The sequence below is a fragment of the Myxine glutinosa genome, chromosome 9, assembly GCF_964187855.1.
Source record: "Myxine glutinosa chromosome 9, kmMyxGlut1.1, whole genome shotgun sequence".
Classification (NCBI taxonomy): Eukaryota; Metazoa; Chordata; class Myxini; order Myxiniformes; family Myxinidae; genus Myxine; species Myxine glutinosa.
Genome location: NC_136269.1, coordinates 139,488,097 through 139,549,044, shown reverse-complemented (window position 1 = coordinate 139,549,044; position 60,948 = coordinate 139,488,097). Strand labels below are relative to the sequence as shown.

Below are 60,948 nucleotides of genomic sequence, written 5' to 3'. Positions count from 1 at the left end.
AGCCCCCATATTGTGGAAGCTCCCATATTGTGGAAGCTCACATGTTGTGGAAGCCCCCATATTGTGGAAGCTGCCATATTGTGGAAGCTCCCATATTGTGGAAGCCCACATATTTTGGAAGCCAATATATTGTGGAAGCCCCCCAAGTGTGGAAACCATCATATTGTGGAAGCCCTCAAAGGGGGAAGCCCCGATAGTGTGGAAACCATCATATTGTGGAAGCTCCCATGTTGTGGAAGCCCCCATATTGTGGAAGCCCTCCATATTGTGGAAGCCCCCATAGTGTGGTAAACCATCGTATTGTGGAAGCCCCATAGGGTGAAGCCCCAATAGTGTGAAGCCCCCATGTTGTGGAAGCCCCCATAGTGTGGAAACCATCATATTGTGGAAGCCCCCATAGGGTGAAGCCCTCATAGTGTAAAGCCACCATTTGGTGGAAGCCCCCATGTTGGGGAAGCCCCGATAGTGTGGAAACCATCATATTGTGAAGCCCCCTTAGTGTGAAGCCCCCATATTGTGGAAGCCTCCGTGTTGTGAAAGCCCTCCATATTGTGGAATCCCCCATAGAGTGAAGCCCCCATTGTGTGAAGCCCAAATATTCTGGAAGCCTCCATGTTGTGGAAGCCCTCCATATTGTGGAAGCCGCCATAGTGTGGAAACCATCGTATTGTGGAAGCCCCCAAAGGGTGAAGCCCCCATTGGGTGAAGCCCCCATAGTGTGGAAGCCTCCATGTTGTGGAAGCCCCCATAGTGTGGAAACTATCGTATTGTGGAAGCCCCCATATTTGGAAGCCCCATTTGGTAGGGGGATGGGGATAAATGGAAAGAGATGGGGACTGGGGTGACACGCAGCTGTCGTCTGTAACGCAGGGAGTCCTCACCTGAGCGCTTTGACTGATCCAATGGCATTTTATGCTGTGACCCATGGATATCACAGTCAAATCGCATGTAATGACCGTACACCGTACATTCGAATGTCCATGTAATTCATGCAAAGGTAAATGATTCCATGAACGTTGCACCGTTATTTTACAAAAACTTGAACCACTTGCATGAGCAAGTAGCTTGCGGCAATTGGAGGAGCGATGAACCAAGTTGGGGGCGGAGCGATGAAACACCTTCGGGGTGGACCGAGGAGCAAGGCTGGGGGCGGAGCTACGAAGCAGCCCGAGGGGCGGGGCGATGAAGCACCTTGGAGGCGGAGCGAGCATGCTCCTTTCCGATCGCGTACCTTCGCAGGAGTTCCGCAGTCATGTGTCGATCGGTGTTTGCGTTAAGAGTCCATCTGTGCTGTTTTATCGCTTTGTTGGTTTTCTGTCGCCATTCCTGGAGCGACAAGCTCAGTTTGCCTCTGGTGCTGAACACTTGGAATTTCCCACAGGCTGCGAACAGTGGTACGTTACAACGTGTCGTGTGGTACGTTACAGCGCGCCGTGTGGTACGTTACAGCGCGCCGTGTGGTACGTTACAGCGCGCCGTGTGGTACGTTACACCGTGTCGTGTGGTACGTTGCACCGTGTTTTGCGTCTTCTTCATTTAACGTCGTTTCTCTTTAATACAGAACATTTAGCAAAGTCCAAAAGTAAATCATTTTCTTAGAGTTATAACAGTGTTTAACATCTCGATTTGCGTAATTAAGATAACTTTGGCAAAACTAAAACTGTTACTGCGTAGAATCGTTAACCAGTTAGTCTTTTACTTGCTGTCCATTGACTATCGCACACCACCTTACCTGGTCTGCTATATATTGGACAAATGGTGGCTCGTCTGTGAGACCAGGGTAACAGGGTTTCACGTTATCATGGTGAACTCTTCTGTTTGTTTGGGGGAGGAGAGGGTTGTGGGGACTGAAATTGTCGTCATACGATATATATATGTCGTTTGGACATGCGCATATATATATACTAGCAGAAGTACCCGGCATTGCCGGGCAGGGGAGGGGGAAGGGGAAGGGGAGGGGGGGGAAGGGGAGGATAGAGGGGTGAGGGGAGGACGGAGGGGGGAGAGGGAGAGAGGGAGGGGGAGGGGGGAGGTGGGAGGAGGGGGAGGGGAGGTTGGGGAAGGGGGGGGAGGAGGAGAGGGAGGGGAGGTAGGGGAGGGGGAGGGTAAGTGGGGAAGTGGGAGGGGGTGGGGGAAAGGGGAGGGGAAGTGGGAGGGGGTGGGGGAAAGGGGAGGGGTAGGGGGAAAGGGGAGGGGTAGGGAGGGGTAGGGGGAAGGGAAAGGGGGGAAGGGGAGGATGGAGGGGGGAGAGGGGAAGGGGAGGATGGAGGGGGGAGAGGGGGAAGGGGAGGATGGAGGGGGGAGAGGGGGAAGGGGAGGACGGAGAGGGGAGGATGGAGGGGGGAGGGGGGATGGGGGAGGGGAAGGGGAGGACGGAGAGGGGTGGATGGAGGTGGGATGGGGGAGGGGAGGGGAGGTAACATTACATTACACACACACAAACTGTGTTTTATGTTCAATGGTCTGGCGGCGGGGATGGAACATCACGTGATCGCTCTGAGCGAATCAGCGCGCTGCTCTGCCACCGGCTCAGATTCCGTGTATAATATTCCTCGCTGAAAAAAATTCGATGTGAAACATGCTACTATCTATGCTAAATCATGCTAAATCATGCTAAATGCTAATCATGCTAAAATCTATGCTACTTGCTGTGAGTTTATGGCGGCAAGGAACATCACGTGATCGCTCTGAGTGAATCAGCGCGCTGCTCTGCCACCGGCTCAGATTCCGTGTATAATATTCCTCGCTGAAAAAAATTCGATGTGAAACATGCTACTATCTATGCTAAATCATGCTAAATCATGCTAAATGCTAATCATGCTAAAATCTATGCTACTTGCTGTGAGTTTATGGCGGCAAGGAACATCACGTGATCGCTCTGAGCGAATCAGCGCGCTGCTCTGCCACCGGCTCAGATTCCGTGTATAATATTCCGCGCTGAAAAAAAAATGGATCGAAGATGAAAGAAAAAAAAACCTATGTGGTGTGAATGGCAATTTTCCTCGCTGAAATGTGAAAAAACGCAATCGTTTATCGCTCTGAATTACGTGCGAATGCGTAACTGTGAGTTAATGGCGGCAAGGAACATCACGTGATCACTCTGAGCGAATCAGCGCGCTGCTCTGCCACCGGCTCAGATTCCATGTATAATATTCCTCGCTGAAATGCGCTGAGGTAAAAATATGGTAAAAAAATATTATGAAATATTTTTTTTTAGGTCAGCCATGTTCTTCCCAGGCTCAATGGCCATGTCTATGCCAAATATCAAGCACGGTGAGCCTCTCCGTTTAGGAGTCTATCGGTAACATTACACACACACACACACACACACACACACACACACAAACTGTTGTATGTATATATATATATATATATATATATATATATATATATAGTATATATATATATATATATATATATATATATATATATATATATATATATATATATATATATATATATATACACATATATATATATACAGTATATATATATATATATTATTGTTACGGACACGGCTTAAGATGTTATGATGGGCCGAGCGGAATGGCCGCCGTGTTCGCACAGTTTACCCGATTCTTCCCCAACTCACCCGATTCCACCCGACGTTGACCAAGTCGCGCGATGCTAAATCAATGAAGGAAAGGACACAACGGCTGGGATAAATGAAACGACACAAGGGGTACAGTTCTCAAGACCTCCGGAGGAGAATATAATTGGTGGTGGAGAAAAGGGGGTAGATTACAAGGTAAGAGGTAAAGCACAGAAGAGATAGGCACTTAGACACAATCTTATTTTAGCCCAGACCAGACCACAGACAAACGGAACAAGACTGACTTACACAGGGATTGATGGCAGGGAAGGACAGGCAGTCGATAGCACAAGGTGCACCTTGGCTCAGGGGCAGAATCAAACACGGTCCGGTCCAGAGATGCGGGGAGGTATTGCAGCGCTCGGAGGTGGCGTCCTTCTCTCTCCCAGCTCAGGGCGCATCTGACATCACCTCCCTCTTCCTGCGCATGCTCAGCGGGGAGTGACACGCCCTCGGCTCGTTGGCTCCGCCCCAGATGGGATCGGTCCGCCGCTTCTATTGGGTGCGGGGGTTACCGGGCTCCGCCCTGACGAGGAGCTGACAGCGAGCCCCCTACTTGGTAACCCCGTCGAGCACATGTCCGATGGCGGCTCGTTGGAAAGGCTTGGTGCCCTCCCAACACCCCCCACCAACCAAGCCGGAGTGAGGACGCGCACTCCCCGCGCCGCCGCCGTTGTTGTTGCTGTTGTTGTTGTTGTTGCTGAACCGTGAGGAAGAGTGCTGCGGGGAGGTATTGGGAGGTCCTAACTTCCTAACGGTGCCATACAATCACATTCTGGTGCAACGAAGAGTCAGAATTAATGGAAACGAGTCCTTAACTGACATAGACTAAGAATAACTAGCAAGATGTCCTATAGTTGTCTATGTGAGATGCGGGTGGACCTGGATGCGACATTTAATGGGGGAAATAGGGGGAGGTCGGGTCTACAGAGTGTTGTTTACAGAAAATGGGACTAGGGAATGGGGGATTGGGGATAGTTGGGAAGTATGGAGGAAATAGGGGAATATTTACAAGCGGATATGGATGGATGTAAATCTCATATCCGCAACATTGCACCCCTTCTCTACCTCGGGGCGTCCCGACCCGATAAATTTTTACCTACTTTAGTGTGGCACTCAGATGTAGTTCCCTCTACTATTAACTCAACCCTGAGTGCGACAGTTTTACAGATGTTCACAAATGAGTAAATATGTCCCCCTGCGACGTTGCACCCTTCTCCTCACAGAAACACACCCACAGGATAACCGAATCGCGGAAAGAATCCTCAAACTAAACATACAGCCGGTAGGGAGCATCATTTATACAAGACTACACTGATATTTACACTACGATCCAGGACCTGTTCTTTGAGGAAACACATGCAGATGTTATGCATAGAGAGAGCACGCATGCCAGCATCGATACACCAACCCACGAGTGCCCTGTGGCCTTACGGCCTTTAATAATGTGCAGAGCACCCCATCCAAGCACCAAAAAGCACCACCCCATACACACAGTCAGCACCATCCGGTGCACCAATAAAGTGTTCATAGTCACCGGTGGTGTCGCAGCCGGCCGATGTTCTGCCGCTGGTCTTGCCTTCCTGGAGTGCACTTGGCCTTCTGGCTTCTTTAAAAATAAAGAAAGGCGCCAACCGCGTCCATTTCTAAATTGTGGCCGTCAGGGGGGGCCAACTATAAGTGGTTCACCTGTATGGCATAGGTGCCACGTTGACCCAGAGGTCCATCAACGGGTGGTGCTTGCCCGCAAAAGAACTGCGGTCCATTGTGGGCGGCCACAAAAATTGCGGTCCCATATGGTTGTATCGATCCAGGCAGCAAGCAGCGGAAGTGCAGGCCCACAACTGCGGGGCCAGCACCTCTCTCTCCTCTCTCTCTGCCCCAAAGCCAGATCCTCGGAGGTGGGAGACAAAAAAAAGACAAGTGAGTAAGGTGGTAAGGGCGCAAAAGTGCACGCAATACAAGGTAATGCACACTGGGGGCACATGGGAACCAGGTGAGACAGGTACGTTCCTACCGTACGCCCCCCCCCCCCACCAACCAGGTAACCTACATTGCCCCTCCCTTACCCCTTACTGTATCCACAAAACACAACACTACCCATAAACATCTACTTTACACATCAACAAACGTCCCTACTGTCTTCCCCGTTCCTCCCATAAACCAAATTCGTCTTCTCTCCCTCCTAACCAATCAAATTTGCCATTTCCAACTCAACATCAAAATTTGCCATCTCCAATTCAACATCAAAATTTGCCATCACCAATTCATCATCAGTCCCTCCTAAGGAGGGAGAGATGGAATCACCCCAATGTCTCATCCACGTCATGATGCGTCTCACAAATCCACACAGCAATTCTCCCTTCCTGCAACACAGAACAAAGGAACACAGGTGTGAGTCATCATCACCACAGGTAAGTGGCTGCGTATGGTGCGACAGGTTCATCAATCCTAACTATTTCCTAAATGACTTCAACAACTTTACATTACCCGGGGTCTTTCCCTGCCAATCCATTGGCCAACTTACACTATGGGTTCTAAAAACCAATTCCCATTGACCAAACTGTGGTGCTTCTCAATTTGGGGTCTCACTCCCCCGATTCATCTCCCGGTGCCCTCGCACAATTTCTGGGCTGTGACGTGTAGCTCTCCCAGCAGGTCTACCCACCTGCACACCTCCACCACTGTAGTTGCTACCCGAGCTTACCTGCTCCTCACCCTAACCTAACTAACTGGGGAAGGCCCTCTCGCACTCTCACCCCCTCAGTGCCCTCTCTGGCACGGGCTGCCCGATCCACACCCGGGATCCTCATGCACCCACTGACACTAACGGCTCCCAGAGCCCCCCTGCGGCCTCACCTGGCCGACATCCTCACAGTGGTGGAGTGCCCAAACCAACTACACACACTAACAGGCTACACGCCCAGCCATTTCCACAACACTAATGCACCCATCCACAATACCATTCTGCAACCGCACCACAAATGCCAATATCCAACCACAATTTACCTATACCCTCTACCTAACACTTACACTACCCGCCCCGGGTACTCGTGAAAGGGGTCCACTCTTCCCCCATCCACACCTTCGCACCATGCACACCACTCCGTACCACTTACTCCATGTATTCCACACACCTGTACTTGCACACCTGTGCTCTCATACTTGGTGCCGCCTGCACCCTTCTCTCCCCCAAGCGCATTCGCGCTGATCCACAACACTCACTACTCATACACTGCTCCACACACCTGTCCAGTTCTCACACAGCATCATCTCATCTAACTACTCCCCTCTGAAACTTGCGCTTCCCAGTCGTCCCTTACACTCAGCGCTCCCACATCATTATCAAACACTAAGCTACTACGTCCCCACTACAGGTATCGGTCACTATCTAAACCTTAACGTTACCTAATGTCATCTTCGCTAGATCCCTACACACAATATCCTAACCCACCCGGGCTAGTTTCCACTGCCATACACCCCATAAACTATTGTGCATTTGCCCCCATCATGGGAAGGGTGGCAGGGATGCCACCCTTACCCACCGTCATACTGCGCGAGTGGGACCTTGTGGGACCACCTCGTATGTGAGTCGTTGCCCGCCTGCCGGACCCCGTGCGTCGCCCCTTGCGGGGTCAGCGCGGGGCCGAACCGGCCGGGCCCCCACAGTACATTACCCCCAAGGGGCTCCCGTGCCTCCCCTGTCCCTCTAAAAACTACCCCCTGTTGGTGTCGATGCATGGGTCACGCTTCCGCAACCCGCTACCCATTCCATACCACCACAACCTTGCTCACTCACACCTCGCACCTCTCCCATCACCGGACCCTCTCGCTCGCACCCTCGTTCCATACCCTCCGGACCAGCCATACACCTCACTCTTGGCCTCTCACGAACATCCGGGTCCATCTTGACCCCCAAGCTTATTAAATCACCTGGCGCATCATACGCACGACCATATTGGTCACCACTTACACCTGGTCCTCTTTCTCTTCGCTTCTCCTCCATCACCTGCGAATCCCTCATCCGGTTAATGAGCACATCATCACGATCCGAACACAGACTTTGGACCAATTCTTTTACTTCCTCCTTGATCTCTTTCTTATCCCCTCTCCGTCGCTTCTTAATTTCGCTCACCCCTTCTTCCACTTCTTCTAATTTCTGCTTCACCTCTTTTATTTCCCGGTGCGTCTCCTCAAGTTCGTCCTCTAAGGCTACCTTGGCCGTTTCCATGTGCGTCCTCACCTGCCGGTCCTTTGTCTCCATTACCTCTGTCACCTCGTCCAACCTCGTTGTCAGTCCCTCACGTACCATCTGACATTGCCTCTGTGTCGCTATCAAGTCATTTTTTATGTCGTTTTGTGTCGCTTTTAACCCTCCTAATACCGCAGTGTTCCTTTGAACCTGCTCCGTTAGTCCTTTTTGTCCCTCCGTCAGCTGTTCCACTTCCAGCGTCAACTCCTCTATACCACCTTGCAATTTTACAGTCCCCTTTCTCACCTCCTTCTCCATGCGCTCCTTACAGTGCCTCACCTCCTCGCGCACTCCTCCGACCTCCTCACTCACCCCCCTTCTGATCTCTTCTCCCATCACCTGCATCTCCTGCCCAGATGCCACCCTCATCTGCTCCATTTCCTCCCTGTGAGCATCCAATTTAGTTTCTACCCCCATTCTGACCCCCTCTATCTGCTGCCCCATTTTTTTAACTTCCCTTTCCGCTTGGTCCCTCATGTCCCTCAATTTGCCTTCCATACTGTTTTCTAACCCCTCTAACCCCTTTTGCATCCCTTCCATTTGATTCTCTTGAGCGGCCATTCTGTTTTCTACCCCCATTAACCCATTCTTTACCTCTTTTATCCCATTGTCTAACCCCTCACCGGTACCCCTCGCTTCGTCCCTCATTACCCCCAATTGCTCACTCTGAGCCCTCATTTGCTCACTCTGAGCATCCATCCGGTTCCCCATTCCTAAAATTTGGTTTCTCATCCCCCTGTTCTCTTCCCTCTCCTCATCCGCCTTGACCATGAAGGCCTGCATCTGCTGCATGAATAGGCCCCAGTTCATTGGTGCTGCGGCCGCTGCTACGGTCACGGGCGCTGCAAAATTTGGTGCCGCTACCCCCACGTGCGCGAGGACGCCACTTTGCGCGCCTGAAGCCTCGTGCGCGAGGACGCCATTTTGCGAACCTGCCGCCCTCACTGCTTCGCTCTCCTCTTGTCCCTCAATTTGGTCCTGGATCGACCCTGCCTCACTCTCCTCTACCGGAACCCAGCCGTCTTGATCTGCCATAGCGCGACTTTCAAAATTCGGGTTTTTATTTTAAAACAAAACAAATTTCGGTTACTTGTAATTTTGAGCGCGTTAAGCGCGCTTCGGGTCCGATCTCACTCCTCGACACCAATTGTTACGGACACGGCTTAAGATGTTATGATGGGCCGAGCGGAATGGCCGCCGTGTTCGCACAGTTTACCCGATTCTTCCCCAACTCACCCGATTCCACCCGACGTTGACCAAGTCGCGCTATGCTAAATCAATGAAGGAAAGGACACAATGGCTGGGATAAATGAAACGACACAAGGGGTACAGTTCTCAAGACCTCCGGAGGAGGATATAATTGGTGGTGGAGAAAAGGGGTAGATTACAAGGTAAGAGGTAAAGCACAGAAGAGATAGGCACTTAGACACAATCTTATCTACCCCAGACAGACCACAGACAAACGGAACAAGACTGACTTACACAGGGATTGATGGCAGGGAAGGACAGGCAGTCGATAGCACAAGGTGCACCTTGGCTCAGGGGCAGAATCAAACACGGTCCGGTCCAGAGATGCGGGGAGGTATTGCAGCGCTCGGAGGTGGCGTCCTTCTCTCTCCCAGCTCAGGGCGCATCTGACATCACCTCCCTCTTCCTGCGCATGCTCAGCGGGGAGTGACACGCCCTCGGCTCGTTGGCTCCGCCCCAGATGGGATCGGTCCGCCGCTTCTATTGGGTGCGGGGGTTACCGGGCTCCGCCCCTGACGAGGAGCTGACAGCGAGCCCCTACTTGGTAACCCCGTCGAGCACATGTCCGATGGCGGCTCGTTGGAAAGGCTTGGTGCCCTCCCAACACCCCCCACCAACCAAGCCGGAGTGAGGACGCGCACTCCCCGCGCCGCCGCCGTTGTTGTTGCTGTTGTTGTTGTTGTTGCTGAACCGTGAGGAAGAGCTGCGGGGAGGTATTGGGAGGTCCTAAACTTCCTAACGGTGCCATACAATCACATTCTGGTGCAACGAAGAGTCAGAATTAATGGAAACGAGTCCTTAACTGACATAGACTAAGAATAACTAGCAAGATGTCCTATAGTTGTCTACGTGAGATGCGGTGGACCTGGATGCGACATTTAATGGGGGAAATAGGGGAGGTCGGGTCTACAGAGTGTTGTTTACAGAAAATGGGACTAGGGAATGGGGGATTGGGGATAGTTGGGAAGTATGGAGGAAATAGGGGAATATTTACAAGCGGATATGGATGGATGTAAATCTCATATCCGCAACAATATATATACAGGTATATATATATATATATATATATATATAATATTATATATATATATAATCAGACAAAGGGAGCAACACTGACCCTAAATGCGATATTACACTGACAGTTTATTTTTGTACACCAAGTCGAGGCTCATATAAGGGCTAACACATAGAACATTTAATAAAGGGAGTGGGAGACAAGAGGAGGAGGGGGGGGGGGGGTGGGGGGGGGGACAGAGGGAAGCACAACAACAGTAGAGAACAGGGACATCGGGAGATCTGTGGATGGGAGAGGTCTGGTGTTGGGTACTTTGGACATGCGCATAAATTATGAAACGCATCACCTCCAAACTATGCCCCGTGTGTCACTCAAGTCTTTGACGACCGAGATTTCTGGTCACAAATAAATGAAAGCAGAGCCGCAGATCCAGATTTGGCCCTTATTTTGTGCTCGGCAGAATGAATACTACCAAATCCTTTTATTTGTGACCATGTAAGTTGGTTAAATTCAAATCGAACCGCATAACATGATGAGGAACAGTAGTGAGATGTCAGTCAGATGCAGAAGCAATCCGAGCTTGGAGGCAGCACGCTTAGACCTATCCACTCTATTAACATTGTGTTTATCTGCTATGTTAACATAATGTTTATCTGTTCTGTTAACATCATGCTTATCCTCTGTTAACATTACACTTATCCTCTCTGTTAACATCACACTTATCCTCTGTTAACATCACAGTTATCCACTCTGTTAACATTATGCTTATCTACTCTGTTAACCACACATATCCACTCTGTTAACATCACTAATCCACGATGTTAATATCGTGTTTATCCACTCTGTTAACATAATGCTTATCCACTCTGATAAGCACACTTATCCTCTCTGTTAACATTCCTTATCCACTCTGTTAACATTCCTTATCCACTCTGTTAACATGTTTATCCACTCTGTTGACATCATGTTTATCCACTCAGTTAACATCATGTTTATCCTCTCTTTTAACATCACACTTATCCTCTCTGTTAACATCACAGTTATCCACTCTGTTAACATCATGCTTATCCACTCTGATAAGCACACTTATCCTCTCTGTTAACATTCCTTATCCACTCTGTTAACATTCCTTATCCACTCTGTTAACATGTTTATCCACTTTGTTGACATCATGTTTATCCACTCTGTTGACATCATGTTTATCCTCTCTTTTAACATCATGTTTATCCTCTCTTTTAACATCACACTTATCCTCTCTGTTAACATCATGCTTATCTACTCTGTTAACATCATGTTTATCCACTCTTTTAACATCACCCTTATCCACTCTGTTAACATCACCCTTCCTTATCCACTCTGTTAACATCACACTTATCTACTCTGTTAACATCATGTTTATCCACTCTTTTAACATCACCCTTATCTACTCTGTTAACATCATGTTTATCCACTCTGTTAACATCACCCTTATCCACTCTGTTAACATCATGTTTATCCTCTCTTTTAACATCATGTTTATCCTCTCTTTTAACATCACACTTATCCTCTCTGTTAACATCATGCTTGTCTACTCTGTTAACATCATGCTTATCTACTCTGTTAACATCATGTTTATCCACTCTTTTAACATCACCCTTATCCACTCTGTTAACATCACACTTATCCTCTCTGTTAACATCATGCTTATCTACTCTGTTAACATCATGTTTATCCACTCTTTTAACATCACCCTTATCCACTCTGTTAACATCACCCTTCCTTATCCACTCTGTTAACATCATGCTTATCTACTCTGTTAACATCATGCTTATCTACTCTGTTAACATCATGTTTATCCACTCTGTTAACATCACCCTTATCCACTCTGTTAACATCATGTTTATCCTCTCTTTTAACATCATGTTTATCCTCTCTTTTAACATCACACTTATCCTCTCTGTTAACATCATGCTTATCTACTCTGTTAACATCATGCTTATCTACTCTGTTAACATCATGTTTATCCACTCTTTTAACATCACCCTTATCCACTCTGTTAACATCACCCTTCCTTATCCACTCTGTTAACATCACCCTTATCCACTCTGTTAACATCACCCTTATCCACTCTGTTAACATCACACTTATCCACTCTGTTAACATCACCCTTATCCACTCTGTTAACATCACCCTTCCTTATCCACTCTGTTAACATCACCCTTATCCACTCTGTTAACATCACCCTTATCCACTCTGTTAACATCACACTTATCTGCTCTGCCATCTCAATACTTTTGCATGCTTATTATCCGTGCCAGTGCCGTTCTTTTAGTCAGATGCATATCTGCTTTATATTAGCTTGTGTTAACTTTCTTTACTTCCTCCACTCATTCTTCTACCTTTTCCTCCACCTACCGTTTCTTTACTTCCTCCACTCATTATTAGCTGGGACTCCTGTAAAAGGCCTTCATCTCCTCCGCTTTGATGGATTCGCTCAGCTACTATTTACTAAATAGATTGTGATGGTTAAAGCATCCCTTGTTGTATTCCCTGTGACCATTGAGTGTGCCCCTGCCATGGTTCCTGAGCGAGCAGGCTGGAATGCGCTCATGGAAGGCGGATCTGTGCTCGATGCCGTGCAGGCCGGCTGTGCCCAATGCGAGGTGGACGCCTGTGATGGGACAGTCGGACCAGGGGGGAGTCCTGATGACCATGGGGAAACGACACTCGATGCAATGATAATGGATGGGTGAGATGTGATCTTAATTACACCCCCAGTTAATTTACCTATTACAGTATGCGGACGATCTGGCTGTTGTGGTGGAGTAGGTGGGAGATGCAGGAAGTACTGTGGGAGTGAAAGAAGGTATTTGGGAAGCCTGAGTTGAAAATGAGCATGGAGAAGACGACAGTGATGTGGGTTGGGCAGCAGAAAAAAAACTAAATGAATATCAGGTTAGAGGAGAAGGAGATCAGACAAGGAAATATGTTTGAGTATCTAGGTAGAACAGTGACCGGAAATGGTAAGTCAGAGGCAGAGGTGTGGGGGAGTATTCAGGTGGGTGTGAATGTGTGGAGGAGGGTCGAGGGAGTAATGGCAACAACAACAACAACAACAGGCATTTTAGGGCCATTTTCCCTGCTGGAGCGGGGATTCGCCTTGCGGTCCCCATGACAATCTTCTCCATTTTGCCCTATTTTCTGCATCTCTCCTTGTTAACCCCCTTGCCCGCATTTCTTCTTCCACCATCTTTAGCCAAGTCTTTCTCGGTCTTCCCCATCCTCTACTTCCTTCTACATTCATTTCCATCACTCTTCTCAACCAGTCACTTTCATCCTTCCTCAACACATGACCAAACCAGCTCAACCTGTTCCTCTTCACAGCATCAATCACAGGCTCTATTCCCATCATCTTTCGCAATTCATCATTTGCCTTCCTCTCTCTCTCAATGATACTCCACACATCCACCGAACCATTCGCATTTCCACCCTTTCCAGCCTTCGTTGCTGCTCTACGTTCATTACTCATGTCTCGCTCCCATAAATCATAACACTTCTCACACATGCAGCGTACACCTTTCCCTTCAGCTTCAACGACACTCCCCTCTTCCTTAGCACGCCACTCAGTTCCCGAAACTTCTTCCATGCACATCTCACTCGAGCAACCGTTGCCGAGTCTGATCCACCTTCTCCATTCAGCATGTCTCCTTGGTAGCAATTTGATTTCACACCTTCCAGCTTCACGCCGTCTCCAAGATCCAACTCAACATTTCCTCCATCTGCAGCTCCTTCTGTGCACACCTTACACTTGAATGTAGCTGCCACACTGGTTAATGACCCTCTCAGACCACTACATTTTTGATGAACCCACTCAGCGCACATTGTACATTGAATGGCATTCACTCCAACACCCTTCCTGCACACAGCACACGGCCACTTCCCATTCTTTCCACCTCACCACATGCTTTATCACTTGCCATCACCTTAGTTTTTCCGATATTCACCTTCAGACCTTTTGCATCCATACATTCCTTCCACTTGTTCATCTTCTCCTTCAGTCCATCCATACATTCCGCAATTAACACCAGATCATCTGCATACAACAACTCCCACGGTAAACCCTCCTTTACATTCCGAGCCAGCACGTCCATCACAGCTACAAATAATAGTGGACTTAGTACCGACCCCTGATGCACTCCCACCTTCACCTCAAACTCACCACTGTTCCCGTCCTTCGTCCTTACAGCTGTGCGCGCTCTCTCATACATTGCCATCACTACTCTGATCAATCATTCCTCCACTCCTAACTTCCTCAATGCCCATAGGGGAGTAATGGCAGACAGAAAGATTTCAACGAGATTTTAAGAAAAGGTTCTGATGTCGTGCTTAACGCCGGCCTACTTTTATGGTCTGGAGACGATGACACTGACAGTCAACAACAAAAGGTTGCAGGTTTGTAAGTACAACTGGGTCAGGAGGATTGTGTGAGTGAAGAGGGTGGATATAAGGAGAATGGATGAACTGAGGGAGGAGATTTGTGTGCAGACGAGCTTGATGAGGAGATTGGCAAAATGCCAATCGTATTCATTTTTCCTTTTTCTGAAAGTTTACCCCATACCGACTCCCTTTACTCCATGTGATTTTGACTATTGGTGGCATTGCACAAAAACAGCGTTGGGAAGGATTCAACCCTTTTTCTGACAAGCAAAAGAAGGGCAGGAAAAGGGAGAGAAAGAAGAAACGCGGCCGGCGTGGAGGCCTTGCTGATTTACCGTTTCCTGGACTTTGTGAAGCAGATTTACAAGGATCTAGCAAAAGTAGTGTGTCTGAAGAAGTCGAAGTTCCTCGGAAACCAAAAGCTGTTCCAGAAGCAAGAAAGTGGGGGAGAAAGATAGAGGGAAGAAGAAGAGTGGCTCTTGGCAGGGTGGTGAAAACGCGATCCAGCCGATCCTTGCTCATGGAGGTTGATGAAAGGAGAGGGGGATTGCGGAACGTTGGTGAACCTTGGTTCCCGCCAAGCCCGCTCTGACGAACGTTGAGTAAGCTGCTCTTCAAACAGGCCTGAACTCCATTCCATCCCCATCCTCAAATCACATTTTATTTAAATTCCCTGCGATTATTTTATTACTTTGCTTACCTTCCCTTCCCTTCCCTGGGTTAGATAGAGTGTTGTGTGTGGATGTTGTGTCAGCCTTTCATATCAGTTGTATTTGGCCTGTGTAAATTTTTTCAGGCTGCCATTATTAATTAATTAAGTCTGTCATACTTGTACTAATATGATTTGATTATTGTATCATTAATTAAGTCTGTCATACTTGTACTAATATGATTTGATTATTGTATCGTTTTGCATTATTTGAAGTAAATTGATTGTATCTCATTTTGTTTGATTGACCTTTTTCGGATCGGTTTGCAAGCACCCCTGAGCTGACAGTGTGGCAGTTTAAACTCCTTGCACTAAACCAAAAGTTCAAGCTTCCAAAAACCGCTCGGCCAGCTTGCGGGCCTCGGCCCGGCGGGTTGGGGATAGGACTTGGGGTCGCTCACATTAGTCACCCTATAACACACTTATTCGGGAGTGACGGTTAAAACTCAGATCCTCATCCTCGACGCCCGTAACAGTATTGTCGGCTGCGAAAAGCGGAAACAAATCTGTTTGCAGGCAAGTAATGTGGAGTTTGTCGATCAAAAGCAGTTATTCAGCCTCATTAGGCCAAACGTTGCAGGTGCCTATCAAATGTATGATGGTGCACCTAATTTCCTCAACCAGGTGTTGGCATAGGCGTTTGAACCCTCTCCTTCACCATCTTTCCCATTCTGGTCATCGCTCTCCTTCACCATCTTTCCCATTCTGGTCATCGCTCTCCTTCACCATCTTTCCCATTCTGGTCATCGCACCTCTGTCAACACCTAATTTGTTGAGAAAATTAATTTTGCTTATTTTTTTGCTGATACAGACCGGTTCTCACCCTTTTCCGGACTAATTTCCTGTTATATGTTAGTGTATCCTCCCAAATCGATCAAAATTTCACAGGTGTTGACCACGAGACTCGATGCTTGGAGATACTTTTCCACATGCACGCCATTCTGAGAACTCATGCGTCAGTTCGCTGTTTCTGATTTGCAGTTTAACATGACTTGTGCTCCCATTGCCGATTGTGTGGAGAAATGGCACGTGTTTGTCATGTTTAGTGACCTGTCTTCATCCAACCTGCTCGTGGAAGCGTTACTAATTGGAGTCTCGGCAGATATTGATTGCCTTTCCATCAAACTGTTGAGAGAAAGTATACAGGAAGTAAAATCCAGAACCCACACGGACTCCAGAACTGTCAGTTCCATTGAGAGTCCGTAATAATTACAATTTGCATTTAAATGTGGAGACGTTGCACATCAACAGAAAATATTGACAATTTCCTCCACCTGTAAACTTTAAAATTGCCTTCTAGGATATCGCTGTGCCAGTGATTCAATGTTCTACTTCCTTATTCTCATGAGTATTTGGCAAACTTGATCAAATCCTCTGGAAAGGCGAGTGCCACGCACGGGTGTTCTAAATTGCCTCGTGTAGTTCTGCATCTTTAACCACCCTAGAAAAATGGTATCGCTTCCCCCACCAGGTAAATTGCAGGTGACAACTAGAAGAGCACGCGGTAGAGCGCATACCTCCGCCAGGCTGAACGGTTTACGTTTTGTGTCTCATAGTTTTCAAAATAAATTTGATATTAAGAATATAATGATTACAGAGCCAATTTCTGCTGCAAACCTTTACCTTTGTCACTTCCAGAGAGCAATTCTTCATCAAAATCCAGATTATTATTTATTTATTTGCATTGGCTTGGTTGCACAGGAAAGGTGCGATGCCTTTAGTTTAGAGGTGGTTACCTTCGTCATACATGGTACATGAGGAAGCATTGCAGAACGTAAACTCAACTTGTTGTAATGTGATTCATCGTTGTGCACCTGTCCTCTCCCCTTCACCCCCCTGTCAGTCTGGCAACTTTTTACCTCTGCCACCGAAGGTGGATGGTGGTTAGGTATTCACCCCTGTTTGTCTGTCTGTCTGTCTGTCTGTCTGTGAGCTGGATATCTCAAAAAGTTATGGACGGATTCGGCCAAAACTTGGTGGACAGGTCAGGTGTGTCACAAGGACGAATCAATTTGATTTTGTTGAAAATCCGGATCCACATCCGAACAGGAGAATTTTAACTTTTCAAGTGATTTTTCACCATTGAGAGATGGGTGAAACCATAATGTCAGTGGAATTTTATTTTAGAATTTTTTACAAAACAATTAAAAATGAAAAACTGAAATGTTTTGAGTCAATAAATATTCAACCCCTTTGCTATGACACTCCAAATTGAGCTCAGGTGCATCCAATTTCCTTTGATCATCCTTGATTTCTCTGCAACTTAATTGGAGTCCACCTGTGGCCAGTTCAGTTGATTGGACATGATTTAGTTTAGAATGAAACACACCTTTCTATATAAGGTCCCACAGTTGACAGTGAATGTCAGAGCAGAAACTCTACCATGAAGTCCAATGAACTGTCCGTAGAACTCTGAGAAAGAATTCGGAGGAGGAATAGATCTGGGGAAGGGTATAAAACAATTTCTGGAGTGTTGAAAGTTCCCAAGAGCACAGTGAACTCCATCATTAGGAAATGGAAAGAATATGGAACTACCCTGGCTCTTCCTAGAACTGACCGTCCGACCAAACTAAGCAACCGGACAAGAAGGACATTGGTCAGGGAGGTGACCAAGAACCCAGTCACCACTCTGACAGAACTACAGAGTTCCTTGGCTGAGATGGGAGAATTTGCTAGAAGGACAACAGTCTCTGCAGCACTTCACAAATGTAGGCTTTATGGGAGAGTGGCCAGACGGAAGCCACTCCTGAGAAAATGCCACATGACAGCACACCTGTAGTTTGCAAAAAACATGTGAGAGACTTAGGGCATGAGGCAAAAGATTATCTGGTCTGATAAGATGAAAATCGAACTCTTTGGCCTGAATGCAAAGCACTATGTATGGCAGAACCAAGCACAGCTCATTGCCCATCTAATATCACCCTACCGTGAAGCATTTTGGTGGCAGCATCACACTATGGGGATGCTTTTCAGTGGCAGGGATTGGGAGACTTGCAAGGATATAGGGTATGATGAATGGAGGCAAATCTTTGAGGAGAACCTGCTTCAGAGTGCAAAAGACCTTAGACTGAGGTGACTATTTACGTTCCAAGAGGCCAATGACCCCAAGCATTCAGCCAAAGCAACACTGGAATGGCTTCAGAACAAGAACACGAAAGTCCTTGAGGGGCCCAGCGAAAGCCCAAACTTGAATGCCATTGATAATCTGTGGAAAGACTTGAACATTGCTGTTCTAGTGTTCTAGAAAAGTTCATATAAAGGGGTGCCAATTTGATTCATACACCTGCATGAAGAAGTAAATGTATTTTATTTGCCAGATTAGGGCGTCATTGTCATAGGGCCCGCAAGGCTAACCCCCGCTCTAGCAGGGAAAATGGCCTTAAAATGCCTGGTTTTTTTGGTTTTTTTTTGTTTTTTTTGGTATACAAGATCGAGGCTCGTGAAAGAGCTAACATTAATCACACAGAAAGACAAACCGACATATAAAACATATAACATGGGGAGCGGTAGACAAGATGGGGCGAGAGTGGGAGGAACCCAAACACAACATCTGAGAGCAGGGACATCGAGAGATCTGTGGGAGGGAGAGGGCTTTGGGGGGGAGGCATGGGAAGGGGGGGGGGGGGTGGGAGAGGTATAAAACATATGGACACTGCCGGGACTTCCAGGAAAGAAGTTGGAATTTCAAACAAGGTGGATCTGGGGTGAATTAGTGGGGGTAGAAAAGATCAAGGTTTTGGATGGGGAAAGATAAGAGATGGTGGTGAACAGCTGTTTTAAAGACTTGGAGGGAGGAGTGGGATTGAAGGGAGTGTGGGAGTTTGTTCCAGAGGCGGGAGAAAAGAGGAATGAAAGAGTGAAGGTGAGTAGAGAGCCGAGATTTCGGCAGTTTAACCATCAGAGGGTTGCTGGCAGATCTTGTGCGACCTGTAGGAATATTTGGGGGACAAAGCACAGAGAGAGCTGGGGGAGCAAGGCCGGAGAGGAGTCGGTAGAAGACAGAAAGACCACCTACCTGTCTGCAGTGAGTGAGTGAAAGGCCCTCGGAGACAGCTTCATCACGGGAGATTCCAATGATTCTGAAAGCTTTGGTTTCAACAGCATGAAGCCGAGCTAGGTGTGAGGCAGGAGCGCCGGCCCATAGGGGAGAACAGTATTCCATTGAGCTGCGGATGAAAGCCTTGTATGTGGTGAGGAGCTCAGGTGTGCCGAGGAAGGACTTCGCATGACGGAGGATGCCCAGTCGGCGACTGGCTTTGGAGGCCAGCTTGGAAATGTGGTTTTCCCAAGAAATATCATGGCAGATAGTGAGACCCAAAAGCTTGAGCGACAGAACTTATTGGAGAGGATTGTTGAGAAAGTAGATGGGAGGGTTGTCCAGTCGATCTTTTCGGAGAGACATAGTAAGAGTGTGAGATTTGTCAGGATTGAAAGACATGTTCCACTTGTTTGACCAGTCTGTGATTTTGTCCAGGTCTTCAGAGAGTGAGGAGGCTGCAGACTGCTGATCTGAGGGAAGAGGAATGGAGCGGCAGAGAGTGGAGTCATCAGCAAAGAGATAGAGAGGATTTGCCAGAGAGTCGGAGAGATCATTGATAAAGACCAGAAAAAGCACAGGGCCCAGAACACTGCCTTGGGGAACTCCAGCCTGAACAGGAAGGGGAGTTGTATTAGGGCGCCCCTTTATATGAACTTTTCTAGAGCATTACTTGGTTCCTCCTCAGAACACAAGGATAGTCCAGCATGCACAAGCCATTTTTTGAATGCCCCCTATTTTGTATTGTTTGGCATTTTCTACAAGCTATGGAATGTCCTTTCTTTTCTATACTTTGCCACATGGCACATACCCTGAAATAAAGGGGGTCTTTTCTATGCCCCTGGCATTTTACCCAAGAATGTTAGTATGATTCTATATGCGGCCCTGTCTTCTAGCAACCATTGAAATTGGTTTAAAATACCTTTTGTCAGTGTCGTATACTGCTTTATTCTACCAGGTGAGCGCCAGGGGTATTGCCACTATTTAAAAAATTGTTTTGTAAAGATTTCCACTTTAACATTGATGTATTATGTGCAGATCAGTGACAAAAAAATCTCAATGTATTCTATTTTAAATTCAGACTGTAAGAACAAAATGTGAAAAGGTCAAGGAGTGTGAATACGTTCTGAAGGCACTGTAGGTTTACCTTGTTTTCTATTTCTATTATGTGTTGCAGCCTCCCCTCCGGTCTAGCTTCCTCCGCTCTCTCTCTCTCAACACTCAGGCCCTTCCCAACTCCTCCAGGACACACACATTCTCCCAGTACCCCCCCCCCCCCCCTCGTTAAACTTCCAAGATCCAGGCTTGGTGCACACCTCAACCCTTTTGTTCCTCCTCCCCCCTCATCCTCCTCCCATTTGTGGGACTACCTTCTAGAAGGAATTCAGTTCCACTCTTCTCTCTACGGCTTCAAGCAGGCAGTGCGTTACGGTCTCATGTAACATGATCCTCATCCATACTCATCCACCACCATTAACCCTACCTAACCAAATCATCTTGCTTGCAGGTTAATATGTTTCCTTCCATCCTCCCTGTCTTCTTTTCCTCTTCATTCCTTCCCTTGCTTGTTTGTGTCCACCTGTTGTGCCATTGTCAGTACCTTGCCTTTAACCTTTTATCACCTGGTTCTTCCATGACGCCTATATCCTGTATAAAAAGAATTGAGGTACAAGTAAGCAAAATACTGCGATTCATTTGCATTAGATTTCTAACCTTAACACGTTCATAGGCCAATTGGCATAATTGTGAATAACTAATCACTTTGTGTGCCATGGCAAGGTGGAAACGTATTTTGGCATAAGAAGAAGAAGAAGAATAAGAAGATGTCGTCCATTTGGCCCATCATACCTGTCTATAGCATAGCATTCTCCTGTATCTATTTCCTTGTATCATTCTAACAAGTTATCATTGATTTCATCGTCACCAACAACGTTTACAGTACAAGGTGTGTGGTCGAAAGGAATGCCTGGTCTCTCATTTTCAGAGACACGTATGATGTCGGTGCCGTGGCAGGACTTCGACGTGTACCGAGTGCCATCGGGGTGGCACGCGCCGTTATGGATCATACCACACACACACTGTTGGTTGGAGAGGCTGGTCAGTATAACTTGTGTCACTCGAGCTCTTCGTTCACTTCACGTGTTTCTCTCTGTCCGCTTCACTGTGTGTGGACTAAATGCAAAAGTTGCTGTTCATAGAAGGAAATATGGAAACTTATGAACACAGGTTGACACCATTTGTCCCAACATGGCAGTGCCATGTCCACATCTTGTTAAATATATCTATTGATTTACTTATTTATATTTAATTAAAGTCTATTTCACCTTTTGCTTATCAAATAAAACATCCACATCCCTATACTTAACCTGCGTACCATAGTTTAATCGTGTAAGCAGGTAGTTTGGTCAGCAGGGGCGGATCCAGGGGGGGGGGGTGCGCACCCCCCCCCCCTTCGATCCAGGATGAGGGTGCAGGCGGTGCGAATCTGCTGAACTGTTGGACCATGGAGAAAACACATGGAACTGCAGAAACTTCCAAGAACGCACGAAATGCCGTTTCTGACGATCAATTTTTTAAAATTTCCTGGGGGAGGACCTCCAGACCCCCCCCCCCCTTTATCCCCCCAACCCCCAGCGCTATAGTTTCATGCACCCCCCCGTCTTGAAATTCCTGGATCCGCCCCTGGTCAGGGTACTAGCAAACCATGGTTTCAGCTTTTGGAAACAGACAGTGGGGTTTTTCATGTCTTGCAGTACAAATATGGATCGGACAGCCAGACTTGCACCCCTATTAGGATATTATGTCTCGAGTTGCAGTGTCCCTTGTTGGCGGCATTGTGATCGTAGTTTTACACAGAGTTCACGACACAAGAATCAAATCCAGGACCAGGCATCTCGGAGGGCGACTCGCCACCAACTGACCTATGGTGCGCTTCCTCAGCAAACACTACCCAGGTCTTCCCTGGTAGTCTTCAACCATCAAAGTGTCAGCCAAGCTCGGCTGCGTTTTTCTTCCTGGTCTGACATGACAAAGCACGTGAAAGCCGATATAGGTCATAGAAAACCTAAAGGCCCCAATATTTATTCCACTGTGTGTACACAAACACGCTGAACTATTTGGGGAAAATGCCCTTCCCTTTGTAGACAAATCCACAAGTACCATCTGATACTGGGAGAACCGTACATGCCGATGAGCGCTCCATTCGCACACAAAGCCAATTGGTGGATGCACATATGCTTCCCCAGCTAACACAACAGCGTTGGGCCAACCTTGGCATTTGGTCAATTGGTTGCAAGTGCATTGTTGATGTCAGGGTGACGTTGTTTATTGGTTGTAAACGCGACCTCTATTTTCCAATGTTGGCCCAACGTTGTTGTGTTAGCTGGGTTACCTCTTGTATAATAACTAGTAAAAGGCCCGTCAAAAATGATGGGCTGGAACAGTTTATTTGAAGGCACAGCCTCGTGAGCGTGCCAAAGTCTGAAGCCTCGGCCTAGTGTCGGGTGTGCTTATATCTTCTTTATTTATTGGACATCATGCAGACGTAAATTAACAATTATTTTACTCTGCACACATTGCACATCATGTGCAGCGAATTTCACCTCCCTTGTATTTATTGTTATTTAAAAAAACGCTTCTGTACACCGCCCATGAGGTTCGGTTTGCAAGCCACCGTCTACAATTCCAAATAGAAAAGACATAATTACTCTTTTATTGAAAATGTTTTTCGAGTTTGTTTTATCCTCAGAAATAGACCGTAGTGAACACACATTTGTGTTAAAAGATTGGCCTTTAAAACCTACCCTTATGAAGGGGGACAGACATCTGTACAAACACACACACTAACATTGTGTGTTGCATGGTAGATGTCATTGTTTAGGTGTAAAGTATTTTTTGTCTGGTACTACAGTTTTTCCCATGAATTGTGCGCTGAATCCCCAGCATCTCGGTTTGCTGTCTCCATGGGCTTTCCCGATCTCGATCTAACGTCAAATCGTTCACGAAAGATTTTCACCAATTGGCTCCAGGCCACCTGTCAGCCCAACTTTTACAAGGTAATTAGCAACTCGAGACGCATTGCTGTGTTCATTGAGAGAATTTGAAATATTCATGATATTTTTATTATCATCGACCACGTATTTTTACCCCATTGCATGTTTTTGTGGTGGTCATGAGTTGAGTTTAAAACGGATAAAAATATAACCAATGTCCAAAAGGGATTTGTGTAGGATTAGTGGCAGTTTTCTTTTGCAGAATGTTGTCCCAAATCCCACCGAGTACTGTGGCCCTTACAAGCCACTCGTTCGGACGGCGAGTGGAAAGGCACGGCCCTCTGCACAGTGTTCTTGGAGTCGGGGTCACGACACTGTTGGTAAAACTTGAGAGTTCTCACTTTGAATGTAAAACCCGTGCTGCGATAGATAGAAACTGGAATTGTTAAATACAGGCAGGGAATCGATCTCGTTGTAGAAAATGTGTGCACACTTTAAGATTTCAGGAAAAAAATAATTAAATAGCAGAGTGAGGGGCGACGTTGAGGGATACTAATACCTAACAGATGGCGTTAGTGTGTGACGGAATGATTGCACGTCATAAGTCAGCTGTTTACCCATAAGGCAATGTAGAACGACAAGGTGTGTGTGTGTGCGTGTGTGTGTGTGTGTGTGTGTGTGTGTGTGTGTGTGTGTGTGTGTGTGTGTGTGTGTGTGTGTGTGTGTTTCAAAATTAGTTTTCTGTTTAGACATTCACCATCTTTCGTCTCGGTGTTCTTTCTTGTAACAGTAATTATATTTGCTACTTTAAGTTTAAATCCTCTTTAACAGTGTTTGCTTATTTGGTACTTGATATGTCGATTTGAGAACATTTGCGCAGGTAGCTGGTAGCGTAGAGGTCCATATATTGTGGAAGTAGGACCAAGCAGATGAGCGTTTTGTTCATTGTGTAGGCACAGAGAAACATGAACTAAAAACCGCACGTTCCATGTGCACACCACGTTAATTACCATGGTAACCACATTCCTCGAGTTTGCTGGATCGTTGGGGGTGACCGTGCAGGATTTGCCATGCACAGCCATGGGGCCCGCCACTGAGCACCTTCTAAGATTTTTTTTTTTTTTTTTACTGGTGTTGAGTCTGTGGTCAGATGAGCTAATGGATGACCTCACTAATTGGTTTGGAATGCAAGAAAGCTTTAGAAACACGGGCGGGTGAAAACGAAAGGTGACGGAGAGTTTGGCCATGCAGAGAGGTTAGTTTGTGTGGGAAAGCTGAGATGAGGTCATCAGTGATGTATGTGTATATATGTAGGTAGTTCAAGGTTTGAGATGGACCCTGTGTTTTTTCATATGTGTGCATGTGTATCTATGTTGCTCAAATGTCCATTATAGTCATTAAGCATTTGCCATACTCCTAAACTTGTTTCATATAAGGGTCTTGTCGACGAAGACCTCGTTTTACAAATGAGGGTGTTCAAGGTTCATGAAAGACCTTGTTCATACTCATAACCACATGTACCATTTGAGTTTGTTCCTGATCATGGTGGTCATGGTGGTCATTCACCACTTTAAGATGAAGATCTAATGTTGAGGTCATTGCCTGAGCCCCGGGGACCATTTGAGGTGACATTCTGATGGTTGTGCACAGGTATGCTTGCAGTTGATGGCAATGGTCACATTGCTGTTGCTACATCGAGCAACGGAGCTGTACACAAGATATCCGGGTAAGACGGTCACATGATCAGGTTGCCATATCATAAATGAGTAAACAAAGAAGGACCAGAGAAAACCTTCATTGGTTTTATTGATAGATTGCAATATCCATGCCATTGGATTGAGATGACTTCCTCCCTCCTCGAATGAAGGTCATCAGTCATTACGAGCAACCACTTGTACCATCACTATGATAATCACCACCACGTGAAGGTGTTTGATTAGTGGTGTTTTAAGGGTCGGTCACTAACTTATAACAACCTCCAAGCTGATGAGTTACATAAGGCTAAACGGGACTTGCGTACGAAAATAGTCCTCCATGAGGAGCGCTGGAGAAACTTCCTGATGGATCTTTGATGAGGTGGTGTACTAGGTACCAGGTGTTTTATGGTGAAAATATTCCGCAGATTATTTGCAACTTTGATATTGCATCAGGTAATTGTCTTCATAATGATGTTGAAGAACTTGCCATTTGCACATTGGTGGAATAAAATTATTGATGTCACCTCTTTCTGGTACCATGGACGCCCCACCTAGGCGTGTTGGAGACTCACCTATTCCTGGTGCAGGAGGCTATGCAGTGGGTGGAGTTGGTGGAGCGGTTGCTACAGGAGACGGTGATACAATGATGCGGTTTCTCCCAAGGTGAGTTCTTGGTTTCTTTATATTACACGAGCAAATACCACCTGTCATTTAACTGATTCACTGATGAGAACACTAAGAGAGGGGGAAGAGAGAGGTGGGGAGGGGGAGGGGGAGAGGGAGGTATGGGAGAGGTGAGGGGGGAAAGAATGGGAGAGAGAGAGAGGTAGGCATGGGGAGGGAGGGGAGAGTGAGGAGGGGGGAGGGGAGAGTGAGGAGGGGGGAGGGGAGAGTGAGGAGGGGGAGAGAGAGGTGGGGGTGGGGTGGGGGAGAGGGAGGAATGGGAGAGACGAGTGGGCGGGGGGGAGAATGGGAGAGAGAGAGAGAGAGAGGTGGGGAAGGGAAGAGTGAGGAGGGGGAAGGGTAGAGAGGGGGAGAGAGAAGAGAGGAGGGGAGAGAGAGAAGGAGGCTGGGGGGAACAAATCAGATCAGATCATAATATAATGAAAGCAGATCGCACAAAAAGGTGAAACAAGGCGCTCTCATGGAAAAAATAATCATGGAATTGGAACTCTCCGAGGCGGTAATAAAAGCACTTTATCAAATAAAGTTGTAATTAAATAAAGGAACATTTTAGTTGTTATTAAAATCAAGCCATATTCTATAGTGCTGCCTTCCCTTCCCTTCCCTTCCCCTCACTCTTGCCTCCTCCCAAACCCCCTCCGGCCCTCCCCCATCCACCCCATACAACTCTCTGGGCAGTGTTCGTGCCTTTATTTAATCACAACTAAAATGCGAAAAGCTCTAGCATCTCTTAACCTGAGCCGAATTTCAAAATCTAAACTAAATAAATAATTTAAATTATTCTTAAACTGAATAACTCAAGCTGAATGAAAAAGATTGAGCTTAGCAGCAGTTCCGACTGAAAAAAAAAGAGTTCATTTGCTAGAAAAAGCATCTCCGGACATCTCCAGGCAGTGTTTAGTTTGACCTATCTTCAACTATCTTAAGCGGCATTTCAGCCACGTGATTACTTAAGAGCATCGATGATACAAACATATCGCTTACCTCAATCTTCAAAGAAAATGCTCTCCAACCGACGCAGGCAAATTGTCTAAAACCAGCTCACGTTCCCTATTGGTGGATGAAAAATCCAACGCTTGGTGAATACGCTTAGTTATTAGAATCGTTTTTAAAAAATAAAATTTTCAGAGTTCACTGCAGATTTTGATGGTTATTTAATCCACCGAATTGGTGGGTATGAGGATCGGTATGAAGATCTGAGCTCCGATCCTCAAATCTGAAGACAGATTTTGATGGGATACTTTAATTAGCCTGTGGGAATACATCGTGGTTCCAAGGCATGGCATGTTTGAATAGGCTGAAACAAAATAGAGGTCCAGACCCCCTGAAAGGCGATGTTGGGCTGACCAAGAATAAGCCTTTCTTGAAAGTAATCAGTTAATTATCTTCAAAAGGGGTGTTTAAATTTACCCAAATACACAGTTTTCATTCATGCACTCCCTTGGAGTTCCTTTAGTATGCATGCAAATTTTTGGGCCGCAAGGTTTCATGGTGTTGGAGTTATGGAGGATACACACACACACACACACACACACACACACTATTAAAAATGATGAGGGGAAAATTGATATTAGATGCCCCTACTAGTTATTGTATCCTGCGTCAGAGTGGCGACCCGTCTAGGATTGTACTCTTTAGCCAAAGGAACTGCCTCGGCAGCTTCTATGTCCCTCATGATGTGAAAGGAATGGTTATTATTACTAATTATTGTGGTTGTGCAGCTACCAAGCGGTGGAAAACATGCGGAGGGGAATGTCACCACGAGAGGCCTGCAGGGATGCAGTAGCACGGATACAGAAGTTCAGGCCGGGATTCTTTGGTGCCTTGGTCTGTGCCAATACCACCGGCAGCTTTGGTAAGCGATGATTGTACCCCTTCATACTGTGTTCGGTTGTGCACCCCTTCAACACTTCCTGGAATCAAACCTGCTTCTCCTCAACACCGCTTTAATTAATTGATGCCGTTAAACATGCTTTATTCTGGAACAGCCAGTTATGAATGGCTGACTTATGTGACTTGCTGCAGGAACTGGAATTAGTCGAGTTCGACATGGACCATTATTGGAATATGTCCTGTGTTTCTAGATGCCGCATGCAGTCGTCATGGGTCTTTCACTCGATTCACCTATATGGTGTGCACGACAACTGCCTGTCCGGCAGCGCACTCCATCTCCTGCGAGTAAGAGGCTGTCAGACCAATCACCTGGACAAGCTCTGCGATTACAATTTGCAAGAGGACGTGTCCGCAAAACATCTGTCCAACAGTCTGAGACTCTTGACTTGGGAGCCTGAAAGCAGACAGTTTGTGAGAGCTCAAGAGCCGCTTATTTTGAACCAAGGAGAGTAGGAAAGTGTTTAACGTAAATTTTACATGACGGCGAGTAAAATGATCATGGAATAAATAAATAAATAATGATTCCAAAAGATATCCTTTTAAACGAGAGTTCATGGAACACCTTACCCCGGTGCAGTCTTGAAAAACAAGGACTTGGGCTTGGGTCAGCGATTGGCAAATTTGATTGGACACAATGATGTAACATGCTGTAATATTTTGTCGAAGTCTTGCTAAATGGAGGGTTTTGAAAGTACCAAAAAGGCGATTTTTGTTCTGCAGTGTTCAAGTACTGTTGGACCTCGACATTCATGGTCCCAACGTTCACGGACTCCGCGTATTAGCGGTTGATAAAAGGTGACCTGCTTCTACACTCGCGGACCTGTGCTTCGCGTATTCGCGGGTTTCCGCGGGCGCAAAAATATTTTTGATTGAGAACTGCTGGTGAATTTTAAAATTATATATATGTGTTGTTAATTTTAAGTCTTATGATTCCTTTAGACGTGCATATGGTTGTTCACAAAACACGGGACCAAACAATAAACATGGACCAGGAACAGAGCATTACATTACAGTCCGCACATGATGAAAGTGTGATCCCAAAAGCGTGTCTTGATCCCGGAAATAGTCGCCATTTCAACTGCTCGGAGTTGAAGCTGGAAGGAAGATACGGTATTCTGTATTATCTTACTAAGATAGACGGTGAGTTTGAATTGTATAATTTAAAATGTTCTGGCATCACAGTCTGTGTTGGAATTTAATTTTAGATCCAAAATAAAGTTAATTTTTACTTACGTACAATGAACCGGCCTCGCTGATCGGTGCAAGATATCCATGGTGTAAATCCTGCGCTGATCAGCGAGGCCGGTTCATGAAGAGCAGAGAGGAATCAGATAGTGTTTTTACTCTATCAAACCAAAATTGTAAATCATTCCAAACAGGAAACTTGTGTTTTTTAAGAACGTTATAAAGGACACAAACCACATGCATGAAGAACTAATGTGATGTGTTAGAGAGGGTGGTGTAATAGACGCTGGGTAAAACCGATAAAACCTCCCATGATTTATTTATACCCCTTTAAATTCTTATTTAAATTGAATTACATACTTTTGTATGTATTGTATTGGGTGGGATATATAATGGGAAGTGGGAAGCCTCTGGGAAGTGGGCGTGGCATGTGAGACGGTGCAGTATCGGGGTGAAGAAGAGGCCGCCGGTTATGGCTATGTACGATGCCGATTGACGCTGTGTTCTATGATGATAAATAAAGCCTCCACCTCCTAAACTGCGAATCAATGTCGCCTTATTACATTGTATATGGGTGATGTATTCGGACTGCTTCAGTCGTTCTAAACTTCCGGATTTTTAAACGAACTTTAAAATCATTATTTTATTATAATTGAAGTAAATATTTGAACATTGTATGGGGTATCGTGTTCTATGAACTCTGTAGCTGTTGACGTTCCCACCTCTATGTCCAACAGGTGGAGTGGTGCAAAGTGAACTCGAGTGCTCAATTCCATGTTATGTGCAGGTGTCGGAGTGTTGTTTGTTAAAAATCCAACCTTTTAGGTGTGCGGAGGCAAAAACGTGTGGCCCAACCCACGTGACCGTGTTTTAAGGTCTCCGATGGTTGATCATCACCGACTGGATTGTTTGTAACCCTTTATTGGAAAATCGAGTCTTATTTGTGGAGAAAGAAAGAGTTAAGAGAAATAAAGAAAACGTTTCAATGGAGAATGCTGTGGCCCCAGGGACTGAGAGCACACCATGGTGAAGTAAATATTTGAACATTGTATGGGGTATCATGTTCTATGAACTCTGTCGGTATGATTTTATAAATGTAAAGCTTTAACCTGACCTGACCTTTGTTGTTGGAACTTTGTAAGTGGATAAAGATGTATGGGTTATGTTGACGGTGAAGGAATGGCGGAGGGACGTAATTTTTATCTTTGCTGGAGAGTAATACGTTCTTTTGCGTCGGAGTCTCCACATAATGCGAGGAAGTTTCGAGGTGAACGTGCACTTTTTGTTCTTGGAAATTCGCATTTCTGATGCTCATGTGCTATTTTCCAGCTATTCTCCCATCCGCGCGTGTTATCCCAATCGGTGTGCTGACAACTTGTTTCCAGAAGAAGGGAAATCTTTAGCACAGGTGCACAGCCATTTTGAGATGTTTGAAACCCGATGCCACGCAGATGCTCCTTGCATGGTCTGAGGAGCAGAAATTACACGGACACATGTCTGGACCATTGGGAGGAGGGATAGAGAGGAGATGGGGGGTGGGGGGGGGGGGGGAGGGAGAGGGAGGTGTGGTTAAACACGTCCCACCACCAAATACCTTCTGGGAAAAAAAACTACAATCTCCTCCTTCACACCTGCACTTATTTTCTTGAATTCCAAGTGAGTATGGCGGTTTCTGCACTTTATCCCAATATCGTTCCAACTGGAACTCATGAGCGGTGATTGCTCCAAACCACCGTCTGCATGACTCAAGCACTTCTCCATTGGAGCCATGCCATCTTCACCAACCTGTAGACAGGAGGGCAGGTTCAGAGTTAAACCTCTATTGTCTGATGGGTATGACTGAAGAAGATCCTGTTATGGTGACAGTACAGGTGTTGAGGATGTCCCACCAACCTGATGTAAACTCCAAGACCAGTACACCTGAGCTCCTCTTGAGAAATGGGTGGTGGGATTTTTCGCATGGCAGGTGGATTATACCCACCCTTCAGAAAGGTGGAGCACACGCTACATGCGAGTTAAAGCAACAAACCTCTCATTTATTGAGACTTTCTTGGGAACCACATGATGGTTCCATGGACTGGATTCCTTAAAGCATGCACTGCCAATCGTAAAGCACTACCAGTCGTAAAGCACTGCCAGTCGTAAAAGCCAACATGGGATTTCTCTCGTTTTCATAGCAAACCATTGATGACATCTTAGTAAGCGCTTGTTCAGGTGAATTCTGTCAAACAAATGGTCTAATTGCACACTTCGGTCTTCTTGTTCCTTTAGAACACCGACCCTCACTCGCAAGGATCCGCACACACGTGGCCGCAGGTGCTCAGACAGCACTTGAGGATACCTGAGCAGTCCCCGTCGTGGTGGCAGAACTCCGCGCAAAGACCAGTCGGTCTGGGATCAGGACATCGGCCTGGTTTCACTGGAGCACACCAATGGGAGGGAAGTAGAGGTGCACCCATGGGACAGGTTTTAACCAACGAGGGCACACAACTCGTGCCGAATCTACTTAATATAAAGAAAAAATGTGTGTTTGGAGGACTTTGAGGTTTACCGAGGTAGGGGTCAGCGCACTGGTGCCCACAGGTGGTGGCACAGCACTTCTGCACTCCGGGGCACTCGGAGTCGTTGGCACAGTATTCGGCGCACACTCCTCCGCTGGGCAGTGATCGAGGGCACACACCCTGTTTAACTGTACAACAGGAACGAGTGGACGCACGCACAAGCATGTCAGTCGCACAAGCACAAGCATGTCATCACACACAAGCATGTCATCACACAAGCGTGTCATCACACACAAGCATGTCATCACACACAAGCATGTCATCACACACAAGCATGTCATCACACACAAGCATGTCATCACACACAAGCATGTCATCACACACAAGCATGTCATCACACACAAGCATGTCAGTCTGAACCTGGGATGGTAGAGCTAATTGACTTAACGGTACAAGAGGGTCGTTTACTTCCTGTTCCTCGATTCTTACTACCCTCGCCAGAGATGTATCGAAGATTTCTTTAAGTACATTGGTTGGTCACGTCTGTTATTCTGTCTGTCTGTTTGTCTGTTTTACCTGTGTGCAATTTAAAATCGATCTTCACAAAACTTCACCAAATGGTTGAGTTTGTCATAAGGAAGAAGCCTTTTGGCCTTGAGGTCAAAAGGTCAACATAGGCCAAAGGCCAACACTGGAGGTGAATTTTCTAAAATTCTCAATTTTCATCGTATATTGACTTGATATTTGAAGAGGATTTGCACATCAGGTCACTGAATTCAACCACCAATTATTTTTGAGGTCAACATAGGCCAAAGGTCAACAACTTAGGTGCAATTTCTAAAATCCTCAATTTTCATCCGATTGACTTAAGATTTGAAGAGAATTTGCACATCAGGTCACTGAATTCAACCACCAATTATTTTTGAGGTCAACATAGGCCAAAGGTCAACAACTTAGGTGCAATTTCTAAAATCCTCAATTTTCATCCGATTGACTTAAGATTTGAAGAGAATTTGCACATCAGGTCACTGAATTCAACCACCAATTATTTTTGAGGTCAACATAGGCCAAAGGTCAACAACTTAGGTGCAATTTCTAAAATCCTCAATTTTCATCCGATTGACTTGAAATTTGAAGAGAATTTGCACATCAGGTCACTGAATTCAACCACCAATTATTTTTGAGGTCAACATAGGCCAAAGGTCAACAACTTAGGTGCAATTTCTAAAATCCTCAATTTTCATCCGATTGACTTAAAATTTGAAGAGAATTTGCATATCGTGCCATTAATTTTTGAGGTCCAGTCTGTTTTCGGGATTTCACAAGTATCGTGCTCTGCAAGACGTCTTCTTGTTACTTGCAAAATCGAAGATTTTTCAAGTATATTGGTCGGTTGCGTTTGTTATTCTGTCTGTTTGTTTTTGTTTGTCACCAGCCTACAGGTCACAATTCTAAACCGATCGTCATGAAACTTCACCAAGTTGTAGAAGTCGTCACAATTGAGAAGCCTATTGACTTTGAGGTCAAAGGTCATCTGGAGGTCAAATTTCTAAAATCGCCATTTTAATCCGATTGACTTGAAAATTGAACATATTGAGTCATTAAACTGGAAAACCTACTATTTTTGAGGTCAAAAGGTCAAAGGTCAACTCGAGGATCAAATTGCCAAAATCCATTTTCATCAGAAACACCATCAATTTTCATCCCATTCACTTGGAAAATGAACAGCATTTGCACATGGAGTCACGAAATAGGGAAACCAACTATTTGAGGTCAAAAGGTCGAAGGTCAACTCGAGGTCAAACTTCCAAAATCATCAATTTTCATCTGAAAAACCGTCAATTTTCATCCTATTAACCTGACATCGTCAATTTTAATCTGGATGAAATGTACAATTTGATGGATCAATGGCATCCTTTTTGGGGTGGAGGGGTTGGGGGGGGGCGGGGGTGGGGAGGGGGTGGATTTTGCAAGTATCGTGCTCTGCACGATGTCTTCTTGTTTGTTTATGTGTTGGTATGTATGGCTGTCTGGCTATCTGTCTGCACATAATGTGCTAATGTAGTCCACAAACGCCACATGGTGGTAGGCTGGCTGTATTAAACGTTATCTTTTTTTTTCAATCGAGTACCTCAAAAGGTACATGCTGTACCATTAGAATACAAGTATGTCTATAAAGTACATACTATTAGAATGTGAGTATGTCTATAAAGTAAATGTATAAAAATAGGTTTACGTCAGTAAAATACATGCATCTATAAAATACATTTGATTGGAACATGATCTATACAATAAAACTGAAAAGGTCTGTTTGTCCGCTGTATGAACATAAACATGCATCGTACGTACACACACACACACACACACACACACACACACACACACACACACACACACACACACACACACACCATACAAAATAAGTCCTGGCGAGGGTCTACAATCACTGATTGTTCTTTCTAGTTACCTCCGCCACCGAAGGTTATGTTTTCACACCAATTTTTGGTCTTTTTTTTTTTTTTGTATACAAGATCGAGGCTCGTGAAAGAGCTAACATTAATCACACAAAAAGACAAACCGACACACAAAACACAAAAAACAAGGGGAGCGGTAGACAAGATGGGGAGAGAGGGGGAAGGACACAAAAGAGAGGGGGAAGGACACAAACACAACATTTGAGAACAGGGACATCGGGAGGACTTGGGGGGAGGTGGGAGAGGATTAAAACATATGAACACTGCAAGGACTCTGGGGTGAATTACCGGGGGTAGAAAAGATCAAGGTTTTCGATGGGGGAAGATAAGAGATGGTGGTGAACAGCTGTTTTAAAGACCTGGAGGGAGGAGTGGGATTGAAGGGAGTGGGGGAGTTTGTTCCAGAGGCGGGAGAAAAGGGGAATGAAAGAGTGAAGGTGAGCAGAGAGCCTAGACTTTGGCAGTTTAACCAGAAGAGGGTTGCAGGCAGATCTTGTGCGACCTGAAGGAATATTGGAATATTGGAATATTGGGGGGACAGAGCACAGAGAGAGCTGGGGGAGCAAGGCCGGAGAGGAGTCGGTAGATTTGCTTGTGAGCAGGATATCTGAAAAAGTTGTGGATAGATTCCGACGAAACTTGGTGTACAGTTTGGGTGTGTGACAAGGACGAAATGATTTTGGGGAATATCTGGACCTGGATCCTTTGGTGACATTTTTGTGTCAATCAGACCCACGGCTGCAGAGAAAAGCATGCTCACGTTCTGTGCAGACAGACAGACAGACGAACAAACAGACAAACAAACAAGAAAGACCGTGCATCGCACGATAGTTGCATAATCCACCAACCCCCACCCACTGCGCCCCCAGAAAAAAGTTGCCATGTAGATATCAAATTGTCCATTTCATTAAGATTAAAATTGACGATCTTAATCATAGCTCTGGTCAATCAAATGAAAATTGATTATTTTTCAGATGCACATTGATTATTTTAAAAGTTTGACCTTGAGTTGACCTTTGACCTATTGCCCTCAAAAAAGTTGCTTTCCCAACTTAGTGAATCAAAATGCAAATGCTGTTCAACTTTCAAGTCAATCGAATGGAAAATGACAATTTTAAAAATTTGACCTCAAGATGACCTTTGACCATTAACCTCAAGATCAATATTCTTCTTCATTTTGACCAACTCTGCCATTTCGTGAAGTTTCGTGAAGATCGGTTTAAAATTGTGACCTGTAGGCGAATGACATACAGACATACAAACAGACAGACAGACAGACAGACAGACTAACGCACAAGACCAACTAATATACTTGGAAAAACTTTTGCAAGTTTTGCAAAATTTTGCAAGTATCAAGCGGACCCGAATGCAATACCCTCTCCTCTGGTGAAGGTAATAATGGCATTGCAACAAAATTCACTGGGGTAAAACAAACATGTCGGTAACAAGACATACGGACTACTCCGTGGCCTTCCATTAGCCCCTCTACTTTTCATTACCTGGATGCAGGCTTTCTCCCACATGGGTAAAATCCGCAACACAGCCGGAGTGGACAAGCAGGAAAACAGAAGTTGAACTAAATGAGCACAACCATACATGTACATCAAGAAGTGAGACGATCACCGTAAACTGTCCCCACCATATGTACGCGACACGCAGACCGGACCACAATCCAAGGTGCAGCAGTGCGTCTCCTCCGGGCAGTCCCCATCGGATACACAGCCATGCTTGACAGCCTCGCCAGTCAGGTGATGAGGACACGGTCCACTCACACCTGCACAAGGAGCGGTTGTTACAAACCCATGCTAAGTACCACCATATTGAAGCAAAGAATAGGTCAGACTCACCAGAGGGCAGGCCGATGGAACTGCTGGACTTGCAATTGAATGCAAGTATTGTGAACACCAGGGAGAGGGTACCGAGTGGAGTATGCATGGCGAGTCGTTTCTTTGGACTCTTAGAGCATGGCACTTTGGTTATTTCTGTCCCTGGGCAGGTTGAGTGGCAGCAGCAGCTGCTACATGTCAGGGGTCGTCATGTGTAAAGGGGCTTCCCTGCTTTGGAGCCGGTGAGATGAGATGACAAAGTTAAAGACGCAATTCCGACCGATTATGTCCCATAATCAAATCTCCCTAAATTTCCCAGGGTACTTTGGGAGGTGTTTGCAGATTATTGGGTGGTGACTTCGGACATTGAGGGACGTCGCAACGCAATGGTTGCATGGCAGGAAAGCTTGGAAAGTCGGTAACTGCGTATAAACGTGGTGAAAACAGGTATGGTGAACAAGAGAGGATGTGGATATTAGGGATCAGGCAGGTAATGGAGTTAAAACAGGTAGGCAACTCCAAGCACTGTACCTGGGTTTTACTTTGGAGGAGGTGGTAGTTACAGAGAGGATGAGGTGAAGGAGTGCTTTGTAGGGTTGTTTAAGATCGAAAGATTCTGCTTAGGTTGAGAGTGAACATTTACAAAATGGTAATAAGATCGAACTTCTCTTTATGGAGTGCAGGGCTTGGCCTTGAGAAAGGAAGAGAGGTTGGAGATTGGGATGCTGAGAGGCCTGATGGGGATCTCTTTGAGCCCGAGAAGGTGGTAAGGTGTAAGAGACGCAAGTGAAAAGGCATGAGAGGCAGGCGTACAGGTGTAGGGGTATGTGCTCAGGAGGGAGGAGGGGATGTGGCTGGGCAGGTCTTTGACATTGGCAGGAGCAGGAGGAGAAGGAGAACAAAATGTAGGTGGAGAGGAACATGAGAGAAGTATGGATGCAGAGAGAGGATGCTTCGGATATTGGGGTGTGGAGAGGGAAAACTTGTGCACCTGAACCCATAAGGTGGGATCAATTGGGGCTGTTGCTGTAGTAGTAGGAGTCGTCGTCTGGCAGGATGGCCGAGAGGTACATACACATTCACCTCTAAGCTGTCTAGCTTGGGTTTCAATCCCAATCCAGGTATAAACTGTCATACCGGTTGGATGTTAAGCTGGGTGTCCCATCTGCTGGTATTCCCTGACATACATATACCGGTATCGATTCTTACCTGTAGCTTTGAATGTTTCTGAACATCGACACAAATAAGTGGAGGTGCATGAGCAGTGATTCTGGATTTTGGGAGTTTCAACGTTCACAGATTGAGTCGTCAGTCCCATGGAGTCACAGAAGTCCTTTGCTGAAGTGCCACGGCTGGTGAGAGAGGTACCAACACCCAGCCAATTAGTATGGTGACTATTAGAATCACCACATATGAGGAAGAGAGAGTTGGGGTGCTTAAAAGTTTGTCCATGTTGAGAGAGGGAGATATAGATATATGTAGATGGAGTCATCACTGTTCGGAGGACAGTACATCACACAGACAAACAGGAGGTGGGAATGGAGGGGAAGTCGCAGCCGGAGGTACTCCTGGGGATTTGGTGTCTAAGTGAGAAATTGAGTTCTTGATGTAAAATGCAACTCCACCACTAGAATGGGGTTCAGGCCTATGCAGTCAGAGGAGACAGTAACTGGGGACAGACACTAAGGAGCCAGGGACGTCCTGTGGGAAGAAGGATTCTGTTAAACAGATGATGTCCGGTTTATCGGCCGCGGCCTGGATCGAGAGATCTGTCAGGTTGGAGATTTTATCACATTCATTTCTGATTTCATTGTTTAATTCTTCAATAGTATGGGGTCTTGTTGAAACTACTGATTTCAGGTGTCCCCAGAGACAAAAGTCAAGTGTCAATAAATCTGGACTACATGGGGACAATATCGGTCCACGACGTCCTATCCACCTCAAAGGCGTCGTTTCGAAACAAAACTAGAACAGCGTTCGATAGAGAGCACACCTCCACCAGGCAGAACAGTTTACGTTTTGTATCCCACTGATAGGCCGGATCTGGAATCGAATCTCCACCAAAATCTAATCAATTTGTCCTTGTCATCTACTCAACATCTGCACCAAATTTCGGCCGAATCCGTCCACAAATTTTTGAGATATCCTATCCACAAACAAACAAACAGGGGTGAAAACATAACCTACATTCACCTATGGTGGCACAGGTAATAACTAAATAAATATTCCTGAATTTTGAAACACCCTGTCCATTGACTCCGTGAAGCTTCTCTAGATGGTCCCCTCGGATGGTCCTGTTACGTGGTCCCCTCGGTGACTACCTGGTCTCGGTGACCCCCGGACCGTGAGAGGACCTTCGCCAGCAAGTAGGATGATATATATGAGCTTTCGTAACGCAACCCATATGAATTCCGGTCAAGAAGAAACCCCACACCAAGGGTCCGGAATAATCAATAATATATTCCCTGAGCAATCAACAACCATCAACAATGCACAATCAATATTACAAAGATGCAAACTCATCTACACTAACTCTAAGATGGCCATCTTATATATTCCTCACGTGAGCCCCACTCCTGACTCCCTCCGTGGTCAATGTCTCTCACAATGTCTCTCGTCTCCGCACACGGGCGGTTGAACGAACCCCGGGCGGACGTGCTCCAAACGTGCCGTCTCGTACTGGGGACAGCTGCTGCAGCGCCCCTCCTTGCCAAGCAACGGGGCAAAATCCAGCGCGGCTTCCAACGCGCGCGAGGCCCCAAAGTGCGACCCGTACGCGTCCTTGTAGACGGGGCAAAACCAAGCGCGGGTTGCAACGCGTGCGAGGCTCGACGTGCGACCCGTACGCGTCCTTGTAGACGGGGCAAACCAAGCGCGGTTTGCAACGCGTGCGAGGCTCAACGTGCGACCCGTACGCGTCCTTGTAGACGGGGCAAAACCAAGCGCGGTTTGCAACGCGCGCGTGGCCCAACGTGCGACCGCTTGGTTCCGTGCACGAACTCACGGGGACTTGACGTGTCAAAAGGTAGTTACGCGTCCAGGTAACTCCTCTCGCCAAACGGGTTTCGGAACGCCTCTGTTTTCCACGCAGCGCGGGGTCGATTCCACCTTTTGTCGTCGCGGGGCGAGGAAGATCAAGAAGAAGACTCGTCCTGTTCCCTCGTGTCTTTTCTTCTTCCCTTTTCGGTCACTTCCGTTTCCGGCCACTTCCGTTTCCGGCCACTCCCTCCGAAGGGCTCCTGACCCTCCAACCACAACAACTTAATATACTCCACACGGATAAGCAAAGACCTGAATGGTAATTCCCATACATTCACATAAATATGTAACACTCCCCCCCTTCAAGAAAGAAAGTTTGAACCCAGCGAAAACTTTCTTCGCCGGCCAATTTGGAGAAACAAACCAGATAACTCAACCCCTCCAGATTACTCCCTCTGGACTAAGTACCAACAACGACATTGTCCCTGCCAAATCAAACTCCATCTCATGACCCTCTGACTTTGACCGTGAGTTTCTTGGGAATGAAGGTTAAGGGGTTGATCAAAGATCCAAAGTTAAGCAACTCGATAACACTTTTTCCGGGAGGCCAAGCCGAGTATTCACTACATGGATGCCTTTAGGAACGCGGAGTTCACGGTTAGTCCGTGCAGGAAAGTTCTCTACAGGGGCGCCTTGAGGAACGTGGAGTTCACGGTTAGTCCGTGCATGAAAGTTCACTACATGGACGCCTTTAGGAACGGCGTTCACGGTTAATTCGTGTAGGAATCTTGGCTCGGCGGCTCCGCCGCCTTCAGTGCTTCAACTTCTCAGAACTTCCCTAATAATTAGGGTGGGACCACTGGTCCCTGTAGTCCCATGAATAGCGGTCTCCTTCTCGGCCCCTACTTTGCCAATCCTTCCTTCGGGAGCGGCCGTAACTCAGGGAGCCTCCATAATAATTTTGATTGCGGCCCCCACCAAAACTACCGCCCAGTTGTCCTCTCCTGTAGACCTCTCGACGCCTACGAAATGCCTTCCCTACTGTTATGGTCCGACCCTCCAAATCCTTGCCATTCCAATTCTTCTCTGTCTCTCTGGCGTCTTTTGTGCTGGCAAACCTGACAAAGCCGAACCCTCTTGACTGTTGCGTTTCCCAGTCTCTTACCACCAGCGGCCCATATCTGTTGAAGACAGAGGTCAGAATTTCTTCCTCTGTTTTGAAGTTCAGTCCCCCTACAAACAACTTGGCACTTTTGTCGCCATCCCGAGCTGGTGTGGTGTTATTCTCCCTGCTGGGCTCTTTACCAACCCTCAGGTTACCATAAACTTGACCCCCGGCCAAATCATTCCCGATAACCACAGATACACCCTCTACAGGAAGCGTGGCTTGTAAACCGACGGTGACCGGTCCTGACACCAAATCGGACTCCAACTGGATGACCTGAAGGGGAGCACTAACACCACCCCCGATCCCCTGTAAACGAACACTATCCCCCGTTGCCGTCTCCTCGGACCATGGCAAAATGCCTTCAAGCATTAAAGATTGATGGGCCCCTGTGTCCCTCAATATCCTAACCGGTCTCCGGTTAGTCGAGGCTCCATCCAGTGACACAAACCCCTCTGAAATAAATGGTTGGTAACCCTTTTGATGGCGATTTCTTACGCTAGCCATCGCATTCGGAGTTGTAATAGTCGGACTCCGCTCTGGGTTGTCCCTTTTCATGAGGTAACAACTGGACATCAAGTGTCCAGGTTTCTTGCAAAACGCGCAAGTAGGTCCGGAGGAAAAACTCGGGGTCTGCCTCGGGCCCCCCGAACTATAAGTTTGTCTTGGGCCCGCATCCCTCTGATTTCGAACCGGTGGGGTATCATAGTTGTCCCCATAATCATCTCGAGGCCGCCGCCATGTATGGTCGTTCTCCGCACCTGCTGTTCCCCACCTCCCCTGCGGAGATCTAGGCGAGGAGTTAGGTTCGTGGACCCCTATTCGGTGGGTTAAGGCATAATCATCTGCCATGGTGGCTGCGTCCCACAACTTTGGTACCTTCTTTTCCTGCAGGTACACTTTGATGTCCTCGTGGACACACTGCTGGAATTCCTCCACCAGGATCAAGTCCCGCAATGCCTCGAAGTCTTTCCCGACTCCTTTTGACTCACACCACCGATCAAACATGTTTTCTTTCACTCTGGCAAACTCCACATGGGTCTCACTCTCCCTCTTCCTGGCATTCCTGAATTTTTGCCTGTAAGCTTCCGGAACCAACTCATAGGCCTTGAGGATGTGCTTCTTCAGTACCTCATAATCTGCACATTGGTCCATTGGTAGCGCCGAATAAATTTCCTGAGCTTTCCCCACCAGCACACTTTGCACGAGTATGGTCCATGCCTCCTCCGGCCAGTTTAATTGTCGAGCCACTTTCTCAAAGTGTGGAAAAAATTTCGCGACTTCTTTTTCACTGAACGGTGGAACCAGCCTCACATGTCTGCCCACATCCCAGGTTTTCTGGTTAGGTGTCGACCCCGTCAGCAAGGGTGGTGCCTCTCCCCGTTCTCTCATTAACTCCAGCTCCTTGAATTTGATTTCTTGCTGAAGCTCCATGTCACGTTCCTTTAATTCCCTTTCCGCTTTTCTCTCCTCTGCTTCGAGGTCCCTTGCAGCTCTCCTCTCCTCTGCTTTTCTCCCTTCTAACCTTTCCTGGAGTTCTCGTTCCACTCTCCTTTCCTCCGCTTGTTTCTCTTCCCTCCTCTCTTCTGCTTTCCTTTCTTCTTCTGCTCTTTCCTTTTCTGCTTTCCTTTCTTCTTCTGCTCTTTCCTTTTCTGCTTTCCTTTCTTCTTCTGCTCTTTCCTTTTCTGCTTTCCTTTCTTCTTCTGCTCTTTCCTTTTCTGCTTTCCTTTCTTCTTCTGCTAACCTTTCCTGGAGTTCTCGTTCCACTCTCCTTTCCTCTGCTTGTTTCTCTTCTCTCCTCTCTTCTGCTTTCCTTGCTTCTTCTTTAATCCGTTCCTGGCTCCGTATCTGCAACTCCAGTTTCCGGAGCTCAACGTCTTCTGGTTCTTCGGGTAGCCACTCCCAGGCTAACTCGTCCCATGTTCCTAATCCCACCATAGATTGTATCACCGTGGCCTGCAACTCTGCCTTCCTCAAATTAGTTCGGACCTCCAAGTTAAAATGTTTGGCCAATTTCAAGAGGTCCGACTTTAGCAACGCTCGGAACTGTGCCTCAAACGCCATGGTGCCTATCGTTAACACCTGTTAACCTTCACCCAAGATTTTACCGCAATTTCTCAAAACAAAAAAATTTACCAATTAATAATTAATTAATAAATTTTAATTACTGAAAATTATTATTTTATTATTTTATACAATTGTAGATCCCGGACGAGCCCCCAATTCTGTTACGTGGTCCCCTCGGTGACTACCTGGTCTCGGTGACCCCCGGACCGTGAGAGGACCTTCGCCAGCAAGTAGGATGATATATATGAGCTTTCGTAACGCAACCCATATGAATTCCGGTCAAGAAGAAACCCCACACCAAGGGTCCGGAATAATCAATAATATATTCCCTGAGCAATCAACAACCATCAACAATGCACAATCAATATTACAAAGATGCAAACTCATCTACACTAACTCTAAGATGGCCATCTTATATATTCCTCACGTGAGCCCCACTCCTGACTCCCTCCGTGGTCAATGTCTCTCACAATGTCTCTCGTCTCCGCACACGGGCGGTTGAACGAACCCCGGGCGGACGTGCTCCAAACGTGCCGTTTCGTACTGGGGACAGCTGCTGCAGCGCCCCTCCTTGCCAAGCAACGGGGCAAAATCCAGCGCGGCTTCCAACGCGCGCGAGGCCCCAAAGTGCGACCCGTACGCGTCCTTGTAGACGGGGCAAAACCAAGCGCGGGTTGCAACGCGTGCGAGGCTCGACGTGCGACCCGTACGCGTCCTTGTAGACGGGGCAAACCAAGCGCGGTTTGCAACGCGTGCGAGGCTCAACGTGCGACCCGTACGCGTCCTTGTAGACGGGGCAAAACCAAGCGCGGTTTGCAACGCGCGCGTGGCCCAACGTGCGACCGCTTGGTTCCGTGCACGAACTCACGGGGACTTGACGTGTCAAAAGGTAGTTACGCGTCCAGGTAACTCCTCTCGCCAAACGGGTTTCGGAACGCCTCTGTTTTCCACGCAGCGCGGGGTCGATTCCACCTTTTATCGTCGCGGGGCGAGGAAGATCAAGAAGAAGACTCGTCCTGTTCCCTCGTGTCTTTTCTTCTTTCCTTTTCGGTCACTTCCGTTTCCGGCCACTTCCGTTTCCGGCCACTCCCTCCGAAGGGCTCCTGACCCTCCAACCACAACAACTTAATATACTCCACACGGATAAGCAAAGACCTGAATGGTAATTCCCATACATTCACATAAATATGTAACACAGGGGTGAAAACATAACCTACATTCACCTATGGTGGCACAGGTAATAACTAAATAAATATTCCTGAATTTTGAAACACCCTGTCCATTGACTCCGTGAAGCTTCTCTAGATACAAGAAAAGCTTTAGAACGTTTTGGATGTGACAGAGGACTTTAAGCTTTTCATGTCAATGCAATATATGACAGCTCCAGATTCATGATGTCATCGGACAGGTTGGATTTCCCGGGAGACGTGTGATGTCATGCATTCCCAATGTGGACAAGATGACGGGAGTGATATATCATGAGCCTTGCTCGGTTGAGTGGTGTTCCTCAGGGGGAATTTGAAAAGCAACTCATCCATGATCCATGATCGAGCAGAGAAAACAGCCTTGAGCGGGAACCACAGTTTTCTTAATACATGGCCGACACGGTCAGTACTTGTTAAGGAGATGCCACACAGTCAGGCTCAGATCCAATTGGGGTTAAGGCGATGCCACACAGTCAGGCTCTGATCCAATGGGGTTTAATGCAAACATCGAGCGGAACCCGGACAACAAACGAAACTCGGACAACAAATTAGAGGCCTCAAGAAGATGATCATTGGTTGGGCCACTGGTTGAAACGTCCACAGGGTGCAGGAGCGACATGTGGTTGACAGTGCAGGCAGATCTCGGATCCAAATCGATACGACCTGTGGAGGCAGGTTGCGACAGATTAGGAGGCACAGGGGGGTAATAACCAGAACATCTGGCCTTTCTTCATTTTAGTGTTGAAGGAACCAGTGAGCAGAGGTTTTCTGCTGCATACCACATACGATGATTTGAAAACGATGGACGCCATGTTGAAATTTCGAGTTGGCTAATCGACTGTTTAAATTGTATCTAGATAAGACCATCAGTGCCAAGTTTCATGTTTGTATCATAATGTGAAGAGTTTTGTTTTGTGTAAGCCGCCAACTTGTAAAGCGAGTGTGTAACTACAACATAGTCACTGGACAGTTGCCTGCCGGCATGCTCCGCGATGCACGACCCCCGCTAACCACGGATCACATTAGCTCCTCCCTCCTGTTCTCATGACGCATCGCGCGTGACGGTCACGCCTCAGCCGGGCTGGTGGCGGCTCGGGCGGTCCTTCGGATTTTGTCTGTCAGTGAGATCGATGTGAATGTTCTAAGCCGCTCGTGGAGATTTTATATTTTTAAACTGGATGTTAATGTCCGCACGAGTGTTTAATATTGATTCACAAAGGAGACTTTCCTCGATGAGTTTACGGAAGAGAAGCCACGACCCGAGGAGGTGTCACGACATGCGAGGTTGAGGTATTCGGAGAGAAGTTAAAATAAACATGCGAGGAACACGAGGGTGACATCGAGATCGTGCGAGTTTATCCTGACCATGGATACAAAGCAGAGCGGAGGTAAAATAGGTGTATATGTGGTGCGCGACGTGGGGTGGTGCGTTGTTGTGTGGGATACTGATAGGATGGTGTGTCACAGTCATGGGATGGGATGGTGTACGGTGCTTGGGATGCGATGTGTGATGGTGTAGAGTGCTTGAGAAGGATGGGATGGGATGACATGTCATGGAATGGGATGGGATATGATGGTGTGCGGTGCTTGGGATGGGATGCAATGGGATGGGATGGTGTGCGGTGCTTGGGATGGGATGACGTGTCATGGAATGCAATGGGATGGGATGGAATGGTGTGCGGTGCTTGGGATGGGATGACGTGTCATGGAATGCAATGGGATGGGATGGGATGGGATGGTGTGCGGTGCTTGGGATGAGATGGCGTGTCATGGAATGCAATGCAATGCAATGGGATGCGATGGTGTGGGGTGCTTGGGATGGGATGGCATGTCATGGAATGGGATGGGATGGTGTGGGGTGCTTGGGATGGGATGGCGTGTCATGGAATGCAATGCAATGGGATGGGATGATGTGGGGTGTTTGGGATGGGATGGTGTGGGGTGTTTGGGATGGGATGGTGTGTCATGGAATGCAATGGGATGGTATGGTGTGGGGTGCTTTGGATGGGATGGCATGTCATGGAATGGGATGGTGTGAGGTGCTTGGGATGGGATGGCATGTCATGGAATGGGATGGGATGGTGTGGGGTGCTTGGGATGGGATGGCGTGTCATGGAATGCAATGCAATGGGATGGTATGGTGTGGGGTGCTTGGGATGGGATGGCATGTCATGGAATGGGATGGTGTGGGGTGCTTGGGATGGGATAGCATGTCATGGAATGGGATGGTGTGGGGTGCTTGGGATGGGATGGCATGTCATGGAATGGGATGGTGTGGGGTGCTTGGGATGGGATGGCATGTCATGGAATGGAATGGGATGGTGTGGTGTGCTTGGGATGGGATGGCGTGTCATCGAATGCAATGCAATGCAATGGGATGGGATGGTGTGGGGTGCTTGGGATGGGATGGAGTGGGGTGTTTGGGATGGGATGGTGTGTCATGGAATGCAATGGGATGGGATGGTGTGGGGTGCTTGGGATGGGATGACGTGTCATGGAATGCAATGGGATGGGATGGGATGGTGTGCGGTGCTTGGGATGGGATGACGTGTCATGGAATGCAATGGGATGGGATGGTGTGCGGTGCTTGGGATGGGATGACGTGTCATGGAATGCAATGGGATGGGATGGGATGGTGTGCGGTGCTTGGGATGGGATGACGTGTCATGGAATGCAATGGGATGGGATGGTGTGGGGTGCTTGGGATAGGATGGCGTGTCATGGAATGCAATGCAATGGGATGGGATGATGTGGGGTGTTTGGGATGGGATGGTGTGGGGTGTTTGGGATAGGATGGTGTGTCATGGAATGCAATGGGATGGTATGGTGTGGGGTGCTTTGGATGGGATGGCATATCATGGAATGGGATGGTGTGGGGTGCTTGGGATGGGATGGCATGTCATGGAATGGGATGGGATGGTGTGGGGTGCTTGGGATGGGATGGCGTGTCATGGAATGCAATGCAATGGGATGGGATGGTGTGGGGTGTTTGGGATGGGATGGTGTGTCATGGAATGCAATGGGATGGTATGGTGTGGGGTGCTTGGGATGGGATGGCATGTCATGGAATGGGATGGTGTGGGGTGCTTGGGATGGGATGGCATGTCATGGAATAGGATGGTGTGGGGTGCTTGGGATGGGATGGCATGTCATGGAATGGGATGGTGTGGGGTGCTTGGGATGGGATGGCGTGTCATGGAATGCAATGCAATGCAATGGGATGGGATGGTGTGGGGTGCTTGGGATGGGATGGAGTGGGGTGTTTGGGATGGGATGGTGTGTCATGGAATGCAATGGGATGGGATGGTGTGGGGTGCTTGGGATGGGATGGTGTGGGGTGCTTGGGATGGGATGGTGTGTCATGGAATGCAATGGGATGGTATGGTGTGGGGTGCTTGGGATGGGATGGCATGTCATGGAATGGGATGGTGTGGGGTGCTTGGGATGGGATGGCATGTTATGGAATGGAATGGGATGGGATGGTGTGGGGTGCTTGGGATGGGATGGCGTGTCATGGAATGCAATGGGATGGTATGGTGTGGGGTGCTTGGGATGGGATGGGATGTCATGGAATGGGATGGTGTGGGGTGCTTGGGATGGGATGGCATGTTATGGAATGGAATGGGATGGGATGGTGTGGGGTGCTTGGGATGGGATGGTGTGTCATGGAATGCAATGGGATGGGATGGTGTGGGGTGTTTGGGATGGGATGCAATGGGATGGTATGGTGTGGGGTGCTTGGGATGGGATGGCATGTCATGGAATGGTATGGTGTGGGGTGCTTGGGATGGGATGGCATGTCATGGAATGGAATGGGATGGTGTGGGGTGCTTGGGATGGGATGGCGTGTCATGGAATCCAATGCAATGGGATGGGATGGTGTGGGGTGCTTGGGATGGGATGGAGTGGGGTGTTTGGGATGGGATGGTGTGTCATGGAATGCAATGGGATGGGATGGTGTGTCATGGAATGCAATGCAATGGGATGGGATGGTGTGGGGTGCTTGGGATGGGATGGTGTGGGGTGCTTGGGATGGGATGGCATGTCATGGAATGGGATGGTGTGGGGTGCTTGGGATGGGATGGCATGTCATGGAATGGGATGGTGTGGGGTGGGGTGTTTGGGATGGGATGCAATGGGATGGTATGGTGTGGGGTGCTTGGGATGGGATGGCATGTCATGGAATGGGATGGTGTGGGGTGCTTGGGATGGGATGGCATGTCATGGAATGGAATGGGATGGTGTGGGGTGCTTGGGATGGGATGGCGTGTCATGGAATGCAGTGCAATGGGATGGGATGGTGTGGGGTGCTTGGGATGGGATGGAGTGGGGTGTTTGGGATGGGATGGTGTGTCATGGAATGCAATGCAATGGGATGGGATGGTGTGGGGTGCTTGGGATGGGATGGTGTGGGGTGCTTGGGATGGGATGGCGTGTCATGGAATGGGATGGGATGGTGTGGGGACTGTGGGGTGCTTGGGATGAGATGGTGTGTCATGGAATGCAATGCAATGGGATGGGATGGTGTGGGGTTCTTGGGATGGGATGGTGTGGGGTGCATGGGATGGGATGGTGTGGGATGTTTGGCATGGGATGGTGTCATGGAATGGAATAGGATGGGATGGTGTGGGGTGCTTGGAATGGGATGGAATGGGATGGGATGGGATAGTGTGTCATGGGACGAGATATGATGGTGTATGTGGTGGCGTGGTGTGGGATGGTGTGTCATGGGATGGGATGTCATGGGATGGGATATGATGGTGTGGGGTGCTTTGGGATGGGATGGGCTAGTGTGTTATGGGATGATACGATTGCGTATGTGGTGGTGCTGCGTGGGATGGGATGTCATGGGATGGGATATGATGGTGTGGGTTGCTTGGGATGGGATGGGATAGTGTGTCATGGGATAAGATTTGATGGTGTATGTGGTAGCGCAGTGTGGGATGGGATGTTGTTGTGTGGGATGGGATGTTGTTGTGTGGGATAGGATGGCATGTCATGGGATGGGATATGATGGTGTGCGGTGCATGGGATGGGATGGCGTGTCATGGAATGCGATGGTGTACGGTGCTTGGGATGGGATTGTGTACTGTGCTGGAGATGCGATGGTGTGTCATGTCATGGGATGTGTGATGCTTGGGAGGGATGTGGTGACATGTCATGGGATGGGATATGATGGTGTGGGGTGCTTGAGATGGGATGGCATGTCATGGGATGGGATGGTTTCATGTCACATTAAACTCTGAACATGAGCCCTGTGATTCTACATGATTGATTAACATCATATTAAACTCTGAACTCAGGCCCTATGATTCTACATGATTGATTAACATCATATTAAACTCTGAACTCAGGCCCTATGATTCTACATGATGAGTTAACATCATATTAAACTCTGACCTCAGGCCCTGTGATCTCCACATGATGGGTTAACATCACATTAAACTCTGAACTCGGGCCCGGCCCTGTGATCTACACATGATGAGTTAACATCATATTAAACTCTGACCTCAGGCCCTGTAATCTCCACATGATGGGTTAACATCACATTAAACTCTGAACTCGGGCCCTGTAATCTCCACATGATTGGTTAACATCACATTAAACTCTGAACTCAGGCCCTATGATTCTACATGATGGGTTAACATCACATTCAACTCTGAACTCGGGCCCTGTGATCTCCACATGATGGGTTAACATCACATTAAACTCTGAACTCGGGCCCTGTAATCTCCACATGATGGGTTAACATCACATTAAACTCTGAACTCGGGCCCTGTAATCTCCACATGATTGGTTAACATCACATTAAACTCTGAACCCGGGCCCTGTGATCTCTACATGATGGGTTAACATCACATTAAACTCTGAACTCGGGCCCTGTAATCTCCACATGATTGGTTAACATCACATTAAACTCTGAACCCGGGCCCTGTGATCTCTACATGATGGGTTAACATCACATTAAACTCTGAACTCGGGCCCTGTAATCTCCACATGATGGGTTAACATCACATTAAACTCTGAACTCGGGCCCTGTAATCTCCACATGATTGGTTAACATCACATTAAACTCTGAACTCGGGCCCTGTAATCTCCACATGATTGGTTAACATCACATTAAACTCTGAACCCGGGCCCTGTGATCTCTACATGATGGGTTAACATCACATTAAACTCTGAACTCGGGCCCTGTAATCTCCACATGATGGGTTAACATCACATTAAACTCTGAACTCGGGCCCTATCGTATTTGCACCGTTGAGCAAAATACTCTTATTTCTCCTCCGACAGGCTAAAAGATGCGTACACGGTTTACAAAGGAAAACTATCGATTAAACAAGTGACTTATTCACAGGCTTGGGTGTTGGTTTGTATTAGGATTAGGTTTACAAATGGTAATGCATTAACTTTGGGGTTATAAAGGGTAATGTATTGGAATTTTGGTTATAAAGGGTTATAAGGTTACCCATGTTAGGACCAAAATGTGATGTAATGAGAATACACTGAGATGTGTGGTTCACCTTATCAAAGCGCACGTTGAGGTCCTAAGGTCATTGGAGTTGTACCACAAGGCATGGGGGAGAGGGGCTGCGAGATTGGTGTCATGGCATGACATGTCATGGCATGACATGTCATGTCAGGTGACATGTCAGGTGTCAGGTGTGCCAAGGAACCTTCCTTGGCACACCTGAGCTCCTCACCACATACAAGGCTTTCATCCGCAGCTCAATGGAATACTGCTCTCCCCTCTGGGCTGGTGCTCCTGCTTCACACCTAGCTCGTCTTCACGCTGTTGAAACCAAAGCATTCAGAATCATTGGAATCTCCCGCGATGAAGCTAACTCCAAGGGCCTCTCACTCACTCACCGCAGGCAGGTTGGTGGTCTTTCCATCTTCTACCGACTCCTCTCTGGCCTTGCCCCCCCAGCTCTCTCTGGGCTCTGTCCCGCAAATATTCCTACAGGTCGCACAAGATCTGCCTGCAACCCTCTTATGGTTAAACTGCCAAAATCAAGACTCTCTGCTCACCTTCACTCCTTCATTCCTCTTTTCTCCCACCTCTGGAACAAACTACCTCACTCTCTTCAATCCCACTCCACCCTCCAGGTCTTTAAAACAGCTGTTCACCACCATCTCTTATCTTCCCCCATCCAAAACCTTGATCTTTTCTACCCCCGCTAATTTCACCCCAATTCCACTTTTTTGAAATACCAACTTCTGTCCTGGAAGTCATTGGTGTCCTTGTGTTTTATACTTCTCCCTCCACCCCCCCCTCCCTTCCCATGCCTCCTCCCCCCAAGCCCTCTCCCTTCCACACATCTCCCTGCTCTCAAATGTTGTGTTTGTGTGCTTCACCTTCTCTCCCCATCTTGTTTTCCGCTCCCTCTTTTTATATATTTTGTTTGTCTGGTTGATTTGTTTGTGAAGTAAATGTTAGCTCTTTCACGAGCCTCGATTCAGTATACAAAAAAAAAAAAAAAAAAAATGGCATGGGGGGAGGGGGGCTCGGAGATTGGTGTCATGGCATGGGGGAGAGGGGCTCGGAGATTGGTGTCATGGCATGGGGGAGGGGGGCTCGGAGATTGGTGTCATGGCATGGGGGAGGGGGGCTCGGAGATTGGTGTCATGGCATGTGGGAGGGGGGCTCGGAGATTGGTGTCATGGCATGGGGGAGGGGGGCTCGGAGATTGGTGTCATGGCATGGGAGAGGGGGCTGCGAGATTGGTGTCATGGCATGGGAGAGAGGGGCTCGGAGATTGGTGTCATGGCATGGGAGAGGGGGCTGCGAAATTGGTGTCATGGCATGGGGGAGAGGAGCAAGTAAACAAGTTTCAACAAGTTAACAGGTTCCGCACGTGCACAACGGAATGACTTCACCGACAAGGCTCCAGCAAATTCACTCGGTTTATTTAATTATTCATTCTGTTTTTCCAGAGAGTTTTATTTCGTTATGTGTTCTGTTTGTTGGCGTTTTATTATTAATTGCAGTGTTTATTGGAGAGTTTTATTTGGTAATCCAATGCTTATCAGAAAATCTTGTTACACTTTACGCAGCGAGTTTATGTTCTGATGACAAATTTGCTTTATTGATAAACAAAAGCAACTTTGTGGGAACTTCTTGAATTTGTATCTGTTTTAATTATATCGGCCTGTCTTCTATATATTTGCTAATATTCATCCGTATCACTTCTCACGGCATCACCAAAAGATGATTTCCCAAAATCTATGAAAAGGATAGTTTGTAATTATCCATTCCCCCTTTTTCGAACCCATACCTGATCATTTCCTCCATTTCCCCTTTTTCTTCCCTACACCTTTTCATTTCCTGAATGTGCAGTGCTCATGCTGGCCCTAGCGGAAGCCGCGTGGGATCCTGATGACTCGGTCCGGGACCGAGTTGCTGTGGCCCTGCAGTCGCTGGGCGCTCGTCAGCCACGGACGTTGATAGAAACTCTTCTCGGTTATCTAGACCGTCATCCAAAGGTGAGGAGAGGTCTTCAAAACGAGGTGTGAATGATGTGTGCAAGTGCAGTACTCACCAGATGTTACCGGATCCCAGTTACAACAGTGTGTCATCATTTGTTGAGAGCGATTTGTATATCCTGATGAACCACGTGAAATGTTAATTGTTATTGAATTAAATTATGTCTTTCCTTATTTATCCTCGTCTCTATCGTTGAACATACCGACCATGAAATCCAAGTGAAACACCGAAAATATTGTTACGGCCCTCCCGTTAGCAAGGGGGGGGGGGGGGGGGGGGAGGGGGGGTTTCATCCCCTTGTCCTGTTAAGCTGGCCGTCCGACCGGTCCTGGTACTTGTAACGCTCTTCTGCGGGGTAAAATTGGTCAGGGTTATTGGTCAAGGTGTTCTCCCGAATACCTTTACCAATCCCTCCGCAAAACAGGGAGACAAGTACCGCTCGAACCACGGACAAGATGGTATTTGCCAAGCGGTTTAGCAATCCGCAGCTCGAGCCATTAACAAAGGACTAAACCCGACTATTGCGGTTGGCCGAATCGTGCCACAGGTACTCAATCGAAAGAAGGGACTAAAGCGATCGGGGGAAAGAAGAAACCAAAATAAGGAATACCAGACATTTATTAATTATGTACAAAACCAAAGAACCAAAGAAGAAACGCAAGTAATATACAGAAGAAGAAGAAGAAGAAGAAGAAGAAGAAGACACAGGGCAGCCTTAAGCAGTCTTATGTTACCAACGCCGCAGACAGACAAACAGACTTACACGAAAGGGGACTAGCAGGCAGGAATGACTGGAAGAAGGGATGAGAAGGCCCAGGCAGACGGTAGGCGTCGAGGTCCGGCTCCAGGAGTCGACTCGCGTCGTGGTGGGAAAACCCTGGCAGGCAGCGAGCGCGTATCGTTCACCGCGAGCGGACGTTGCCTACAGCGATGGGACTGGGATGTTCCGTCTATAACAAATGGCTCGTGTCAACGCTCTCTCCCTTGAGCAAGATGCCAGTTCGTCGCGCACTCCAGGTCCTTCCCCTCTCGTCGGTACCTTCTCATGCGTCTCTCTCTTGAAGCCGCCCCTCGCAGCCGCTTTTATTGCTCGTGTTGGAATCAAACCGCCGGCTCTGATGATACGCCTACCGGTTGGCTCACCGCGGTGCTGGTTGGCCGGTAAGGGCTTGCTGACTCCACCTCCGATGACGAGTCGACGTGCCACACCTTGTTCTGGCGGCTCCGCCCCCTTCCTCCTCGGCTTGACCGCATGGCTAATGGCGGCGTGGTGCCAGTAAACAGCCCAGTGCAACGGCGGCGAACGCTGTTGGCAAGCGAGGCCCCACAATTTGAAGAGGGAGAGCAAAATGGACGGAATGGGGCCTATCTTATTTGATTAATGCAATGCAGATTCAACTACTGGGAAAAGATCCTTAACTGAAACACATACTAATGAAATAACTACGGAGAGGTCCTATGGTTCGCTACGTGTTGTACATGGACTAACTAGGGTGCGATCTTTAACAAGCCAATTGATGGGGATATTTACAGGGGAACATTTATAAGGGATGCATTTACTAAAATTTACTAGTGAAGGTTCTAAAAACCGTAACAATATATATATTGTCTGGACTCCATTACTCTTCCTTTTCTGCTCAAGTCTATCGGATGAAACATTTAGGTATTTTTGGACAAGGTATAAGACCCGCTGTACAGTAATAGCCACCTTTTTGGTAACATGGTAATAAAAAATACTAGCTGTGTTTTTACACTTTGGTCTATTACCCCGCGCACGTAGTGCAACGCGGAGTTGAACAATCGGCTCACTCTGTCTGTCTGGCAGACGTCAGTTGATGATCGATGAACTCCTTGATTTCAATATTGAATGTTATATTTTGAACACGAATCAGAACATGAATCGGAACGCAAACCTGCAGTTTAGCAGAAGTTTAGCTCTGAATTTAGCAAATTGTACGAGGGCTGTTCCAAGTGCGCATGCGCAGCACTATAAAGCGATTGCTTCAGACCGCCAATTTGGCAGTCAAACAAAATTGAAAATCATTCCGAACAGGAAACTTGCAGCTTTTAGGGACGTCATAAAGGATACGAACAACAGGCACGAATAACTAACTTACTGTATTAGACAAGGTGGTGTAAAAGACGATGCATCATCGGTGGCAAACTTCCGATTCAATATTTTTATTTATTTATTTATTTGTGTTTTTTTTCCCCACCATCCTTTAAAACTTTTATTTTATTTTCATTGGTTTATATATATGAACACTGTAGATTTTTTTTGAACTTCCAAAAACTTTCATTTTCCCCATCTCGACCATTCAATTTTTCCGCACGCTCTAAGGATGGAGTAACAGCGATATTCAGACGAAGTGGTGGTGCCTAGTGCTGCAATGACCGAGCTAAATTTGTCAAAAAGGTCTGTTTGTCTTTAAGTGCGTCTTTTTCTCAAAGATCGTTCCAAAAATGTCAGTTCCTCCGAGAAGAGTTGGCAAAAGGTTCAGCTCTAGCCTGTTGTGCTTGACCTATCGGCTTCGTACAGTTGCCACCACACCTGTTATTCAAAGTTCACGAACAAATCTAATATAAATCGTGCTCGGAAATGTAAGGCAAGAGTTGAAAAAGACCCTTCCCATGTCCCTTTTCTCATGATTGAGTGAGTGTAAGTGTTCTACGAATTATTTAATTTCAAATGTACAATTCTCATGCACCTGCAGTGCTTGTGGTTCCATAACCACTAATAATACCATGTGATGTACTATGTGCCGAATCCTTTGCGTTTTTGTTTATTATATAATGTCCTTGTTTGGATTGTGTGCTGCAGCTACCTTCAGGCCACCGGACCTGTCTCTTCTCATGCATGGAGAGCTCCATGAAGGATCGAGGGGCTGAACTCCCCGAGAACCTCGCGAAGGACCTTGTTTATTTAGCGACAAACGAAATGATTCACTCAAAGGTAAACGGACTAATAAGCATATAGAGGGAGTGCTTTGGCTCTCCCCAAAATAGGTATTTGCTCTGTTTTATGTTTTTTTTTTTTGTTTTTTTTTGGTATACTGAATCGAGGCTCGTGAAAGAGCTAACATTTACTTCACAAACAAATCAACCAGACAAACACTTGAGAGCACACAACATTTAAGAGCAGGGAGATGTGTGGGAGGGAGAGGGCTTGGGGGGAGGAGGCGTGGGAAGGGGATGGGGGGGGGGGGGGGGAGAAGTATAAAACACAAGGACACCAAGGACTTCCAGGACAGAAGTTGTTATTTCAAAAAAGTGGAATTGGGGTGAAATTAGCGGGGATAGAAAAGATCAAGGTTTTGGATGGGGGAAGATAAGAGATGGTGGTGAACAGCTGTTTTAAAGACCTGGAGGGTGGAGTGGGATTGAAGAGAGTGAGGGAGTTTGTTCCCGAGGCGGGAGGAAAGAGGAATGAAGGAGTGAAGGTGAGCAGAGAGTCTTGATTTTGGCAGTTTAACCATAAGAGGGTTGCAGGCAGATCTTGTGCGACCTGTAGGAATATTTGCGGGACAGAGCCCAGAGAGAGCTGGGGGGGCAAGGCCAGAGAGGAGTCGGTAGAAGACGGAAAGACCACCAACCTGCCTGCGGTGAGTGAGTGAGAGGCCCTTGGAGTTAGCTTCATCGCGGGAGATTCCAATGATTCTGAATGCTTTGGTTTCAACAGCGTGAAGATGAGATAGGTGTGAGGCACTGTTCTGTGAAACTACACACACAATTTTGATGAAACCTGACTGCAACCTTCATCACTTGTGATGTACCAAAGATTGTTCATGGCATAAAGAAATCTGGGTCTAAGTGGTCTCCTGGGGGTTTGAGTGTCTGTTGCTCCTGATCCAGGTGAGCTTCAGGATCCGTGGTCCTAATTTTAAGGATTGCGGTGAAAGGTAACATCATTTTAGGTAGAAAAGTAATTACAGAGTATAGACAGACTGGTGCCCATTTTCACATTTGATCATTAATTGACAACATGCCTTGCAGGATGTGAATGTAGCGGAAGCTGCTGCTGGCCTGGCCGTCACTATGGGCACGGCGTGGTTGCCGGATTTGATGGTGATACTGATGCAGAATTTCTTTCCAGGCACATCTCCGAATCATCATGTTGTCCTCACGTTGGGCCGATTAGCTTACAATCAAGGTGAGATCTGTTTACTTATGTGCGCACAAGAGAGAGTTGAGCCCAATGATGTGGAGATTGTGAAATTGGTCCAGTAACTAGTAGAGATTACATGAATACTGTGAAGGTGACTCATTCTGTTTGCAATTGGTGAACGAAATGTCCATTGTTGCAGTATTTTCTGCTTCATTCATTTTGAATGACCAACTAGTTGAGTTTGTTTTGTATAATTTTGTCAGTTTATTGGCATAACTTTAGCAACCATCAATTCTTCCTTAGAACTCCCGTGTTAAGGTTTCTACAAAGGGGATGAATGTACTAGGCCTGAGGAAGTTCAATTATATCTTTGTCTCAAACAAATGGATTTGATGAACAAGAGGCAGCAGCCTCTTCACTCTCTGCAGACCTGGACAAAATCACAAACTGTTCAAACAAGTGGAACATGCCTTTCAATCCTGACAAATCTCACACTCTCACTTTGTCTCTCCGAAAAGACCGTCTGGAAAACCCTCCCATATACTTTCTCAACAATCCTCTCCAAGAAGTTCTGTCACTCAAGCTTTTGCATCTAACTATCTGCCATGATCTTTCCTGGGAAAACCACATCTCCAAGCTGGCCTCCAAAGCCAGTCACCAACTGGGCATCCTCCGTCGTGCGAAGTCCTCTCTGGGCACTACTGAACACCTCACCACATGCAAAGCTTTCATCCGCAGCTCAATGGAATACTGCTCTCCCCTCTGGGCTGGTGCACCTGCCTTACACCTAGCTCGGCTTCACGCTGTAGATACCAAAGCTTTTTGAATCATTGGAATCTCCCATGATGAAGCTGATTCTGAGGGTGTTTCACTCGCTCACCGCAGGCAGGTTGGTGGGCTCTATCTTCTACCGATTCCTCTCCGGCCTAGCACCCCCTGCTCTGTCTGTGCTCTGTCCCCCAAATATTCCTGCAGGACGCACAAGTTCTGTCAGCAACCCTCTTCTGGTGAAACTGCCAAATTATAATTCTCTTTTCACCTTCACTCTTTCATTCCTCTTTACTCCCGCCTCTGGAACAAACTCCCTCACTCTCTTCAATCCCACTCCTCCCTCCAGGTCTTTAAAACAGCTGTTCACCACCATCTCTTATCTTCCCCCATCCAAAACCTTGATCTTTTCTACCCTCTTTAATACACCCCAAATCCACTTTTTTCAAATTCCATTTTCTTTCCTGAAAGTCCTAGTGGTGTTCATTTTCCTTATCCCATGCACCCCGCCCCAGGGCATAAGGGGGGCGGGGGGGGGGGGAGAGGGGAGGGGCGGGAGGATATTGTAATCGGCTCTGTCTATTTGTTTGTCTGTCCGTCATGCTATCTCCGAAACGGTTGTGCACAAATTCACCAAACATTGTAATAATAATAATAATAATAATTCATTTATTTTGTATAGCGCTTTTCATGAAGCCCAAAGGCGCTTTGACAGAGTGCAAAACATAATGCATAACAAAACATGAAAACAACAAGTGCAAAAAGACAAGAATCAATAGGGAAATATTTAAAGCAAAAGGAGGGAGAAGGAGAAGTGATAGTCAGGGGTTAAATGCTGTGGGTTGAATGTTGAATGCAGTGCTGAACAGGTGGGTCTTGAGTGATGTTTTGAATGTGGTGAGTGAGGAGGAGTCTCTGATGGTGTGAGGTAGTGAGTTCCAGAGGGTGGGAGCAGCGATGGAGAAGGCCCTGTCCCCCCAGGATCTGAATTTGGTCCGGATGGGGGGGGGGGGGGGGGGTCAGGAGGTTTGTACCAGCAGAGCGGAGGTTGCGGGTGGGAGTGTGTCTGGAGAGGAGGTCAGCCAGGTAGGATGGGGCCAGGTTATGGAGGGCTTTGTAGGTCAAGAGGAGGATTTTGTACTGGATTCTCTGTGAGATGGGGAGCCAGTGAAGCTTGTAAAGGACGGGGGTGATGTGGTCACGGGTCCGGGAATGGGTGAGTAGACGGGCAGCAGAGTTCTGAATGTATTGGAGTTTATTGGTGATTGTTGAGGGTGAACCATAGAGGAGGCTATTGCAGTAGTCCAGACGGGAGGTGATGAAGGCGTGGATGAGGGTTTCTGCAGCCGTGGAGGAGAGGGATGAGTGGAGACGGGCGATGTTTTTCAGGTGAAAGAAGGCTGTCTTTGTGATCTGTTTAGTGTATTTGTCGAAGGAGAGGGTTTGGTCAAAGATGACGCCAAGATTCCGGATGAGAGGGGAGGTGGATACTGGGATACCGTCGATGTTGAGGGCAAAGTTATGGGTGGATTTTTTGAGCGTTTTTGGGCCAATGATGATTATTTCAGATTTATCACAGTTAAGTTTGAGGAAGTTGATTTGAAGCCAGGATTTTATTTCAGAGATGCAGTTTGTCAGGATAGAGTGGGTGTCGGTGGAGACGGACTTGGTGGAGATGAAAAGCTGGATGTCATCGGCGAAGCAGTGGAATTGGAGACCATGACGGCGGATTGAGTGACCGAGGGGGGACAGGTAAAGGATGAAGAGGAGGGGGCCAAGAACTGAACCTTGGGGGACACCTTGGGGGAGGGGAGCAGTGGGGGATTTGCAGTTATTGATGGAGATGAACTGGCGTCTGTCAGAGAGGTATGATTTAATCCAAGAGAGGGCAGTGCCGGTAACGTTAAAGGTGGATTCAAGTCGGGTGAGGAGGATGGTGTGATCGATGGTGTCAAAGGCAGCGCTGAGGTCGAGGAGGACGAGAATGTTGAGGTTGCCAGCGTCAGAGGAGAGGAGAAGGTCATTGGTGATTTTGAGGAGAGCAGTTTCAGTACTGTGGTTGGAGCGGAATCCGGATTGGAATGTTTCATACAGGTTATTGGCAGAGAGGTGATGTTTGAGTTGAGTGGCTACAGCGCGTTCCAAAACTTTCGACAGAAAGGGTAGGTTGGAGATGGGTCTGAAGTTGTTTAGGGTGTCAGGGTTTAGACCAGGTTTTTTTAGAATGGGGGTAACAGCAGCAATTTTGAGGGATGGTGGGACGATGCCTGTAGACAGGGAGGAGTTTATTGTTGCAATGATAAGTGGAGAGAGAGCAGGGAGGGAGGCCTTGACAAAGCTGGAGGGGATGGGGTCAAGAGTGCAGGTGGCAGTTTTCATTCCTATGAGTTCAGAGAGGTCAGTAGGGGAGACCGGGGAGAATTGAGACAGGGGAAGGCAGGATAAGGGGGGGCAGGTGGTTGGAGGGGGAGCGGGTGCGGCGGTGGTCAAGCTGTTGTCGATGTTGTCAATTTTGCGTTGGAAGAAAGAAAGGAAGGAGATGCAGTTGTCTACTGTGAATGACTGGGTGGTGGTGTCCAGGGGGCGGAGGAGTTTGTTTATTGTCGAGAAGAGTGCTTTTGGGTTTCCGGAGCCAGAGTGGATAATTTGAGAGTAGTAGGCGGAGCGGGCGTGGGAGAGGGCATCTTTGTAGTGTTGTAGGTGGTCCTTGTAGGCTTGGGAGTGAACTGTGAGACCTGTTTTATTGCGGAGTCTTTCAAGTTTGCGAGCACGAGTTTTCATCAGGCAGTGTTCAGGGGTAAACCAGGGAGCAGAATGGGTGAAAGAAACTGTTTTGGTTTTTACAGGTGCAATCTGGTCAAGGCAGGAGGAGAGAGTGTGGTTGTAGTAGTCAGTGAGGTCGGAAGGGGTGTGGAGGTCAATGAAGGGAGAAGTGGACATTTTTTCAGAGAGGGTGGATGAGAATGAGGTAGGTGAAAGAGCGTTTAGCTTACGGAAGTTGATAGTGCGATAATGTCTTGGTGTTGGGGTGGGGATGTTGATGGTCATAGTGATGGCTAAGTGGTCAGAGAGGGTGAGGTCAGAGCCAGAGAGATGGTGCAAAATTAATCCAGTGGAGCAGACAAGGTCCAAAATGTGACCACGGATATGCGTAGGAAAGTTGACATGTTGAGTGAGGTTAAAGCAGGTGAGTAAATCAGTGGTCAGTGGTTATCGTGGAGTCAGTGGAGTCCATGTGGATATTGAAATCACCAAGGAGGAGGATTGAGGGGGAGAGGGAACATAGCTGGGTCAGAAAGTAGGAGAAGTCAGACAGGAATAATGGGTGTGGTTTGGGAGGGCGGTAGACGACAGCCATGACTGACTGCGTGCGACCAGAGAGTTTAAAAGCCAGGTGTTCAAAGGATGAGGATGAGGTGATGGGGATGAGGCTGGTCCTGATGTCTTGACGGTGGATAACGGCAATTCCACCACCTCGGCCCTCCGAGAGTGGTTTATTGACGTAGGAATATCCATTGGGTGTGGTGAGGTTGAGCGTGTAGTAGTCCAGTGGTTGTTGCCAGGTTTCGGTGAGACAGAGAAAGTCCAGTTTGTTATCCAGGATGTATTCGTTCAGGATGAGGCATTTGTTGTTGAGGGACCGGGTGTTGAACAGGGTGAGCCTGATGTTGTTTTGAACAGCGGGGATGAATTCAGGTGATTTAGCCAGTAGTTATGTATTTGTAGTTATGATCACCCCATCATAGCACGAAGGTGCAAGAGCAGTATAATTTTGGCCCTGTGCCCTGGAGAGGGGTCAAAAGGTGAAATACAAAAAAAATGCAATTACGGACACATTTTAAACCAGAGCGAAGTTGATGGCGCGCTATCGCAAATCCCCACGCTTCCCACCTCTAGCTAAGTTGGAAGCTGGCAAAACGTTTCACCAAGAATGATCCAGGACCGTATCAGATTTTGAGTTAAAACTTTTTTCCTGTTTGGCCACTGTGACCTTAAGTCCCTCCCCCCTGGGGCATGAATTGGGGGTCAAATAAAAAAGTTACATATTTGGTTTAGCGGTTAGGGTACTGGCTTGGGATCCTAGGATCCTGGGTTCAAATCCCGGTTGATCGCTGAATTAACACCAGGGGGGTTGACTCAGCCTGTCATCCTTCCGAGGTCGGCAAATTGAGTACCAGTTCACTGGTAATTGCCTGTGTGTTGCAAGAGAGCGACTAACAGGGTCGGTGGCAGGAAGGGCATCCGGCCGTAAAACATTGCTTCAAAAAGGGGACCACGGTGCCCGAAAAAGGCCAACCCCTGCTCTGCGGGGAAAAATGGCCTCTAAAGGTGGTTCTTCTTCTTTTCCCCCAATGCTGATTGCATATATCCAATGTATCATTTAAAAATATTTTAAAATGTGCTGTAATTGCATTTTTCGTTATTTGAGCTTTTGATCTCACCCGTGGGGACGTGGCCAAAATGAAACTGGTATTGTGACTTGGTGCCATTTTGTGATCAAAACTACCAAGTCGGTGAATTTCTGCCCAGCCATTTAGGAAAAGATAGTGTGACAGACAGACAGACAGACGGACAGATTGAGCCAATTACATTTATCACCCCGTTTATTTACTTACCTATTTATTTATTTTAATTTTATAAAGTGTGGGAA

General features: G+C 47.2%; 3 protein-coding genes across 5 annotated transcripts in view; 2 read left to right on the top strand and 1 right to left on the bottom strand.

The window, feature by feature from the left end:
* The first annotated feature begins 1,173 nt into the window (after nucleotides 1-1,173).
* Nucleotides 1,174-28,534, top strand: AGA (aspartylglucosaminidase). 3 transcript variants are annotated; one of them, XM_068128005.2, is made up of 9 exons: nucleotides 1,174-1,394; nucleotides 12,682-12,835; nucleotides 21,253-21,365; nucleotides 23,211-23,323; nucleotides 23,523-23,640; nucleotides 24,911-24,986; nucleotides 25,513-25,620; nucleotides 27,363-27,496; nucleotides 27,726-28,534. In XM_068128005.2, the coding sequence occupies exons 1-9, from the start codon at nucleotides 1,253-1,255 to the stop codon at nucleotides 27,821-27,823; spliced, it is 1,056 nt and encodes a 351-aa protein (XP_067984106.1). In that variant the 5' UTR covers nucleotides 1,174-1,252; the 3' UTR covers nucleotides 27,824-28,534. The 3 variants fall into 3 exon arrangements, with proteins under 3 accessions (XP_067984106.1, XP_067984107.1, XP_067984108.1); XM_068128006.2 differs by lacking the exon at nucleotides 12,682-12,835 and having other exon boundaries at nucleotides 21,282-21,365; XM_068128007.2 differs by lacking the exon at nucleotides 1,174-1,394 and having other exon boundaries at nucleotides 12,705-12,835; nucleotides 21,282-21,365.
* A 2,194-nt stretch (nucleotides 28,535-30,728) lies between these two features.
* Nucleotides 30,729-35,745, bottom strand: LOC137434856 (uncharacterized). The gene is made up of 4 exons (XM_068128008.2): nucleotides 35,542-35,745; nucleotides 35,334-35,468; nucleotides 31,271-31,408; nucleotides 30,729-31,138 (listed from the first exon to the last, which is right to left on the bottom strand). Exons 1-4 carry the CDS (start codon nucleotides 35,627-35,629, stop codon nucleotides 31,002-31,004), a joined length of 498 nt encoding a protein of 165 aa, XP_067984109.1. The 5' UTR covers nucleotides 35,630-35,745; the 3' UTR covers nucleotides 30,729-31,001.
* Nucleotides 35,746-44,175: 8,430 nt separating this feature from the next.
* LOC137434857 (maestro heat-like repeat-containing protein family member 1) overlaps nucleotides 44,176-60,948 on the top strand; it is a 109,164-nt gene continuing 92,391 nt past the window's right edge. The window contains exons 1-4 of the mRNA XM_078785140.1: nucleotides 44,176-44,324; nucleotides 51,278-51,423; nucleotides 54,246-54,377; nucleotides 55,418-55,574. Coding sequence (XP_078641266.1) covers nucleotides 44,303-44,324; nucleotides 51,278-51,423; nucleotides 54,246-54,377; nucleotides 55,418-55,574 — 457 coding nt within the window. The 5' untranslated portion in view covers nucleotides 44,176-44,302. The remainder of the gene's footprint in view (nucleotides 44,325-51,277; nucleotides 51,424-54,245; nucleotides 54,378-55,417; nucleotides 55,575-60,948) is intronic.

What these genes read in the sequence shown, in the direction of transcription:
- AGA (XM_068128005.2), top strand. Translation starts at nt 1,253, where the DNA reads ATGTGTCGATCGGTGTTTGCGTTAAGAGTCCATCTGTGCTGTTTTATC. An exon ending in GATGCAATGATAATGGATGG is followed by an intron (nt 12,836 to 21,252) that starts GTGAGATGTGAT and finishes TCTCATTTTCAG; the next exon opens with AGACACGTATGATGTCGGTG. An exon ending in GTCAGCCCAACTTTTACAAG is followed by an intron (nt 23,324 to 23,522) that starts GTAATTAGCAAC and finishes TTTCTTTTGCAG; the next exon opens with AATGTTGTCCCAAATCCCAC.
- LOC137434856 (XM_068128008.2), bottom strand. Translation starts at nt 35,629, where the DNA reads ATGCATACTCCACTCGGTACCCTCTCCCTGGTGTTCACAATACTTGCA. An exon ending in TTCCATCGGCCTGCCCTCTG is followed by an intron (nt 35,469 to 35,541) that starts GTGAGTCTGACC and finishes CTCCTTGTGCAG; the next exon opens with GTGTGAGTGGACCGTGTCCT. An exon ending in GTGCGCTGACCCCTACCTCG is followed by an intron (nt 31,139 to 31,270) that starts GTAAACCTCAAA and finishes GGTGTGCTCCAG; the next exon opens with TGAAACCAGGCCGATGTCCT.